The sequence below is a fragment of the Micromys minutus genome (genome assembly GCF_963924665.1).
Source record: "Micromys minutus genome assembly, chromosome: 15".
NCBI classification, from domain to species: domain Eukaryota; kingdom Metazoa; phylum Chordata; class Mammalia; order Rodentia; family Muridae; genus Micromys; species Micromys minutus.
The window spans coordinates 9,736,982-9,809,070 of record NC_137984.1 but is presented as its reverse complement, the minus strand read 5'-3'; the positions used below and the strand labels follow the sequence as shown (position 1 = coordinate 9,809,070).

At 36.3% G+C, this 72,089-nt stretch overlaps 1 pseudogene across 1 annotated transcript; it reads left to right on the top strand.

Moving 5' to 3' along the window:
* Nucleotides 1–14,519: 14,519 nt before the first annotated feature.
* Nucleotides 14,520–58,316, top strand: LOC308430287 (oocyte-specific homeobox protein 6-like; annotated as a pseudogene). The gene is made up of 2 exons: nt 14,520–14,579; nt 57,782–58,316. The product of its transcript is annotated as an oocyte-specific homeobox protein 6-like (transcript).
* The last annotated feature ends 13,773 nt before the right edge of the window (nt 58,317–72,089 follow it).

The window sequence follows — 72,089 nt, the reverse complement described above, 5'->3', positions numbered from 1 at the left end:
AAAAAAATTAAACATTTTGCATAAATGTATACAAATAAAATTGTGTCAGTGCTTGGATTTTTCTGAATGTTTTTTAAGGTTTGATACTCTGCATTAAGGTCTTACTATTTGCAATGAGCAAAAAGTACATGTAAAACAGGGTGTAACGGGAATTGGTCAACGAGTTCTTGGTGTGTAAGGATTTAGCATGACTTTTTTTTTGTTTTCTTTTGTTTTATTTTATTTTCTTTTTCTTGAACTTCACACAGTCTGTGAGTTGTTTCTGGGGCAGTCCGAGCCTCTGGGGTTAGCATCCCACTATCAGTGACTGCATATTATGTCTGTTCTTTTGTGACTGGGTTAACTCACTCAGGATGATATTCTCTAGATGCAGCCATTTTCTTAAGAATTTGGTTAAGTCATTGTTTCTGATGGCTAAGTAGTATTTCATTGTGTAAATGTACCACAATTTTTGTATCCATTCATCTACTGAAGGACATCTGGGTTCTTTCCAGCTTCTGGCTATTATAAATAGAGCTGCTATGAATATTGTGGTGCATAAATCTACAAGGAAAGAGAACTTCAGACCAATCTCACTTATGAACATTGATTCAAAAATACTCAACAAAATCCTTGCAAACCGAATCCAAGAACACATCAAAACTATCATTCACCATGACCAAGTAGGCTTCATCCCTGGGATGTAGGGATAGTTTAATATAAGGAAATCCAACAATGTAATCCACCATATAAACAAACTCAAAGAACAAAATCACATGGTCATCTCACTAGATGCTGAGAAAACATTTGACAAAATTCAACACCCTTTCATGTTAAAAGTCCTGGAAAAAACAGGAATCCAAAGTCCATACCTAAACATGGTGAAAGCAATATACAGCAAACCAACAGCCAACATCAAACTTAACAATGGGAAACTTGAAGAAATCCCACTAAAATCAGAGACTCGACATGGCTGCCCACTCTCCCTCTACATATTCAACATAGTACTGGAAGTCCTGGCTATAGCAATTAGACAGCAAAAGGAGATCAAGGGGATACAAAACAGAAGGGAAGAAGTAAAAACATCACTCTTTACAGATGACATGATAGTGTACTTAAATGACCCCACAAATCCCATCAGAGAACTCCTACAGCTGATAAACAAGGTCAGCAAAGTGGCTAGATACAAAATTAACTCAAACAAATCAGTAACCTTCCTATATTCAAAGGACAAACATGTGGAGAAAGAAATTATGGAAAAGATCCCCTTCACAATAGTCACAAAAACTATGAAATACCTTGGTGTGACTCTAACTAAGCAAGTGAAGAACCTGTAAGACAAAAACTTCAAACCTCTAAAGAAGTAAATCAAGGAAGATCTCAGAAAATGGAAAGATCTCCCATGCTCATGGATTAGAAGAATCAACATTTTAATAATAACCATCCTACCAAAAGGAATCTACAGATTCAATGCAATCCCCATTAAAATTCCAACCCAGTTCTTCATTGAGTTGGAAAGATCAATGTGCAATTTCATCCATAATAACAAAAGACCTAGAATAGTGAAATCCATCCTCAAGGACAAGAAAACATCTGCAGGAATCACTATCCCTGACCTCAAGCTATATTACAAGGCAATTATGCTGAAAACTGCATGTTACTGGTACAGAAATAGGCACATGGATCAATGGAATAGAATAGAAGATCCAGAAATGAGTGCTCACTTATATGGTCACTTGATGTTTGATAAAGGAGCTGGAAACATTCAATGGAAAAAGGAAAGCCTATTCAACAAATGGTGCTGGTCCAACTGGCACTGAGCATGCAAAAGAATGAAAATAGACCCTTTCTTATCTCCTTGTACAAAGCTCAAGTGTAAGTGGATCAAAGATCTCCACATTAAACCAGATACAGTGAAACTATTAGATTAGAAAGTAGAGAAAACCTTAGAACACATAGGCACAGGAGAAAATTTTCTGAATAAAACACCAATGGCTCCAGCTCTAAGGTCAAAGATTAACAAATGGGACTTAATGAGATTGCAAAGTTTCTGTAAGGCTAAGGACATTGTCTTGAAATCAAAACGGCAGCCAACAGAATGGGAAAAGATCTTTACCAACTCCACATCAGATAGAGGCCTAATATCCAAGGTATACAAAGAACTCAAAAAGTTAGACACCAGAAAATCAAACAATCCTATTAAAAAATGGAGTACAGAGCTAAACAAAACGTTCTCAATTGAGGAATATGGAATGGCTGAGAAACATCTAAGGAAGTGGTTGACATCCCTAACCATCAGGGAAATGGAAATCAAAACAACCCTGAGATTCCACCTCACAGAAGTCAGATTGGCCAAGATCCAAAACTCAGATGACAGCAGATGCTTGCGAGTTGCAGAGAAAGAGGAACACTTCTTAACTGTTGGTGGGTTTGTAACCTGATATAACCACTGTGGAAATCAGTCTGGCGATTCCTTAGAAAATTGGACATAGTACTACCTGAAGATACAGCTATTCCACTTCTGGGCATATAACCCAGTGACACTCCAATAGTCACCATGTGATTCTTAATGATCATAATGAAGGAGAGGTCATCAGGCTTGCTAGACTCACCTATTGTGTCTACAAGCCCAAAATGCAAACTTTTAATGAAACAAACCACTTCTTTCAATTCAGAAGTACACAGGGTCAGGAATTTTTAGTGGGGGAGAGGGAACTAGGAGTAGCCCTATAGAAAGTTCCACATGCCAGGGACCCAAGCATTTTCCAGGACCCAATATGAAAGAGTATATCCAAACACCCAGCCAAAGTTAGATAGAATCTGTAGAAACCATAACCAGTGGATAGTCATGACCCCGAGTTGAGGGTTATCCATCCACCTCAATATCTTAATTCAGAATTACAAAACATCAAGTTGTTCCTCTGAATGATACCATGGATGGAAGCATTTGATATTCCCACTCCAGTGGTTCCTTATTGTTATACTCTTGTTTTCTGCACTCTCAACTCCAAGAAAACCCAAATATAGAGAAAACTCAATCATTGTGCCATTACTCAGAAACTTGCTACATAATTTTCCACTTATGAGCACAGTAGATGTTGTAGCTTACCAAACCACATTATCTTAAAGGAATGCATGTTATTACTACACAAACACACACACACACACACACACAAATATATATATATATATATATATATATATATATATATATATATATATGTATATTTTGATGGAATCAATGTTTTTCAATTATGTTCTTTCTGCTCTCAATAATAAATATTGTGTAATTTGTGTTTTATTTTACTTTTTGAGATTGTATTGCTTTACTTACTGCTATTTTATTTCTGTAAAGAAACATTATGACCAAGTCAACTTATAAAAGGAAGCCTTTGATGGTTGGGTTGCTTGCAGTTGCAGAAGTTTAGTCCAAGGTCATCATGGTGAAGAATATGGAAGCAGGCAGACATGGCACAGCAGTAGCTGATAGCTCATAGTCTCATCCTGAGGGAGCAGGCAAAGTCTGAGCATTACCATTTGTGAGTCTTACCATTTGGTGTTATATAATGAATTACAGTGCTCATTCCTAAATAAGAAGATTTCTCTCATTCTCAGATTTTCTGAGTTGCCTGTAATTCTTTTGTAGGGATGAAATCTTATTGTCTACCATCACCACCAATCTACTTTGTCATGACTATTGTTGTTGTCTTAGAAACTCCTCTTAAATACAATCTGAACCATTACAAAAAAAAACTGCAACCAATTAAATGAAGATTTGTGGAGCCCATTCCCAAAGAAAACATCTACAAAACAAGCTATATAACTAACACTCAGGGAACACTGTAGAAAAGAGGGCAGAAAAAGTGTAAGAGCCATATGATCAGGGACTTTTCTGTAACATTGTGTCTGCTAGTAATATCAGACATTAAAACCATGGAGTCTTACCAACATGACTACCTAATCATAAGCTGAATAGTTTATTTTTTGTAAGGGCTCTAGACTAATAAATATAGCAAAGTAAGAGAAGCAAAGATAGAAGTAAGATAAATAAATAAAAAATATATTTAAAGAGTTATGGGGAAAGAGATAGGATATCATCAACAACCTACTGTTTGTGCATACATGCTAAGTAACACATGCCTCAGGACACATGGAATCTTCACTTCATAATTTTATAGATATATGCAGTCCTTAACTTCTTTCATCTTATTTCTAGATTTCTAATAGCAATATGTATACACTGTGGCTTCATGACTAAATAAAGTGTATTTTACTAATTCTCTACATATTATATATATGTATATATGAAAATCAGTCTACATATATTTTTGAAAAACAATAAGAAAGATTTAAAATGGTTGAGTGATGGAATTAATAGAAACTAGCAGAACCTTGTGCCCCTTTCAGACAACACATCATGGATGTGCATGTGATATGGCAGTTTAGAAGGAAGAAGAAATGATACATCTTTTAAATGTTTTTCATGTACTATTAAGAATACAATAGCCCTTAAACACACCTTTCACACTGTTTGCACCAGTTGTTTTGCTACATCTTTCCTGGCCCTATCACCCACTCATTGTTTCCTAGCTACATATTCAAGACATAACAATGGAACATGGTGCTATTTTTTTTTTTTTTTTTTTTTGAAAACTTTATGGGAGCAGAGACTAATTTAGACTTGCAAGTCTGTGTGTGTTAGAAAAATTCTCAGTATTGTTCAGTAAATATCAATAGAAAAACTTTGGTATCAGTACCTATAAGTGAACTTTTTTTTCCTACTGGTATAATAAATTTCAACATAAACAATCAAAATCCTAGAAACTGTTGGCATTTATGTGACAAGCTTCTTTGTATTCTATTGTGCTGACTGCCATCTCCTAGCATCTGGGCATATTATAAATGGTATTTAGAATTAATGATTACTGGATGACCACATAACTTCAAAGAAGGGGAAACCACATGGGCACAGTTACACACACCTACACACACAGGCACACAGTTGTGCACACATACACACACTCACATATACTTGCGCACGTGTACACACACACACACACACACACACACACACACACACACACATAAAACCAAAGATCACTTCATTGCTTGTTCAATTAGCTCTACTCCGTTCTAGTGCAGTCTGTTTCCCCAGTCTATTTTAATGATATAACCTTGGTTCAGATGCACTCTCTAATCTATGCAAGCATTTAAACTTCTAAATTTAGCATCTTCTTTCTAATTGTAATCAAAATTGGCATTTACTAATATTTGCAGTCTATACTTTTGAGAGATATTTTTGGAACTCTCATAGACTTCCTCAGGCTCAGTAGTATGATGCAATATAAAGGTCATGAAGGGGGTTTGTAATCTATCTTCAAAAAATCATAATCCAGTTGAGGAAGTAAAATATAGAAAATAAATAGCAATGCATTCATCATGTGTAATTTTAGATGATAACAGATTATCAAAGGGTTATACAAAGTGACTCTTCAATGAATCAGAGAATATCTGCCAGGAGAGGTTAGATGGAGAGAGCTGGTAAGGTAGCAGAAGAGGGGAAATTCTGCTATGTGCAAGGTCACATTAAGGCAGAGCCACCTTTGTGTGAGGAACTGGTTCAGTAAAGTGATTGTCAGGAAAAAGAAGTGATCTAGGATGGGAAATGTGTTTCAGATTGAGAGATCTTGAATAAAAAAGTAAAGTCTATTAAATTAGCACACAGAATAACATGTCTTATAATATTATTTTCATACATGTGCATCACATGCTTTGTTTAATACCAGTCCATTTTGCTGTTCTGTTCCCTGTACCGAGGCCAGTCATTTGTTTTAATTTAAAGAGAATGGAGAGCTTTGGAGTGTTTTAATAGTGATTGGTGATACAACGGATAATGTGAAGGGTAGCATAGAAGGCCTGATCCTAACAGACACCCAACACGGAAGGTCACTGCAGCTTGGTCAGGGACTAAGTAATCCCTTCTACATCAACGCAGTAGTCAGGAAAAAAAAAAGAGACACATATGCAATTTCCAGGTAGCACTTGTCAATGACATATTTATTAACCAGGAAAAAAAAAATCAGGGAAGCAGAGTAAAAGATGATGCTAAGTGAGTTGAACGATCATGGTACACTTCAGGTGGCTTGGGGGAGCCATTTTATAGAATTCACACATTCAGATTTTGTTAATAGACACAAGGAAGCACTGAAATAGTGTGATATTTGGAAATATCAGGTGACAGGAGAAAGGCAGGGTCTAAAGGTACCTGTCACAGTGGCAGCACAGAGTGTCCTTGGAAGCTATAAGGTGACAAGTAGAAAATGTTAGGGGCAGAAGTAGGGAGAAGTGAGAAGATGCATTACAACCCATGTATAGGAACATGAAATACAAGTTGTTTGGTGACCATGAATCCAAATATCAAAAAATCATCTGAGTGTGTGGCTTAAGATAGAAATTCTGGAAAACTTCTTATCTTTTTCCCAAAGGAAAAGGCCACCTAGGAAGACAGCTGCTGAATTTCTACAGTATCCATGCTTTCTAAAAACTCAGTGTAATAGGTATATTTTCTCATTATAGAAATTAAGGCTTCTAAAATATTTGAATAACTAAAAAGCTTAAATTAGATCATGATCATGTAAGGTATCACATATAAGGCAGATGACACAACAGTAATTGTCTTTATAAATTATATAACTAAATGCTATATTGTAATAAATATAGTATTAATCTGAACATTATAAATATTGGAATATTGCCAAACATATGGTTCTGCACATGATTTAAATTTAATAATTAATAAATACCTGTCTTCAAAATGAAGTTATTAAAGGAGAAAAGAAATTTTAACCTTTATGTTATTTGATGGACAGATACTATTTTCCAAGTAGAGGAGAGAGATAGATAGATGAGAGAGAGAGAGAGAGAGAGAGAGAGAGAGAGAGAGAGAGAGAGAGAGAGCGAGCTCATTGGGAGAGACAACTGAAATAGAGGAGGGCATCTCTGAGATGAGCATGAAACCTAGAACAATGGAAACTCCTAGAAATCTATGAGGGTAACCCTAAGACTCCAAGCAATGGGGAATATTGAGCCTGAACCAGACATCTTCTATAACCAGGCAGGACTTACAATTGAAGGAATCGAGATACCAACCAAGCCACAAAATATTTGGTCCTCAAATTGCCCTGCCTACAAGATTTGCAAGGGTAAAGACAGAGTATAAATTAAAGGAATAGCCAACCAATGATTGGCCCAGTTTGAGACCCATGCCATGACAGGAAGTTCACCCCTGACACTATTAATAATATTCTGCTATACTTGAAGACAGCAGCCAGACATCATTGTCAGCACAGAAGCACCACTCAGAAACTAATGGAAACAGGAGAGACCTACAGCCAAACATTAAGTTGAACTTGTGAAGGTGAGTGAGGCCTGGAGATGCCAGAGGGGGCTAGGACACCACAAGCAAATTTACAAAATCAACTAAGCTGAGCTCATATGGCTCACAGAGACAGGATTGTGAGTAAGCATTCATGGGGTGGACCCAGGCTGTAGCAAATGTGTAACAGTTACACAGCTCAGTCTTTTCTTTTTAATTTTTGAATATTTTATGTACTTAAATTTCAAATGTAATCTACTTTCCTGGTTCTCCCTCTCATTACCTCTCCATCTACTTCTATAAAAATGCTTCCCTTCCCACCCATGCACTCCTACCTCACTACTGTGACATTCCTCTATACTGGGGAAACAAGCCTTCACAGGACTAAGCACTTCTATTGATGCCAGGCAATGCTATCCTCTGTTACATATGCAGCTGGAATCATGGGTCTCTCCATGTGTGCTCTTTGGTTGGTGGTTTAGTCCTTGGTTGCTCTGAGGGGTCTGGCTGGTTGTTATTGTTGTTCTTCTTATGGGTTCCAAACCCCTTTACCTCCTCCAGTCCTTTCTTTAACTCTTCCATTGGGGTCCCAGTACTCGGTCCAATGGTTAGCTGCAAGCATCCTCATCTGTATCAGTAAGGCTCTGGCAGAGCCTCTCAGGAGACATTAAATTCAGGCTCCTATCAGCATGCATCCATTGGCATCTTGATGTGGGACTCCTAACAACAGGAGCAAAGGCTGTCTCTGACTCTGTTGCTTAAATTTGCATCTCTTCCTCCAACTGAGCAGCTTCATCTAGCCTTAGTAGGATAAGATACACCTAGACTTAATGCAACATGGAATGCCAAGGTTGGTTGATATCCTTGGGAGGTTTTCCCTTTTCTGAGGAGAAAGGGAGGAGGAGTGATTGGTGGTAGAAGGGGACAGAAAGAACAACCAAAGGATTTAGTAGAGAGGAGAAAGGGAAAACTGAAGAATGTAAAGTTAACAAATAACTTAATTATTAAAAATATGTAACATCTGAGGACACACATTAAAATAAAAACATAAGTCTGATTTTAATTTGTAAATGTATAAAAATTGTTATCTATTCTGCTAAAGAAAACTACAATTATTGAATGACTGTTTTTTCAAAATATACAATGTAACAAAAAGAAATTGTCCAGAAATACAACTTAGTTAATAAACATAATTATATAACACTCTTTTAATTTACTTTTTACTCAATGGATATTAGGTCGCTTGTTTAAATGCATCAAAATTTAAGCAAAACTACAAAAATGACTCCTAAAATATTGATCTATTTTTAAAGTGAACTGGACAGTTCAACATCATAAACCTCAGTAGATAATGGATTTTTCTCTTTTCAAGGCAGACACTACCATAATGGACTTACTAAATGCATGCATTTGATATAAGAAAATTATGGTAATGTGACATTCTTACTACATGATGGAATACTCTTTTAGATAGTGAAACATATTTATAACACACATGATAGAGTTCTTTTTGGCTCTTGACATTTAGAACCAAATTTTCCAAAGGTTGTTCTAATTTTAAATGTATACAGTAAGCATAAACCATACCACACTGCACATGTGCATGCACACAAACACACACACACACACACACACACACACACACACACACACACACACACACACATACACACACACAGCCTTTGCCTCAAGTTAATATTTTACAAATCGACAAGTGATTAAAATTTCCTTTAATAACAAAATCCTTAAAGAAAAAAAAATATTTCATATATAATTACATGCATGGACACTGCTCTTAGAACACTGAATTTGAGCCTAGAAATTATCTTACCAGATCATAGGTTGGACCATTCTGGGAGCTTGGTGATACCTTCCTAAAGAGAGAACAATATGCATCAGCAATCTGATTGTCTTTGTATAGAATTCTTAGACAATGTTGTCATGTTTTAAAAGAAAAGATAAGATTGCCTTATATAAGTTAATATATTTACTGTAAACATTCACATCAAGGTTTATATCAAAGTACATAAAGACAGGTCCACCTCAGTGACAATCAGCCCTACCTTAGATGGAAGACTACCTGGATTGGTGTTTTCTTTAGTTTTAATTGTTACTAGCAAGGAAGAGTAAAAGTATTATAATTTTTAAAATGTAAACCACTGATTAAGCAGTAACTACCACATTAGAAATATTGTGTGTGTGAGTGAGTGTGTGTGTGTGTGTGTGTGTGTGTGTGTGTGTGTGTGCTGGATAATAGTACTTAAGTGCAGGTGCAGAGTACAAAGGGGTGAGTTTTTCTTTTCTTTCCTTTTCTTTCTTTTCTTTTTTTTTTTTTTTTTTTCTGGAGCTAGTTACAAGTGATTTGAATGACTTGACAGGGATGCTGGAAACCAATTCAGGTCCAATGCACAAAGGTCATACTAGTTCTTAAACCACAGAAATGCCTCTCCAGCCCCATAAGTGACATTTTTGCTAATGTTATGTATCTACCCAACAAAGACCTTACTATAAAAAAAAAAAACTATAATGTGTTTTTTCAGTACAGAATCTCACTGCATAGTCCAGGCCTGATTTGTACTTAAAGTGATCCTCCTGCCTCAGACTCTGCAGTGCTGAAGTTACAGGTGAACATCACTATGTGGAGCCCAAAAATATAAACAACAAATGCCCACCAATAATTTTTCAACCCATTAAAGGACCATTTGTTCACTAGTAAATTGAATTGTTTTCTCTAACGTAAAATTATCTTGCTTATTTTTTTAAATCCAAACTAGAAAAACATGTCTTTTCTCCTAAACATTAAAATTACTCTCAAATAAATTGCATTCTTTGATTTTTTTTTTTCTCAGCATGCTTTAAGGATATCCACATGTAGATGCTGGCTTGAAGTTTGACTTCCATGAAATGGTTGTTTAACCCAAATATCTGATCAGCAATTCTTCTGGAGGAAGTATAGTTGAACCAACCAGTGTTCAGTCAGAGATGAGCACTTATCATGTGCACCAGAGTTTGACATGATGGGAGGACAGCTGATAACTAGATGTTCAGCATGACCGGCCATACCTCATGCTGGGCTCAATCCTATGCTCTGCCTGTGACCAATACAGTAGACATGTCATTTCCTTCATAGTCTGCTTTAATAGTCAAATTATTACTATGCAAAGTTCACACAGAACTTACCAAATCCCCAAAAGCTTTCTTAATCTATTTCACAGCGAGCACAACAATGTCAGAGGTTGACCCTGTCAGCACTATGACTCTGCACTGACGACCTGACTTTCAAAGCAACTTCAATTGTCTGGAACCCACTCAGAGCTCTTCCTTACCATCTGGACTCCTTTGAGAGTTGCTTTCTTATGGCCACTGTCTTTCTGATGGCTTTGATTTTTCTGAAGTACTGGGTCTCTAGAATCATCCTCAATGACATCAGCAAGAACAATCTCCTTGGTAGCTACATCAACACCAAATCCAGTCTTTATAGTAGCAAGTGCACGATTCAGGGGCAGCCCTGTGTCCCATGGCTCATGATGTCCACCTCAGTCTGGCCTCCAACAAGTTCAGCAGGGCAAGCTTTGCAGTTACAGGCTGCTTCTCAGACTACTGTGGATCATGATTGACATCATCCTTGAGGACATCACCCCTGAGAAGCTCTCCATCTTTGTTGGGGAAAACATATGACCCTCCATTACTCTAGGATCCCTTTTGAGAAAAAGATCCACTTGCATCCACATGTGCACACACACACACTTGAATTTGGAACCATTTCATTTGAGGGTGCATGGGAAGAGCCATCTCCTCATAGTTCTTGGTGAAAGCAGTTTTGATAACAGCTTTCTGTAAACCTGGAAACCACCGGGTGGTTATTTTATTGGAGTTTCTAACTTTGCCGTCCAGGAGGTAATTTCTAGCAGCTCTTCCTGGTGTAATCTGGTCCTTGGAATGAAGGAGGACCCTTTCCAGACCATCTAACAATTTATACACTTATTTTCTCTTACCCTTTTAGAGTTTTCTTTGTCTTTCCCATGGGCAGGCTCGAGGTGCAGACAGACCTCTCCGAAAAGAGCTGGGCTGCCTGCATTTGAATCTCATACCCCAGTCAGTAAGTTCATCGAAAAGAAACTTTGCTTGTCAGAAATTTGTTACTATTTCTTCCAACCGTAAATAAAAGCAATTGTTTGTGAAGTATAAAAGACTCTTTCTAAGACACTGACCACACACATGGTGTCTAAATTTAAGAGGATGCTACTCTCATCACCAGACTATCTCTTGAGATCTTGATAATGCTGTTCCTCTTCTTTAGAAAATATTATTTTTCAAACTGGCATATAAATTTGCCCATTTTTAGGTACAAATTGGCATTTGAATGTGTGTATATGCATGTGTGTATGTATGTATATATTACATGTATGTATACATGTATATATATATATATATGTGAACTCCATAGAAGCTGATCTCTATAAAGTAGAGAACAAACTGTAGTTAGTGTAGCTTGAGAAATTTGGAGAAGATTGAGGAGCTGTTATTCAAAGGACAAAAGTTTACCAGGTAGGTAGAAAGATTAAGTTAACTCTGTTTCAGAGTGTACTAACAGTAAGTAATGGCACATTTTGCATCCTTGAAAGGTATTGAGCATTGAATTTTGACCATGTTAATTTTCATTTTTATATTCTACTATATCTCTGTGCTATAAAAACTCCTGTTGAAGTGGTAACCAACAGAAATTTGTTTTTTGTACGCTGTGACACACATCAAGCTTGCATGAAATGAGCTCCACAGAATGGATATGTCCGTAAAGTATTTGGCACCAAAACCATCTTCAAAAGCACAATTTGGCAAGGTGAAATGGAAATCATGCCCAGAAATTGTATTTTGTTACTAAAGGCATATATAAATTGTATAATAAGAAACCATCTCAGAATTCCTCAGCCAGAAAACTGATACATGTCTTCTTCCATTTCTTTCTTAATTTAACAACTCATTACAAACTTCAGGAATAATAAAATATTTGGTGAAAGCTTGACAGTATGTACTGGATTTTGATAATTGTCTTACCACTAATCAGACATATTAGAAAACTGTTTCTTTAATAAACATCTTCAATCAATTAACCTGCATTATCTTATGTACTCTGTGTATTTAAACCACACAAAATGACAGACAAATATGAAGCCACATGATTTAGTTCAATGCAGTAGCATAACACAGTGAAAAGTAACCTTAAGGTTGGTTCTATACCAGAGAAATACTGAGGCCCAACAGCAGAAGCCTTTTCCCTGAGGGTTTTATAAGTCAGAAATATCCAGTGGGGTTGGGTGTCATGACTACTCATGTGCTCTCCTTCCATTGGAATATTTTGGGTTTCTAAGTCTCAATTTACTGCATTAATATTAAGTGCAGTGATTTTGTTAGCTTCAGACCACAAACAGGGGCCTATGTTGGTTTTAAGTAATTAATGGTGATTGTGGACAATCTTAGACAGAGCCAAATTTTCAAATCGTGCATCGGGCTCCAGGAAGAAGGGAGCTGAAGGGAGGATACGGTAGGTCATAATTCATAATTCAAATCTTTCTGTTTTTTTTACTCCTGAGGTATTTTTGTAAAAAAAATAAAATAAGTTACTTTGTAACTCTTTTTAAAGTTATAAACTGTATAATAGTGCTTTCAATGCATCTTCCAATGCAATGAAAAAAATACAATATGAGGTCATTTTTTAAATAACAGGATTTTTACACATAAGAACTCACAATTGCAGCAAATGCCTTGGTTATCATATAGTCAAGAAAAGATTTTTATTTTCAGTATGAAAATATGACTACTAACACCCTCCACCCCATAGAAAACAGTCAGCATGGGCTATTGATGGTCTGAGACTGCTGGTGACCTAGGACCCCCTGAAAAGCAGAGCCCAGATCTTAGTGAACCATGACTCTTTTCTTAGAGCCCGAAATAAGTGCAATGACAGGAACCAGTCCGATTGTTAAACAGCCCTTGGTTCATACAGCATACAATTTGAATATATTGCTATTTAAAATATTCATTTTATAGACATATATGTGTTGCCTGTGTGTGTGCACAATATGAGTACTTGGTGATCACAGAGACTAAGAGGTTCCCATCAGGTTCCTGGAACAGCTTGATCTTTATGAGTCATAATGTGGATACCGAGAATTGATTCATACTACTGGAAAAATAGCCAGTACTCCTTAAGTACTGAGTCATCTCTCCTACCCCTCAAATCTATCCTTATCAAGTACTGTTACCTACCAACACAGTCAGTTTGATCTGGTTGTCTTCAGTCATGTATCTGCCTTTTAACATTGTTTTTAAGGTGAACATTTTATTTAGGAAATTTGTTGATGTTGTGATTCTTGGGGTTTATGAATAGTGTGTGACTATTACATGGCCACCTGGCTTAGCCTTCAGTTTGCACCTATCCTGTTGTGGAGCACTGACTAGATCCTTTGAGAGCAGGCTTGGTGGTAGATAGACGTGTGAATGAAATTCAACGGAAGATATCCAGGGGACATCTCCAGACTAGCGAATTGAAAGAGAAATGCCTGGATTATCTCAACTGTGACAAGCATTGCTGCTCATCCATGTTTCAAGGCAGAAAATGAAACGCGTTGTCTCAGGCTGGGATCAAGTTTTCACTAGGTGTGGGTCTCTCCAGCAAAAGACTGTGACTTTGGGGCCTAAAGCATCCATTGAGCAGAAACCATTTCCGTAGGAGCCTGCTGGAAGCTGCTGTCAGTCTCACTCCGTGGCATTTACAGAAAGTCTGAAATAGGTTGGGATTATATACCCCAGTATTTACCATGTTGAATTAAGAGTCAAAACTGTTTAATAATTTAATGGCCTCTAACTGAATAGATAAAAGCTTAGAGGTTACTAACAAATCTGTAATGTCACCATTTTATTTTTACAGCTTTTCTACCAGAATGTTTGTGTGCAATAAAGCAAAACCATACAGAATACCGAACCATATATCCATGTACATTTTAGAAAATCCTAAGAAGAGTACCCCAGTCCTTACTCAGTCTTCACAGCAGAGAGAAACTGTGGATTATGTTGGTTCACACTGCTGCATGGCAGGGGGGCCGTAGAGACTGAAACTCATCCTCACTCAGCTTCGAAGTCCTGGTCCTACTAGCAAGAAACAGGAATGTATTTAAGGAGACCTGCCTCCCCGCTGCAGCAACAGCACTTTCTAGCCCGCACCAAGGTAGGTGTACTGTACCAAGTCCGTACTGCTCACTCTTATTCTCTTATCAGTGTAGTGAACACAGCCAATTTTTCTGTCTTTTAGAGCCTGCCCATGGCCAAGTTGGCAGTGTTCAAAGAAAGTCCATTCTGTTCCTTCAGTATAACATGTGCAGCAGTGTGAAGACTCTAAGTGTTTAGCAAGATCACATAAGGACTTCCTAATAGTCCCAACACACACACACACACACACACACACACACAAACATACATACAAACACACACACAAACACACACAAATGTACACACACAAACACACACACATACACACACAAAAATACACACACAAACACACACACAAACATGCACACACATACACAAACACACACAAGAAGATACACACATAAACCTACACACACAATCACGTACACAAACATACACACAGAAAAACACACATACACAAACATACACACACAAATACACACACAAACCCAAACACACACACACACTCACACACCCTCCATGAAAGATACAGAATTGAAAAAAATTCATCTTATTAATTCACCCATGTCCTGTTATTTGTTATTTGGTTTTTTATAACACCTTAAAATATCTAGTACAAGGTACCTGAGAATTCAAGATTTATAAAGTAAAATATTTAAAGTAAAAAATCAGGAAAAAAAAATCCAGTGATTACTGCTATTTGTACTAAAAAGGCAAAATGTTTATGAATTTCAATAAATGTGACCAACTGAATCATACTTATTGCCATACATTTTAATCTACAGTTTCACTATGTAAGACACTACTGGCTGTGTACATAAATGTGATACTGAGTCAATCAATGGCATTTTTCCTTTTCAACTATGTCCTCATTTGTTTACATGTATAGAATTACATGCAGAGACAGCACATCTCCAGATCTTCCATTTAGTGTGGAGTACTTAGGTAACAGTGCCACCTATTGCCGTGAAGCTAAAGTGCCCATATTTGTTATTTCCTTAGTATTTGATCCAATTCTTTTATTCTCCGCCTGCACTGGTTCTTCTAAGATTTTATGATGATCACTATGCAATTTTAGATCAAGAATTTTTAAATACATAGTAAAGGTTAAAATACATAACATTTTAAAAGGCACCATAAAAATAAAAGTAATTTAAGCTTACACATTAGTCTTTGCTTTTGCAAAACACATTATGGTATAGTATGAACTAAATTATAATTAAATTATGTTTTTGACATTATCTCACATTAATAAATACAGCTTAATTCCATCTTGACAAAATATTTAGAAGTCTATTTCTAAATTTAATTGGAATACATAAATCAAATCTTCCTTGCTGCAATAAAACACTAAATTTCTCTAAGAAACTGACCAGTCCATTAATTTGGATTTACACTAGAATATTTATATTGCAACAGGGTACATACTTCATATCCGTTTCTCTGTTGGTATAAGAATATAAAAAGAATGGTACACATGTGCTTATGTGAACTAATAGCACAAATGTTCATATATCAATATCAATGCCTCTTTTAAGCAAGATGTTATTTTGACTTTTCTACTGTAACCAAATATTATATATATATATATATATATATATATATATTCAATTAAAGCATATATCTGATTAACAAGATTCTAAAACCTCATGATGTATCTCCAACTTTTAAATTCATCATTTTATAAGGTGGTGTACTCTCATACTTTCACTAGACATTGTTAAAAGTTTTGTATGGTTTCATGTAATAGACTGCCACAAATCTGGAGAAAAGTTCTTGTCACTTCAAGTGGTGAAGTCTCCAACAACATCAGATAACAGAATTACCCCTAGCTTCCCAAACAATCATGAAATAACATGGCAATTGCAATTTTTAAAAAATACTGTAGATGAAAAAAAAAGTCTGATGTTTTAAAACACATGATATTCTTGGTGCAATCACTAGGGAGGGTAACATCATGTATTTATTAATCTTATATGGATTATATGATTTTTGAAATCTAAATTTCTATTCAGTTGTGTAGAATATTTGTAATTTAAATATAAAATTTATTTAAATCTCTCAATTACACTTTTCATGTTGCATTAAATCACAATGAACTGTCCATTGGTTTTACATTTATAGAAGATGTAATAATATCTTTAAATTGTCTCAAATATTGCATTTTAAACCCTAAGTATTAGAAAGGATTCATAATGCCTGAATATACTGAAGGGATGGATTTAAACTGGCTGAGTGACTGCTGTCTGGATAGCTGGTCATCTAAATGTATCAACATTTGTGAAGTATGGTCATTCATATTGTTAGAAGAATTTGGAATTAATCTTTTTCTGGATTGTCACATGCTTTATACTGGGAAGTAAGTTTGATAAAGTAATGTACAGATCCAGAATACACAGTACTTCCTATCATCTCTAGGATCATCCTTGGCTCACCATTCCCACTCAAAACCTATTTGCCAGGAGAATTCCAGAAAATAAGGTATTTCTGCTCATTTCTCTGAATATGATTGTGCTTACTGAAGACAATTCCATTCAAGTAGGATTCTTTTCATAAGTAGGCTAACTGAAATACACCGTATATATTTCAATGGAAAAGGAATAAAAATGTAAGAGGTCTAATAATCTGTCTCATGTGATACAAAAGGAGATATTTAAAATGTAGTCAATGAGAACCACTAACATTTAGCAATTCCTTATTTTTTGAACGATTTGTTACTATGTTTCACCAAAATGTGGGAATAAAGTTTAAAAGATTGGACAAGTGAAATTGGAGAGTTTTTTTTAAAAAATTACTTGATTTTGGATGTGTTAATGTAAATATATGCAGTATTAATAAAATACAGAAAAGATGCAATTACATAAGAAATTCATGCCTTACAGTCAGTACAAATAAACAATACAAGCCATATACACCGAGCATGCAAACTATGTTTTATGCTTAACATTATATGTTTACATATATGTATCTATTCTTTGCACTGAGTGTTTGAATTTAAAACAGCTCTTTTGTATATCAATCTCTGAGAAATTCATTTAAATTTTGAGGTCCCATTCCTGTTACATCGTCATTGAGGTATAACTTAATGTGAGATGAGTAAGGCTAGACAACTAGGTCAAATGTTTAGTTATTTCTTTCGCCTTCACACAGAATTCCCTGAGGATGCAGGCTGCATGTTAGATTGAGAGGACGGTACAGCTCCACCCCCATAGCTAATGCCACCTGTGTTTCAGTGTCTTGGTTGGACTTGATCATTGCTTTAAATGATCATCAAGAAATCACCAGAGCTTCAGGTCCCACATTTCCTTTCCCTCGTGATCATTTTCAATTTGTTTTTCTGAGCATGTCATCGTTTTAATGTAAACCTTTCTCTTTCTTTCTCAATGAAATGGAATGCATAATTCTCCATTTTGCGTGATGCAAGATGACAGATAAGCTCGGGGAGGTGGGTAGAAATCAAGGCTTCTATCAGAATCCACACATCTCACAAGTCAGAGCCCTTCCGGCTTGCTCACTGTAATGACAGGAAAAAATAGCACGTGTGCGGCTCGCCCAGAAAGAGTCAAAAGATAAGGACCCTATATTCTTCTTTAGCTCACATGTAAATTGCTTTCAATGTTTGCTATAATTAATAACTTAAGGTTTCGCAGTAAACTAGTTTTATTAGAAAATAAAGGTCAGCAAGCATTGTGTGTGTGTGTGTGTGTGTGTGTGTGTGTGTGTGTGTGTGTGTGTGTTTTATTTTAGTAAATAAGAACAATCAACCAGAGAGTAGAAAGGTAACCCTACGGCAAAGCAAGCTATAGACCACATGACTTCGATCACTGGCCTTGGCCATATAGGGCCAGTCATTTTCTCATTCTGATTAAAGGTAAAATCACATGGACAATTTTTCATTTAGAATTTCTTTTCATGACTCCTTTCCTTTGCGATTCTTCCGTCCATAGGTCACTCAGACCCGTATGTCACAAAGAATCAACAAGTACGTATGTCTAATGACTCCATTGCTTCCATAGATGGCATCTAAAGGATACTAAGAATCCCGACTTTGGCCTAGAACTCCCCAGCTTTCTTGACTGATTCAGATTATTTTCTTAAAACCAATGCTAAAAGCCATGATGATTGTAGCACTCACCCACAGCTGCCTCAGTCAGCTAATTTATCATAAAAAGCCATTCTCTGGTAACAAGAAAACACACCTGTCTTAGATAATTTTGCCAATCATGACCTCACATTTTCTGACCCAGGTTTTGTAGACATCTGTACCCTAGAAGCTTCGAATGCTTTTCTTTTCTGTCTTTCACTATTCCTTTCTACAGAAAAAAACGACTATTCTTTGATTTTTTTTTTCCTCACCAGAGTATGTTCTGGATGGCAAAATCTGGGCTACACAATGCTAATTTCTAACCTAACACCATGACAGCAATCACAGCCGTCACAGGGATGGAAGAAAGAGAGCAATCTAACATCCAGGGCTATGAGTTTCTCATCAGTGGCTGGCAGACTGCCGTGAAAGCTTACAGTAATCCCATTGGACAGCCCTGGTTGATGAAGCCTGGGACCGGGCTGCAGGATGTGGGGAGCTCACAATTGCAAGCATTTGTCCATAATTTAAAGCTATATGAGAAGCAGAGAGGATTCATCTGAACAACAGGCTGTAATTTTACCGGAGTAACATTTACACAGTTTTTAACCCATTAACGCCTCCTTTCTGCACACACGGTCACCCTGGTTCACAGAATATCTTTCTCACAAGCCACATGCAAACCCCTAGCCCAGGCTTATCTGTTAAGCTGTGAAAACCTTCCTGGAGAATAAAAGCTTTTTGTTTGGAAACAGCATCAGTGAGTGGCGTTTCTAAATCACAGACTTGGCAGTTTTCGATAGTTTCCTCAAACGCTGTGCTTTCATTACTTGGAATTCATTTTTAGCATATCACAAGCATATCTATGCTGGTATTTTACTTTTTTCTTTTTTTTTTTTTTTTCATTTTCATATGTGCTGAGTCGGACCGTCTATGGCTTCAGCCTGTGGTATTAGCAAAGTGTAATGACTGAGACCACCACAGGTCTCCAGCTCAGAGGAAACTGCTCCTGCCTGCCAGACTGTGGTACCTCAGAGCTGCACTCCTGGCTTCCTGCCTTAATAATATGCTACTCCCAGCGCTTCAGAAACTAAACATCATTTCAACAAAAGGAAACAAGATGTCCTGAGTACCAAAAATCAAAGTTATTGTTATTACCTGCATAAAGTGTATCTCCTATGTTGCGTGGGTAGGGTGGGGGTGGGGTTCAGTTTCTGAATGGAAAGATTTGCCTTCATCCCAAATTCAGATTTCGAAAGCTAGAGTCAATTTACAAAAATCCCGAGTTTCCTTCTTCCCTTCTTCATTCTATCTAAAACATGTTCTTTATTCAGTCAGCCCCAGCCACTTCTCCTAAGACTGTTCTTTAATCTCCATCTTAATCTTTCCATTTGCAACAAAATTATTTTTTAAAAAAGAGCCTAATGCTGACAGCTATTTTATCTTTCCCAGGGCTAACAATCTTAAAAGCTACACTGATCCTGCTGGCCTTCTAATCAAACTACTGTGAGGGCATTACGCCTCTCATTTCAAGTCAAGGGTATTAATTTGTGGGAGAAGCTATAAATGGAAAATCAACAAATGACTTACCACATTATACATGCTATATAATGATTGTTTCATAATAATTACCACATCCACAGTCTTTGGTGTTTATTTCAAGAGTTTCTAAATTAAAAATTCCCCGGAATCTTCAAAAGTATCCAAGTTCTGCTGCAGACGCCCAGTGAAGCTATTTGTACTTCCATGCAACTATTTTCAAATGACTCTTTGGGATTCTGGATTTGGCTTACATTTCCAAAACCTTATTATACCCAAGAAAATCAGTAGATAATTACACACTATCAAATTTGATTTATAATACTTCTTGCTCCCAACTATTGAAATCATCTAAAGAAAAAAAGCAAAATAAAACACAGTTCAGAAACCCAGCATATAAATCCTGCACAGCTTCCTAAAGGCAAATAGCCACAAAATCTATAATTTGGGTACCTGAGGCCTCTCACCTGTGCTCCAGATCAATGGAAGCCCATAGACTACGTGTCTGTGTATGGTTCTATTGCTCTAGTTTTCTTTAACCTCAATGTATGTTTCATTGTTTCATTTTTAATTTTATTGCATACCTTTATCATGCATAACACTGCATTACTTAAGGGTATTTCCTACACAAGTATAAGGTGTGTTGATCAATTTGCTTCTATCCCCACAATCTTTCTGTTTTCTTACCTCTGTGTCTTCCTGTTAGTAACTTTTGTGGTTTGTCTTTGTTTGATTTTTCTTTACTTCTGGAGATATCATTATGGAGTCCAGTTTGACCTGAGTTTACTATGTCATCTAATATCTAGTGTGCCTGCATCCAATAGAGGTCTGAGTGCATCGGGTGGGGATAATAACACATATTGTGATTGGTGCTCTGATCTAAGCTAGAGGCTGGAGGATAATCTTAGTTGGCTGCTTCTCTCTCTCTCCCTCTCTCCCTCTCTCCCCCTCACCCTCCCACCATCCCTCCCCACTCTTTCTTTCTCAGGTACAGGTTCTTTCATTCAATCTTGTCCTCATTCTCTCTACTAGAGTAGCAGTCTACTCGGACTCCAGGTTCCTCTTGCCTGGTCTTCTGAGCATGGGGCATCCAGACTCCAGGTAAGCACTGCTGAAGTCAAGGTCTTCCTTCTTCAGCCTCCCTGTTTAGGTTTTCAAGAAAAATCTGGAAACTTCTTGCTCTACCCTGTTTATTTCTACATTTTTTTTCAGGTAAAGATCCATAAGAAAGCTTCTGATGTGTGTCCTGATTCTGCCAGTCTGCATTTGCTGATGTCATAAAATGCTTTTAAAGCACTCCTTTCCATTTCACTATTTCTTCCAGACACTTGGGGCAGAGACCTAATCAATTTCAGGAGTAATTCCCTTGAGTCAGTGAGAAGCACTGGAATCTTCTTGTTACTGGTGTTGACTCTTGCCATAGAGAATGCCTAGATCCTCCATTTATAGAAGATTATTAAACAGCAGTAGTTTATATCTGTCATGCTGTTTCATTTAAACGGATGGATAATAAAGGGAGTTTTCTGTATGTGAATGCTTTCTCCTAAAATCTGCTCCGACTTTAACATTTTGAGGACTTGATTTTTGACTAAATATGTAGGTAGACAAAAATAAGTCTTTATTTAAAATACACATCTCTTCAAAACGCAAGTTGTTTTATGTTCTGTTGATTTTAACTGTCATGGTACCCAAGATATAACCAAGGACACATGGGACCTGGAGACTCCACAGGAAACCACCAGGCAATTATCCTCTTGAGCTCTCTTTAAGCTGAGACCCATCATGCAGGAAGACTTTGTTGATCCAGTCCATACACATATGTGGGAAAAAGATCAAAGAGTGTCTATACCATGGACCTCTTATCTTAGATGTATCACCATTTTAACCTCCAATAATGGCCTTACCTGAACATGCTCAATGGAATTTTACTTTTTCCCCAAGTACCTGAAGAAAAGAAACATTTCTAGAGGCATCCACTCACTATCATCTTGCAGTTTCTAATTCAAGCTTTATTTCAGATAAAAAGACAAGGTAAAGGATTGTTGATTTCCTATGATGATTCGATAAAATACTTTTTTTCCTTCAAAGTATACTTAATTACTTAACTAATATTGAGAGAGAGAGAGAGAGAGAGAGAGAGAGAGAGAGAGAGAGAGAGAGAGCCTTACAGAGGCTTTTTAAGGATATTGTTATGGACATTGAAGAGGTCATCTGTGTGCAAATGGAGCTCTTGGGCTAGTACTAATAACAGTAGACTTCAGATCAAGTCTAGAAGTCCCAGAAAAGCAGAAAAGCTGGGACTACAGCTCTTGTCCAGTGGGCTTTCAAGTGTGATACAAGTGTGAGATCTTGAGAGCAGAAAATACCAAATGTTATTTTATGTCTAAATCAGAGAGACAGCATCCTGGCTCTGGAACCAAGGTGAGAATTTCTCCTTTTCCATCTTTTTGTTCCATCAAGCAGAGTTGGATGACCACTACATTCCAAGGCATCTCAGTCAAACTAACATATAAATATTAAGAACTCATTATTCTTTAACCTTTCTAATTTTGAATTTAAGATCAGGGCAATAGGTTTTCTTTTTCAGATAGTATAATGCACTGCCAGAGGAAAGCAACTTTAAAGTGGAAAAGGTGTACTCTGATTCATATCGTGGAATTTTCCACTCAAAAACGTGCTGGTTCCAAGCCTTTCACCTCTGTGGAAGACAGCACATTATGGAAGAATCAATAGAGAGACCACTCATTTCATGAGTCAGGATAGAGAGCCCATAATAGAAAGAAAGTCAGAGAGTAAAAGAGAGGGAGAATGGAACAAGAGTTGTAATGTTCTCTAATGGTCTGCCGTCAGTGTCCTCAGGTGAAACTTCAGTGGCCATGGGTCCAGGATATGTTCCCACTCTATCACACGGCTACCACCCCTTTAACACATAGATCTTTAGTGGATATTCAGTATCCACACTATTGTCTTATCCTGCATTGTTTCCTCAATACTGAATGAACAATACATTATTCTGGTTGTGTGAAGACATTTCTATTAGAAGAGGAGAAGCCACAATCTATAATATAAACCAAATACAAAACCTAGTACAGTGATCTGATACCTGTCCCAGACGAATTGTTACCAATCATAACTACAAGTGAATAGAATGGGAACACGTCATTGGCACCTTGAAAGGAATAAAATGTGTACAAAATCAGTTTGAAAATAAGAGTGGTCTCAAAGATCCCAGAGAATCCAAAGATCTCTCACAGGGAAGACCCAGGAAACTAAGTGTTTTAACGGGAGCAGTTTCCATCCTTTATCCACCAGCAAGTCGAATGAAAGAAACTAGAAAGCAGTCAGAAAATTGAAGAGTAGATCTGGACAGATAAAGAAGGGTATTTCATTTACTCGTCCAACTGAAATTCTGTGTTTCTAAAACAAAGAGTACAAAATATACCATCAAATACTATCCAGTGTTGATATTTTACAGTTTGGTCCAATACCCTACATAGAATCTGTCCTATAGCCAATTCCCTCCACAAGGCAAGTTTGTCTCTAATACTGTCCGAGGTTGTGAGAAGCTATTGTCTCTGGTTTAGTAAATCCAAACTCTGTTAGTACAATTTCTGAATCATTTTTCTTTTATTTTTTTTATAATTCACCAAGTATATTAACTTTATTTTTATGTGTATAAGAAAGAATATAGTTAAATAACTAGAATTAATGAAATACATCAAAACTGAAATAGAGTTAAACCCAATGGATTAGTTAAAATATAGTCAGAAATATGCAAAGATTGGATAGGGACAAAAACATTTTCACTAGAGTTACTAATCAGAAGAACAAATACAACCTTGAGGTAAATGGAACATATAATCAAAATTTTAACGCTTAAATTTTTTTTCTTTGTAAACTTGGCTATTTTCTAATCATCATTTCAATTTTATGTTAAAATACGAAGGTCTATGTTTCACACTGATATTTTATGCATATATGTCATTGTATTTTTCTCTTATTTATTCTTTCATTTTTTCCACCTCTAGTCTCTCTTGCTATCCCCTTCTTCATCTAAGATAATTCCCCCCCCCCCCCGCTTCCATGTCACAACAATATATTTATTTACTCGGCAGCCATTCTATTGCATGATTGTTTTTGAAGAAGTGACTATTCTCACATGTTTCTATAAAATCGCTAAACCATAAAGGAATTCTTCTAGGCTGGCAAGATCACTCCTTGGGCAGCTAAAGAAACTTGCTCCTAAGAATTGACAATCTGGGTTTGATCCTACATTGTGGAAAGACAGAATTGACTCCTCAAGTTAAAATCTGACCTCCATACAGAAGACATGGTACAAGTGCAAGCACAGATAAATGACAGCATGTACAAAAAGATTTTTCTTCTCTTCTGTTATGCAGCTGCACATCAGTTTCCTCTACCAGTGGTTGAAATCCAATATTATGGAAATTGCAAAGACTGCACAATTTCTATCTTAGTCTTACTTATTCTTTTTTTTTTAAAAAGGATACAAATAAAGGATAGAACTTACTAGAAGCTGTCCATATTCCCTGGAAAAAAACTTTCTTCTTCTGGGAAAAAAGATCTTAAATTCTTCAACTGTGAGATGACAGAGATAAGACTGTAGTGATCGGATCTGTGCTTGGGGAGAAAGAATACAATAGGAAAAAAGATGGAGAATGCATCTAGTTGTAAAAGAAATAATATATAGTAAAAAAATCCATGTTATATTGACCATTTTATGTCTTGTGTTTATATCTATTACATTATCAGTAACTCAAAGGCAGTGCTTCAATTTTTGTAAAGTATTCCATTATACAAACATGCCACAGATAATGTATTCAGCTAGTAAATATTCAATCTAATATCATGTTCATCTTCTGCTTTGAAAAGGTTTTATGGAACCCATGTAACTTGCTGTTTGCACAGGTTTGATGCTGCATCTTGAGTTAGTTTGTAGAAATGAGATTGCATAATTTTCGTTTTCCAGTGATGTTTGGTAAAAACACTCTCCAGAATATGATACTATTTTATGCTTTTTCTGAAGTGTGCTTTCACATTTGTGCAAGTACTGTACATAAAAGAAAAGGCAAATTGTGATGAAAAATTGGACTTGAACGTCAGATTTTCTGGTTTAAATAACTAACTCAATTATTTATTCACTACATGAGTAGAAACAACCAATCTCAGTATAAAAACAAGTTTTGTAAATAGCTATATATCTACTTGTGAGGGTGAAAATGAAGCTTAAACAGGATGTTGCATGTGTCAAATGGTACCAATACATAGAAACAACAAATACCAGCTAAGGCGCCATGGGTATCACAACTTTTAAACTGCATCTTCTGAATTGACAAGATAAAAAGTCATCATTACTATTGAAAACTGAGTGTTTTTAACAATCAGTTTGATTTTTCTCATTTTTTGCTTATGACTTGGGCTTACTTTCTCTATCCATCATGATCATTTTCTATGCATTTAAAATTGAGGAAGGCACACATCTAAGCTACAGAGAGTTTGCACAATGAATGTTCCTGGTTATCTTCTGGTTGTCATTTAGATTTTTAATTTGTTAAAAGTGATTTTAGAAGACAAACCACTTATATTGTGAATAACTTTCTATCATCTTTAAATTATTTTACCTATTTTACTTTCAATTTGGAAAACCGTTGATAGCTCCTCATTAGATACTCTTTATGTTTACCAAAAATGTTTGTAGTTTAGGCTTTTATATAAATATTTGATATACTTATACAGTTTTACATATATACAGCATAATAAGAGGCCTATTTCTTTTTTGAAAATAGCTAAGGATTATACTAAAATATACTTTGTAACTTATAATAAATTAGACTTGTATCTTTATTGTTTTGGAAACTGTGAATCTACATTATACATATAGGTAAATTTTCTGTGATTTATATTTTTATACATATGCCTATAGCTTTTTAACATAAGATAATATAGAAGGAAAACTTTATTATAAGTCTTTTATTTAACAAATTAAGTAGTTGATAAGGCAATGTATTTTAAAATCATGTGATCCATAATTCATGTGCTGTGCTCCGATTTATCTTATTGGCATATGGAAAGTACCTTAAATACAATAAAAATATTGAATTTTATTTCATTTAGTTAGAGTGAATGTTACTTTACTAAAATTGGTTAAATTTGTGTGTGTATGTGTGTGTGTGTGTGTGTGTGTTTGTGTGTGTGTGTGTGTGTGTGTGTGTGTGTATTTGAATGTGAGGGGACTGAATTTCAGTTCTAAAAGTATATTGGAGGCTGTATCATATTTTTAAAATATCCTACCATTATATCCTAATTATTCACTCAAGTATCATGAAGATAATTATTATAAGTTTATTATAAGTTTCATTTCTCTCACCAAATCTTTCTTATGAGACTCTTGTTGGTATTATGTTAGACATCACTATCCTTTCCTACTTTCAAAGGCAATTTTGTCCAAAGAAGTCTACAGGTGTAATCAATTCCCATGACAATTTAGTGTTCCCAGTGTGTTAAATAAATCTTGTGCAGATGCAATGGAAATAAATACGGTGGTTTCTCATTATCCAGCTATACTTCTCTTGGAAACATACCCAAAGCATGTTTCATCCTATCACAGAGACACATATTTAACTATGTTCATTGCTGCCATAGTTCTCATAGCTAGAAATTCAAAACAAGCCAGAAAGACAAATATGGTGCATAATTTATTGTACGAGGATATTAGGTGTTAATTCTCTGATAAGCAAGCTATAGTGCATAGAACCATAGAGGAAGTTAGCGCTGGGGGACATATAGTTTCTTCACAGGAAAAAGATGAATAGATGTGGGTGGGAGAGGAATGAGAGGATAAGTGGTGACAGTGAGGGAAGAGAAGAAATGGGTGAAGAAATACAGAGGCATAGCTAAAATTAGGGCTCATTTGAAGGATGGTATGGAAATTCAATATAGTAGTAGGTTCCTAATATATATATATATATATATATATATATATATATATATATATATATATATATATATATATATATATATATATATATATATATATATATATGGTGATCTAAGTGAAATTGCCAGTTGGGGGATAAGGAGAAACAACCTTTCCTCTTGTCCTCAAAATAATTTTCCAGTCCCAGAATTTGGTTACATCTAGTTGAGCTGACAAAAAGGATCCCAGGGAAACCACCAGGCTGTGGCCAAGATTAGGTTGTTGTCCACAAACTGACAGCAAGCCTTTATTCCTGAAGACAGCACCTATATATCTCACTGAGAATGGCAAAATTGAGCTAGTGGCTATATAATCTTCTTAATCAGTGCTTGTTAGAGTGTTTGGTATGTGAAAGAACTTTACCAAGGGAGAAATGTAAATACTAACCCTTGGATCAATGCTGTCCCAATTCTCAGATATGCAAGTGCAATGATGACATGAAACTTGTGGGATTAAACTCAAGCAACATCTGGTTTGACCAAAGGCCTGACCCATGAAATGGAACCTATACCCTATGCTGCTCAGATGACCAAGAACCTGACACAACATAGCCCAGGGAGCAATGGTAAACGCAATAACTATTGTTATACTATAGGGTCATAGCAATAAGATTTTGCTATACACTGAGATTAGTATCTTGCTCAGCCATCAAAAGATGACTTTTCTCCATCTGCAAATGGGAACAAATACAGAGACCTAGAGGCAGATACTATTCTGAAAGAGAAGGACCTAGGTATATTGAGTCCTACGGCAGTTGTCCCTACTCAGGCCTAAAGAAACTCTGAGGAAAAGAAGTCAACAGAATGAAAGATTCAGAAGAGATGGAGGACACCAAAGAAATGATGCTATCTAAATCAACAGGTTCAATAGATACAGGAACTCACAGAGAATAAAACAGCATTGTCATCTTTAAAATGTTGTTAATCCAAGATAGCCACAGGTATGCCCAAATTAAAGTATTATATCAGCTCACCATGAACAATCCAAGAACTAAGAAAATAGCCTTGTGGCAATTTTTGGTAGTCACAGATCATTATGCTTAATCTATACCCTACAAGAAATCTGTTTCCATGTTACATTCTATCCTACATATACTTCATGCTTAAAGTAACTAGTAACATTTCTATGCATGCTATCAAACCTCTAAAGGAATTAAGTCCTAAAAAAATTATTCATATAATGTTATACCAAAACACCTTTAAAAATCTGTAAATGTATCCCTCTTTTTTAAAATAAAGCAGTAAGGAATAATAAAAAAATGTGATTCAGAGCTAAAACAAAAAAAAAAAAAAAAAGAAAAGAAAAGAATGTGTCCATTGGTCTCAAGTACATTTTATCCATTTACCTTTTTATCACAGAGTTCCTTCTTTCAAATTTATATTTAAGCCATCGACTTCTGTGATCTCCTTTATACCAGAGAGCACGTGAAACACAGGAGAAAATGAGTACCCATATTCACTTACCAGGAGCCTCCTTCCCATTTCTCTTTCTTTCTAACTGAATCCATTAGGCAAAAGTGCCTCTAGTATTAATCTAAAATGATCAGTGTGAAGTGGAACACAAAGGCAAATCTGAGGTAGAGCCATCAGAGGGTGAAAAGATGCCTTAGAGTGAAAGGACCAAGAAGAATATGAGTTTAATAGGCAAACTATTAAATAAAGCCCAGAACTGGAAATCATGTTAGCAACAAATGACAGCCAAATGAGAACAGTAGGTACATGATAAAAAGATAAAAGTAGATAAATTTTAGACAGAGATATAGTTAGATAGATAGATAGATAGATGAATATATAGATAGGCATACTATAGGTATATAAATAGATACATTATAAACAAGTAGATTCCTAGCTACACAGATAGATAGACAGACAGACAGACAGACAGACAGACAGATAGATGATAGATAGATGGGTGGGTGGGTGGAAAGATGGATAGGTAGATTGTAGATAGATAAATAGATTCATTATGAACAGGTAGATTCCTAGATAGATAGATAGATAGATAGATAGATAGATAGATAGATAGATAGATTATATATCTATATATATATACATATATACACACACATCTGGTAATTTTATATATATGGCGATTACTACTAGACTACTAGGTTTGAGGTTAGTATGCTCATTGTGATGAAAACACCACTGTTATATTTCAGTTTTTCTTTTTACTTTACTTCCAGTTCTATTTTTAAAAGAATCATTATTTTTTTACTCCATTTTAAAAACTCATCTACACTTTGATAGTCTATTATTATGTCAGAATTAACCCTGCTTACAACCTATACTATGAGATCTCATAAACAGCCTAGCCTTGTTCAGAGTAAAATCGTTCCATTTGTGCTTACACATAAGAGCTAAGATTTTACTTTTGAAGCAACCACACATTTTGGACATTGGACATGCAGGAAGCAAAGTGCTTTGGACATGTAAGCCCCCTCTCTGAGGACTAGCTCTCATAATAAAAGAAGGGGTCATGAAAGCTTTCAATTGTGAAAAGCAATCAGTGGTGCTCTCGACCAGTGATACTTTACAACCACAATTACTTGAAAAGGTTCTCACAGTGACATAGCAGTGTGTATGTTGTGCTGGCTAGTTTTATGTTGACTTGACACAAGGCAGACAGACATATCTGAAATGATGGAGTCTCAGTTGAGAAAAAACTTTCATAAGATCCAGTTTAATTAATGACTGGTGGATTGCTACTTCATCTTGATTGGAAATTATGGGACATTCATAAGGAGACCAGGCAATTGTTGCTCTCCATTCTCCATTCTTCCAAATGATAATCATATTGGGCTGACACAGTTATTTTAATAATTGCTTCATGCCTGTCCTATGAACAGGAAACCCAAAAGAGTAGTAGATTTTAGCTTGTAGGATAAGGATTGGGTAAATAAAGAAATAAATCAGTTAACTAAGAAATTAAAAAGTGCTACAATGAGAATAGTATTAGGACACTAAAGCTGTGAAAAGAAGATTTGGTAATTAAGGGGGCCTCTGTTCATTTTAGTTAGAACATGAACAAAATAAAAGAACAAGCTCATACTTCACAGACACAAGGTCTTACTATAAGAAATGCCAGTGCTTTAAGGAACGGAAAGAAGTGTAAGTTAATTGATCAGCAAAGGAAATTGAAGGGAGCTATGGCACGTGAGGCCAATTTGCAGATGGATTTTCATATTAAAATCTGTCTCTATGAGACAATATTTGGTAAACATAGGGGGCACATGTGTTTATTCAATTTACATGTTCATGATCTCAGTCTGGGTAACGTACAGATAATGTATGTACATAAAGAAGCAAAGTCATCTGTAAGACAGGCATGTAAAGCAAACGAAGCTCCTAGAGCACCTGTGCCTAGGCATGGGCAACCAAGTATCATTAGCTAGCATGAAAGAGAAAGGGTGAATGTGTCTTAAGATGAGATTTGTGACGGGGTCTGAAGAACCGAGAGAGGTTTATTAACAGAAAGTCAGAAGGAAATACTAGAGTGCAGTGGAACTCTTCTTGTATGAGGTTCACTTGGTGCATTGATTAAGAAAGATAGATCGTTCTTGTTGGAAGCATAAAGAAACAGCAGTGTAACCACAGGGTTCTGAAAAGTTCTGGCAGTTGATAATTTGCAGTCTTCATTATTCAATACCTTACTCCTTCTCAAAGCAGTCTGATCTAAAAGCTTTGTTCTGAGGGATCCCGAAGGAGGTGCTTTGTGAAAATTTTAGGCATGATAGTAATCCACAGGAGGACAAAAACATCAAATTGACAATGCTTTTGAAAAATCTATAAATCATTCTCATGTGTTCGCTTACTCTGCCTACTTACAGCCTGGACTTAATCATGAGAGCGTCACCTGACACAGGCAGTCCTCATGTGGTCTGAGATGCAGAAGATAAGGGCAAACTACTTCCTTTAATATATACTGGGGATATAACCATAAATTTGAAATAAATTATCACCCTGCCACTAATCTTGATTGGGTTTCCATGAACAGTCTACCAGTGGAATATTCACTTGGCTAGTCAAGGAAGTGATAAGGGGTCACCAAAATGAATAATTGTTCAAAGAATGATTTGACCTACTTTGTGATATGGTTTGGGAACACAACTCAAATTTCCTATGTGTGATTTGAAGCCACTGCTGTGAAATGGCCAGGAGCACAAGTTCCATTTACCATCCCTGTGGTCTGGACTGCAGGGCAACTCATTGCTCACCATGTAGCACAGGAGTCATTTATTTACTGGTGACAAAAGATACATAGGGGCAGAGGCAGAAGATGGTTCAATTAATACCAATCTTCAGCCCTTGAGAGCTCCTAATGAGTTCCATTGTTTCTATAGCACAGTAAGCACTGTATCAATTGGAACTAGAAAAGTATGTTAAATACAATACAATAACCTTAAGTAAGGTAACCTTAAAGATCAGCTTCATGCAGGTTATCAATGAGGATGAATTTTTCTAAAGGAGTTTTGCTTGCTCAAATTGAAAGGGTGATGTTCTATATCTATATAACCATTACCTATCTTTTAGATATGCTTATAGGAAGGGGAATCATAGGTGGATGGGCATTTCTTTTCTTGATAAGTAATCTTAGTGCCATACATCAAGAATAGATTACACTGGATTTTCTGAACCACGTACTACTATTACAGTACTAAGGGGGAATGATTATGAGCAAGCACATGAAATACTATAAAGTGGACAATGGCACCTTAGTTTAAATAAAGCTACAGTCCTCAGGCCAAAAGGTTCTAGTTCCTACTTCCTCTTCTCCATGTCTTCTAAAGTCTAAAACATGGACAAATATATGACCACTTAACCTAGTAACTTTCTGTGAAGTCTGACTAATGTCTTCTGCATTTTTGGTTATGTATTTATCTCAGAAATTTCTTTTAACTTCTCTTTCTTCTTTTCTAATATTAACTTACTTAATATGTTCTAATGTCTTTTAAAATCTTGTTGGAGAAGCAGGTGATAATAGAATTTGGAACCATAACCACAGAGCAATACATTTCTTTACTGATTATGATTGACTTTTTTCTTTTTTTCCTAAAGAATTATTTTGTCACAAATCTCTAGATCAACTCATTTCTTTTGTCTGCCTCTCCTTGTGCACTGTTTTAAATAATTTGTCATTTGTTTATCTAGTATTTTCCTAAGTACTTACCTTTCAAATAATCTTTCAACCAGATTAAAATTTCAGAAGAGAATACAGTTGGTACATTTATTGGGTGGGGGAGAAGGATGGGAAATATTTAAAAATAATTGATAATTTTTTCTAAACCACTTCCAGAAAATCATGATGAAAAATATTTCTTACTTTAATGCCTCCATCTAAACTGCATGTTTGCCTTCAAACCCTGATCAAAGCACAGTTTTTACAACTACATCAACTTTATTATTGATATTCTGAAATTGTGTTGACTTCATAGTAGCAGTAAACATAGGTGAAGTCTAACCTTACTAAGAGGGGCTAGTATTTAAACTATGGATGTACTCCACTTGAGTATTTAGAAAGTAATTTTGTGTCATAGGTTAAATACATTGTAGCAGGGAACAAAACTCTTTCAACAGCTTATAGAGTAAATATAGATAACTGGAGACTAAAATTTTGTCTCTGCACATTTTTTTCTCATCTGATGGGGTTCAAAACTAACCAAGGCCCCCAGCTGTGAATCAGTGTTACACCCTGCTATTGACCACCCAGGGAATATGTCATGAAGTGGCTGATTTGTAAGTGGCTGAGGTTTCTGATTTGTAAGATCTAAGTGTGTTGTCTCCTCAGTTGGTATTCTAATGACCTTTAAACAATGAATTGGGATAAAGCAGGAGATGCCAGTAATAGAATTTGCTGCAGACTTTACCATGTACTTTACTAGTCTATGGCCCCGAAGACACTATTTAAAACATAATCCACAGCATCCACACACTGGTCTTCCTTATTCTTGAGCTTCAATGTGGTCTGTGAATTATTATATCTTGAATATTCCTAGCTTTGGTGCTAATATCCACTTATCAGTGAGTATATGCCATGTGTGTTCTTTTGTGATTAGGTTACCTCACTCAGTATGATATTTTCTAGTTCCATCCATTTACATAAAAATGTATGCAGTCATTATTTTTAATAGGTGAGTTTGTATAAATGTACTACATTTTATGTATCCATTCTTCTGTTGAAAGCATCTGGGTTCTTGTCAGCTTCTGGCTATTATAAAGAAAGGCTGCTATGAACATGGTGAAGCACGTGTCCTTGTAGTATGTGGGAGCATCTTTTGGGTATATGCTCAAGGTTTCTCAGAAAGCACCATGTCCAGTTTTCTGAGGAACTGTAAGACTGATTTCCATAGTGGTTGTACCAGCTTCTAATACAACCCCAAATGGAGGAGTGTTCTTGTTTTGTCATATACACTGTCAAATGAGTTTTTGGTCTTAGCCATTCTGGTGTGAGATGGAATCTCAGGGCTGTTTTGATTTGCATTTCCCTGATAACTAAGGCTATTGAACATTTCTTTAGGTGTTTCTCAGCCATTCGATATTCCTCAGCTTAGAATTCTTTATTTACCTCTCTACTCCATTTTTTTACAACTTTATTTTACAAAACAAAGATAAATGTACAGATTTTAAGCATTTTTTGCATAAAATTATACAATACATTTTTGTCAGAACTTTTTTTCAGATTTTAAGATAATTTTTACATAAAAGTATATGAATATATATTTTTAGTCAGTACTTAATTTTTTTAAAGGTTTGATAATATGCATTGAAAACTTAATAGTTACAATGAGCATAAAGTACATGTAAAACAAAATGTAACATGGAAATAGTCAAAGTTCTCTTGTTGTGTAAAGATTTTTTTTTTTTGTTTTGTTTTCTACTCCATTTTTAACAGGGTTATTTGATTCTCTGCAGTCGAACTTCTTGAGCTCTTTGTATACATTAGATATTATTCCTCAATCAGATGTAGGGTTGGTAAAGATACATTCCCAATCTGTTGGTGTCTGTTTTGTCCTATTGACAGTTTCAGTTACATTATAGAAGCTTTGCAATTTTATGAGGTCCCATTTGTTGATTCTTGATCTCAGAGCATAAACCACTGGTGTCCTGTTGAAGAAAATTTTCCCTCTGCCCATGTTTTCTAGACTCTTCTCCATTTTCTCTTCTATTAGTTTCATTGTATCAGGTTTTATGTTGAGGTCTTTGATCTACTTGGACTTGAGCTTTGTATAAGTAGATAAGAATGGATTAATTTGCATTTTCTACATACTGACCACCAGCTGAACCAGCACCATTTGTTACAAAGGCTGTTTTTACACCCCAGAAGATGGTTTTATATCCTTTGTCAAAAATCAAGTAACCATATAGGTGAGTGGGTTCATTTCTGTGTCTTCAATTCTATTTCTTATATCTACCTTTCTGTCTCTACCAATACTATACAGTTTTTATCACAATTGCTCTGTAATACAACTTCAGATTAGGGATGGTGATTCCCCTAGAACTTCTATTATTGAAAATAGTTAACTCTATTCTATTTAATTTCATTATTCCAAAGGAATTTGAAAATTTCCCTTTCTAACTCTATGAAAAATTGAATTAGAAATTTAATAAGGATTGCACTGAATCTGTAGATTGTTTTCATTGAAATTGTGATCATTACTATATTACTCCTGGCAATCCATGAGCATGGGAAATCTTTCCTATATTCTGCAATCTTCTTTGATTTCTTTCTTCAGAGACTTGAAGTTCTTTTTTTTTTTATTGCTAAATAGTGTTTATTTTTATTTTGTTTTTTTAAGGTTGTAGTTAAGTATTTGTGCATGCATATACATATACACATATATATGTAATAATAATAAAGGAAAATGAAGTTCTTGTCATACAGATCTTTCACTTGTTTGATTAGAGTCAGACCAAGGCATTTTATATTATTTGTGACTATTGTAAAGGGTGTCCTTTCCCTAATTTCTTCTTCTTTTTCTTTTTCTTTTCTTCATTTTTTTATTTGATTCTAATTTCTTTTTTAGTCTGTTTATCCTTTGAGTAAAGGAAAGCTACTATTTTTTTCTTTTGAGTTAAGTATGGATGCTTCAGTCCTTTTTAGAAGTGGGAAAAAAAAATCCACACAAGAGGAAATATGGAGACAAAGTATGGAGTAGAGACTGAAGTAATGGCTATCTAGAGACTTCCCTACCTGGGGACCCAGCCCATATATAGTCACCAAACCAAGACAAGATGTGCATGCTGACAAGAGCCTGATATAGCTGTCTCCTAAGAGGCTCTGATAGAGCATGACAAATACAGAGGCAGATTCTCACAGCCATCCATTGGAGTGAGAGCAGGGTCCGCAATGGAAGAGTTAAAGAAAGGACTGAAGGACCTCATGTGGTTTGCAACCCCATAAGAACAACAACACCAACCAACCAGACCCACCCCCAAGGGCTCCCAGGGACTAAACATGAACCAAGGAGTACACATGGAGGGATTCATTGTTCCAGCAGCATATGTAGCAGAGGATGGCCTTGTGGGGTATCATTGTGAGGAGAGTCCCTTGGTCCTGTGAAGGCTGGAAACCCCAGTGTAGGGGAATGCCAGATAGGGGAGGCCAGAGTGAGCGTGTGAATGGGTAGGTGGGTGGAGGAGCACCCTCATAGAATGGTGGGTTGTGGGGGGCTGGGATAATTCCAAAGGGTAAACCAAGAAAGGGGTTAACATTTAAAATGTAAATGTAAAACAAATCCAATAAAAGCAAAGAAAAAAGGCTGACTTTTTTTTATCTTTTGCCTCTGCAACAGGCTTATTATGAAAGGATAAAAGGTTTCAATAATAATAATAATAATAATAATGATGATGATGATGATTATGATGATGATGATGATGATGATGATGATGATGATGATGATAATCTGAATATTCAGAGTCCTTTTTAAACTTCCTATTACTTGACGTATAACAACTTTGTTTGTTAAATGCACATCCAGCTCATGTGTTCTTAGGCTAAATAAGCCCGATGGTGATACAGATGCTTTAAGCTGCTTTTGGTGCTCATGTTGGTATTCTGTATTATAACAAACACAGCACGCGGATGCTGTGGGTGGCTAAACTTCTACCAATTATCAACTTAATTTTCACACACATTTAATACTTATCTCATTTCAGACTCTGCTCTGCTGAGAAATTTTCTTTTAAAGAAAAATGGTTTATCCAGTTCACTTCCTGCCACAATCAAGGTCTTTCTAACCTGCTATCTGAAGGTTATGCTTTAGTGAATAATTCAGCAGGTTAGTGAAACTCTGGCAGCAAAGAAAGTGCTAATCTTAGATGGGAGCTGTGAGGGATATTAAGAAACAATTGCTGAAAGTGACATATTTAATAGAGAAAGATTACGCTGAGCTACATCTATTTAATTTGAATTGAATAAATTTTTACCAGTATTTGATGAGAGCTGGACTGGAAATTGTGTGAAGCATCATAGTGTCAGTAAAGACTCGGCGAGAATATAAAAGGCCCCAAAATATGTTATTGTGACTCCTAAAACTACTCAATCATTTGCGAGAATGTTGAAGGAACTGGAAGTTTTATTGATGGTTTTATTAATTTGAACTAAGGCAGTGAAGAAGAGTCGAAGCTGGTTTACCAGAAGCAGGTTAGGAGAAAGACAGTGGTTGAGAGTCCTTGATGACAAGGAGCCTGGATTGTCACTGTGTGAGACGGCCTTTCTTGTTCACTTCCAAGAGAACTTCGGTTGATCTGGCTAAGACAGTCATGCATAACTTCCAGGATGAAGACTTACCTGGCATGGTTTGGTGCCTTTATCAATAAAGAGATGCTCAGCTGAGCAAGTCTCTGACGTAATTATCTCTTGCCATTGTGCTCGCCTGATGTGAGCTTTAAAAGGGAATGTGAATATTTCTAAGGTATGACCTAGCAGGATAAATTTGAGAACATTAAGGTAACAGATTTACTACAACAAAACACTTAACAGTATTTATCTGGGTGTACATCTGCTATGCTATGCTGTGGAATGCTTTCTTTCCACCAAAAACATGCCCAATAATAACCATCTCTCCAGGACATAGAATTGTGAGAAAGGGTACATTTTGTATACTTTCTTCACATTAGACACTCACAACATAATTTAGAAGGTTTCAATATCCCAAATACAAATAATTAAATTGTTTATCTATGTATGTGTGTGTGTGTAAGCCAACAAATCATAGCTTAATCTTGCATTCTCCTAAATTGATTTAATTTATTACTATTCATGGAGTCAGTTAATTCTATCAATAAAAATTTTCAGTTATCATCTCTTCTGGAGGTACTTTTTTATTCACATGCTCCACAAGCTTCTGTATGTGTATGGGCATGTGTGTGTGCATGTGTGCATGTGTGTGTGCGTGTGTGTGTGTGTGTGTGTGTGTGTGTGTGTGTGTGTACACACACATGTATATATAATATATTTTATATATTGTACATAATAAGTAGCTGTAAGTTAGTTTTCATCATAACTTTGAGGGAAGTCTCTACTCACCTTCAGTGGTAATCCATTGCTATAATATTCTCTGGCCAGGTGTGCAGAGGTGTAACGAAACCTGCTGTTGTAGGAGACACAAGCTGAGTATCCAGAACCCTGATTGGATGGCTCACAGTTGCCTCTAACTCCAACTCTAGTGAATATCTGGTCTCTGGTCTCAATGGGCACCTTTATTCAGTGTGCAGACTGACAGACACACATATATACATACAATTTAAAACAATGAAAATAAGTTTTAAAATATTTTCTGGCCCTGAAATTCAAAACATGTCATGCTCAGATCCATTTCTCTAGTCTTAATTCCTTCCCTTGAGTAATTTTGAGAACCTTAGAATTCCAAAGTTTCCCTGTAATTTGTGCATACTTTTAAGCAAAGTAAAGTATGTTTCCCTCTAAGAAAAACTCCACTTTTAGTTTCTGATGTACATAAATATGTATGTCAAAATGCCAAATGCCATCTTACATCCTGACTATGGTTAATATATGTTATTAACTTCACTGAATTTAGAATTGTATAGGAAATTCACCACTAGGAAGGATTGTGAGGGTTTTTTTCAGAAAGATGTCACTGAGGAAAGAAATCCTCTTTATGTGAGCAGGACGGTTCCATGAGCCAGTACCCTAGATTATATGAAATGGAAGAAGAAAATGGGATTGATTATGGTCAATCTTGTTCTTCTATGGAGCACAAAGGTTAGGAATACACCTTCTTCTGAACCAATTAAGTATAGATAGGGAAAAAATAAAGGAATATTACTTTATAACCAATTTAAGCTTTATTTTCTATTTACCCATTTTTGGAGCCAATGCTGTAAAGTGTACACTGTTAGACCATATCTAAATGTGTTTATTTAAAGTTGAGTGAGAGGGACCTTAATTCAGTTACAAACTTTGTCATTGAAACCTATTTCAATGAAAATACCAAAATAATAGACAAAAAAAAAAAAAATCTGTAAGTTTCTTGTTACTATTCTTTAAGTAATTTTGATACATTGCTTTTATGTCCCCTAACTCCATCCTCCCAACATACAAATTATCTTAATAGGTTAAGTCGTCCCTCCCAGCTCATCAGTGTATGGATGAGGAGAAGGTTACACTGAAGCATGTCAAACAAGAGTCAGCTTCCAACCCTGCATCTAAGACCCTCCCACCTTGGCCATGGTCCCCTCCCCTTCTGCATAAAAGCAGATGTTTCTCTAAACTAGTGATAGTAAGGGATTGGTCATTAAAATATATTTCTGCTACATCACCTGAAGGCTACCTGCACTGCTCAAAGCCCCTGTTCCAAGGCCTGTGCCTTAGGCTAAGACCTATCTATGTACCTCCCGTATGTCTCCCAATCACAGCTACTGATACCAAAACAAAAGAACAATCTGTCAGCAACTGCTCTAAAGATGGGATTCAATACCTCTGTTTAGATGCCTCATGGAAAGACATTTGTCTTCTAAGATCTCAGCCTTTCCACTTCTGCCCTAAATCCTACAATTTTCACTTACTTTCTATTTCATTTCCATCCCATCCATCCATCTCCACACTCCTGCCTCTAAGCATGCCCAGAATAGTCACTATTAAAAGAAAAAAGGCACTGTAACGTCCAAATAGTATATATTTCTCTTTTCTTCCATCATTTTAATAAGTTAAGTTTATGCAATCAAATTTGGCTTTCTAAATATAGTTTTTAGAAAATATATATGTTCAATAAATGCTAATATATTATATAAATATATACAATTTAAACTATATTAAATACCATTCAGTGAAAGAGAACAATTCCTCTCAGATTCAATATAAGTAGGGTAAAGACCTATTTCATCCCTACCTTCTTATGGAATCTTTCTAAGAATACTGAGGCATTTTTTTAGTCTGCATATTTTACAGTTATGTGCAATGCACAGTGCTCTCTGACTTAGTTAGCATATGGTAGGATATACAGTGTTAGTCTTTACTAAATACCCTGAACTTGTTTTTGTGCCTTTGATGGATGGCTGACATTTTTGCTTTGATTGCTGCTCTGTAATTATTGTATGTAGATACTTAAATTTGCAAGTGGAACGAGTGATCAGGACAGGGCATGATCCAAATGATAGATCTGAAGAGGACTTAGGTGTTTCAAATGTTTGAGATAAAAATATGAGTGTATTAGAAATTCTCTGTATACATCATTGTTCATGAGAGTTTATATGCGCAAGATAATTTGCTGGGCATAAAATAATGTTAAACAGAAAATATACGTTCATACATAAACCAAACAGACACACACACAGACACAAACACACATATACATGTACACACAAATACACATGGCCACCCACGTGCATACATCTGACTTTTTCTATTGATGTTTTCATTTCATGATCTAGGGAAAAAATACCTTATTAATCCTCACTTATTTTTTTAGCTCCTATAGTATATTTATTTTAGTTTTATTGGATATTTTCTTTATGTGCATTTCAGATGTTATCCCCTTTCCCAGTTTCTCCTCAAGAAACCCCCTATCTCATCCTCCTGCCTCTGCTTCTATGAGGGTGCTTCCCCACCCACTCCCTCCTGCCTCCCCACCCTGGCATTCCCCTACACTGCAGTTCTCACTTCCTTTTATTTATTTGTCTGCTTCTCTTTGGATTTTGATTTTGTATTCTTCCCTTTAAAAGTGTTGGTCACCAACCCCATTTCTGTTGTTATTTTTTTTTCTAGGGGCATGGTCTTATGTGCCCCAGGTTAACGAAGAGAATTACCTTGAGTTTTTAATCTTCTTCCTTTTGGGATGGGCTCCTTGGCCTATGTGTGCAGTACTGGGCATCAGTTTCACTTAGTTAATATTAGGCAAGCAATCTCCTGACCACACTAACACCCAGCCATGTTTATCCTTCCTAAGCAAACTCTGCCTGCTATCCAACCATTCATTGTGGAAGCACACAACCACTCCTTATTCCCTCACACACACCTAAGTCACAATGACCTATCCTGTCCTCTGCTGCCTTTGGGTTTGTCATGTAATTACTTTTATGAATATCTGTTCTTTTATGGATTCCTACAGAGTACTCTCCACTTGCTCATGTATTACCCCCCCCCCCTTTATTTGCACCCAGCAAAGTAACAGGTATTTATGAGTGTCTTAATAATTGGAAGTACTTTTAAATGAATAAATGTGAAAGAATAGATTGTTTTAAAAGAACCAGCTGTGTTCCCAAGGACCACATTGATTCAGTCTGTGTGTACTGGCTTTGTTCTGATGGGCTCTTCTCTTTAGGTCTATTGTATACTGTTTATCTTTAGATCTTTTGTTAAGTGATTTCACAGTCCAGAAACTTGAGAACAACTGTAATTCTTTCAGTTTCACCTATATAAATGTGGCTTTCTAAGGAAGATGCTGAGAAAAAAAACAAAAACAAGGATACAAACAAAAATAAAACAAAACAATTTTATGTTCTACCCCATTCATATGCGGAGGGTCTGGGAATATGTTCCTAGGTAGTCAGTGAGAATAAATGTGTTTTTGTGGAGAACTGGGGTTCATATCTAGTTCTACTTTAGGAAGTTCTGTCTTTTCTCCATCATCTCAAATATTTTCTAAGAGTTCTTTTTTTACTCTGGTTTAGGAAGAACTCCTAGTCATTTGTAACATCAGATAGAGGGCAGTGGGAGCTTCACACAGAGTCACAAGGGTGCCTGCTGACAGTTTGGCTATTTATTGAAAATGGTTTACTGTTTCTGACTCTGAAGATTAAAGTTACTACAAAGACCTAAAGTAGTGAGGTTTTTATTATTATTATCTTAAGCTTTTCACACTCTCAAACTTGAATTAAAATAGCACTATTTAAAATGCTGGCTATGAGGTATCATGGCAGGTGAAAGAGGTCACTGACTTTCAAATGACAGAAAAGCTCCAAACCTGCTGCTCCATCATATTGCCAAGGTCTTCCTCTTCTCTGTGTTCCATTTTCACACTCAGCTGTGATCATGCACACGGGCACATGAACATGTCAACATGCACAGGTTCACACACAGCTGCACAAGCAGTAATGTAACCAAAAAATTTCCAAATCCATGGTGGTTTCTAACACTTTAGGATAAGTGGAGGTGCCTAGAGTTTGTAGAAGTGTAGACTTGACTGCTACAAGTGAAGCTGCCACTTGTACCAGGGCTGTCACGAGCACTTTGAAGTATCTCAGTATGATTTCAAAGAAACAAAAACACACACATAAATAAGTCACACAGATGTTTTCTTTCCTGGTTTCCTTAGGTTGTGTGGTATATTTGGTTTTATTTAATTTTTGTGACATTACCTCATTCTAGAAAACTGGGTGGTCTGGAATATGCTATGTAGACCTTCTTTCTCTTCCTCCCTTTCTCTCACTCCCAGGTGCTAGGATTTAATATGTGAACTACCAGTATTGTGTGTGTGTGTGTGTGTGAGAGAGAGAGAGAGAGAGAGAGAGAGAGAGAGAGAGAGAGAGAGGGGCAGAGGTGGTGGTGTATAGTTTTGTTTTGAGATGGGTTTCACTATAGCCCAGGTTTTGTGACTCCTGGCACTGAAGTGCTGATTGCAACCATGTGCCCTTTCTATTAGTGTTGTTCTTGTTTTCTTTTCATAATTTTCATGTTGTAAAATATTTGAGGAAATCTTGATGAAGAAATACTTATGGCTCAGCCTGTGCATTGCTCTTCAAAGGAACAACAGCCTGTTGTTGCCAATTGTCAGTACATACGTGAGACAGTTGTATCATGATTTTTATGGTTTACCTTGTTTAGCTGTAGAATGTAATATTTATAATCAATAATCTTTCTTTCTTTTCTATCCTAGCACTAAATAGAAGCCTAAACTACCAAGCATTATCACTGTAGTGTTAGCAAATGGAAGCGATTTGAGAATTTTGAGAAAGTTACTTGGGCTTAGTCAGTGGTCTCTGTGACTTTTACAGCATGGAATAGACAAAGACAAAAACTGAGGAATGTTGTGTTTCATCGATCAGTACTATTAAATACTATTCCCAGGGTGAAGAAAAATAAATAAAAAAGCAAACAACTGAAGCATAGCTAATCCCACCTGAGCGTAGATATTTAAAATTAAAAATCTCCGGTATAAATGACCAAACAAAAGCCACATGATAGAAGTATAATTCCTTAAAATTTAAAACATCAGGTTTATTTACCTGTAGCTCATGTGCCCAACAGATCAAGCAAGACTAAGATTTCTGTTTCTTATGGCTTATTAAAAACACAATGGTCAAGACATCACACTCTATCTGGAGAAAACCCAATAAATGAGAAGTTAAAGCTTCCTGTGCTATTTTGCCTTAAACATTAGATTAATGTTTCTTGGGAAGAGAAGGAGGGGTGTTGGCAAAATGTTTGATTTTGTCTCTGAAAACCAGAGCTTTGTACTCAACTCATTCATGAAATTGGCTACTCCGAAGGTTCAGCAGGTTATTTTATATTGTTAGTTTCAAATCTTAGTTTGTTGTTCTGTAGAGAAGAACATTATTCTCCCTTGCTGCCTCCAAAGTGCTTAAAGACCTTGGATCCAGGACATCTTGTGAACAAAAATGATGGAACACATCTTTCCCTCTTGCAAAGAAGAAACAGAGTCAAATGTTGATGTCTAGAAATATGTGACTAATGGCAAATAGAATGCCATAAACAAGTACCACCAAAACCAAGAGAGAAAAACAACATCATTTTTATACAATGGATACTATGACTGTGATTATAAAGCTGTAAGGTGTATGTGCATGTTTGATGTGTATCATACATTCTGTGTCATAGAAAAACATACCTGTGTGACTGTATGTCTCTCTCACAGATAGGTGATAAATCAATAGGTGTGCGATCAGTGATAGACAGATAAGCATCAGGCCTGGTAACAAACAGATTTCTTAAAACCGCCAAAGACAGATGGGATGGAAGAGAAAACAGGAGAAGCAAGCAGGGAGCTGAGGTGTGTTTTATAAAGAGCAGACCTTGCAGGACACAAAACCACTTCATTTGCTCTCCCATCAGCTGCTTCCTGGCAGCTCTGCAGCTGAGTGGGTCGCTCTTACCTGGCTTAGAGAAGAAAGGAAAATCTCCTGCCTCTCCTTTGCCAATCCTCCAATTAAATCCCTGCCAGCACCCTGCACTTAGTTGCAAAGTGACTCTTCATAATACTGGGGATTATATTAACTGTACTTGGGAACTGAGACTCCTTATTTGACTGTCCCCGCATGTCGATAGAAATTATACCACGGAAACCAATGTTTCTATTGTGCAGACTGCAGAATCTCTAATAAAGTGGAGACAAAAGAAAGTTCCATCTGAAATAAAAGTAATATAAATTGACATCAGAGTATTTACTAAACAACAATTAAGTAATACTTCCTCAAATTGTGGAGATGAATATTCCTTTCACAGAATATAAATGTTCAAGCCAAAAATATAATTTTACTTCCACCTGGTGGACAATGATGGTAGTGCATGTATAAATAGTAAAAAAATAAATAAATAAGAATTTATCAATACTAAAACCCAGCAAAACCTGATTGTCATGAAATTCTTATAGAACACAACCTGATTTATTTATTATATCTTAAAATGATAAGATGACTGAATATTTTTCACATCACAATATTGGCACCACTGTTCATTGAGAAGTACATTTGAAATAGGATATTTTAATTGTGCATTATACCCCCTGTCTTATATGGGAAGATGTGGATTTTTTAAATAGTACTGAATAATCTCTCTTTTTGGTTTGACAGATATTTGGGTGAGCTCTATAAAAATTCTGAATAAAGACAGCAAGAGATAATTAGCAGATAAATGAAAGGAAACTTGGAATAAAGCAAAATAGAAGGTGAAGGACATCTTAGATTCTTGGGAAAACCTACCTTTCATATAGCTCTTCTGATGTCACTGGGTGGGAAGGTAGTTGCTCAAGTAAGCCCTATGAATATCATTGGTTAGCTAGAGGTAACCACACATGATTTAAATTCTTAAAGCAAGCAGTATTAATTTTGAACCAGCACAGGCATTTCTACTCCAATAGAAAATGAAAATTATTTTTCCCTTTAAATGTTCGAGGGGATGTTATAAATATTTAAAAGCTCTGATTGATATACATCCATAAGATTGAGAAGCAGTGGTTGCAGTAATCTTTACTTTGTAATATATTTAGGACAATAATGTTCATCACAAAGATGTATATGCCAGAGGTGTGGGGGATGGTGGGAAGATTGCAAAGTGCTTTAGAATGAACCACCTAGGAAGCCAGAATAAGCAAAGTTCTCTTCTTAGTCATGGGAATCAAACTGAGAGCAATCTTAAGAATCATGGTTAGTTTTTAAAGGCAAGCTAAAATTTGAACTAGTTTAAATAATACCAAACAGCAGAGCCACAGAAAAGCTTTAATTTAAGGAATAGAGGCTACCTTGTAGAAAAGTATAATTTAATTAATATAAGCCCCTCCCCTCAAAAAATACAAAAAGAAGAAAATCAGGCTACTGAAAACTACAGGTCCCAGGAAGTAATTAAATAAATAGCATCAGGGGAGAGACGCCCTAAGGTACCCCAGCAACTCTGAGAGTTGTTCCTTTCCTGGATGTTGGCTATTGGTTACTCTTCCCTTGTTGTTGGCTTTAGTTTTTTAGACTTGGAAAACATGACAGTTTTGCTAGACCTTTCATTCAGAAATATTGTGATGTTGGCTGTTGTTGTGGATGAGCATGCTCAATCAATTTTAAATCAAATTTAAGTAACCATCCCCCCTCCAAGGTTGGCAGCTAGTTTACAGCAACCCTGTCTTTGTTCTTCCTTTGCCATCTCTTCCCCAGGAAAGAGTTCCTCGATTTCATGGTACCTGTAAATTTATGTTCCTTCTCATTCCTCAATTGTCATTAAGAACACATTTTTAGCTCAATCATACTTTTCAAAAATGACAAAGATTTTCAAAAACAGTGGTGAAGGTTTGGAATATTTTTATAAAAAGAAAGCATGCTTTAAATTTTATCTAAAAATCAAAAAATTGGATCACATACAGCAGAACTTGGCTATGAATTACTGGCCCACGTCACGGTTACTGGAAAAGCTAATCTGCTTGGTGAGCAGCAATACCAAAGCTGTTCTGAATGTAGAAACCTGAAAACACGCTCAGATTTTTTTTTTTTTTTTTTGGCTTAGGCTTTTCTCATTTCTGATGAAACTAAATATAGATGCCAAGCCTGCTGTTGTCCTTCTACTAAAGATTTAAATTTAAGACATAATACATGCCTGTCTAGACAACCCTAAAATTGTTTTAGTTACTGATGTATGAATGACTGATAAGTGTCAACTTTGCCGCCTGCACTGCATTTGGAATCCAGGCTGCTGACATTTGTCTGCCGGTGACCAATGTCTGCATTTTAGATTTACATGAAATGTTTAAGTCTTACAATTGTAAGCCTTGGTGTCCTTTTTCCTACTCCACATCCAATACAATAAAACAATTAGATCCTCAGCCATGTTTCTTCCTTTCTCACATGGGTGTTTTTAATTAAACTAGCAGGGAAGATTGTAATCAAATGAAAGGCAATGGAATTTCCTTCATTCCTTACCTAGTGAAACAATTATTAAATTCCCTAGCTTGATATTTTTCATACCGATAAAATTAATTCTGTAGCTCTAGAGAGGTTGAAAGGAAAGAGAGAGAGAGAGAGAGAGAGAGAGAGAGAGAGAGAGAGAGAGAGAGAGAGAGAGAGAGAGAAGGAGGGAGGGCAGTCTCAAGAAATCAAGCCTATAGAAGACTTCAGAAAATAATGCAAAAATGTAACTATGCTGTCTAGAAAATTGGAAACCTATTCCTATATATTTCATATAAGCTTTCCCTATTTTTCCTTTATTTGGGGAGGCTTCTGTATCTTACACACAAGAACAGAATAATAGCTTTTGAAATGTGGTTATAAGACCTAATTAGGTTATTTCTGAACCATGGTTTTGTAGAATAATGGTTTACCTTTTGTTGACCCACGATTCCACTGAAAGGAATAGTTTGCCTTGCCTGTGCTATGTTATAAATGTGTGGTTATTAAGAGCATGAATATGAAGAAAGGCTTTCCAGGCTGTGTGTCTATGAGACTGTGTTAGACATCTCATTACCCTGATACGCTGTGACATATGACATTCCCACTCGTCACCTTTCACGCTGTTTACACTGCTCATACAAATTTAAAAATTTATGTGAGAAACAATCACCCTTACATTTCAAACATATGGAGAACACTATTTACATAATTTCCAGCCAGTGAGAAAACACAGAATTAGAAAAAAAGCTCTGGACGTGATAACTCCCATGATATGAGCAATAGTTCCTGACAGCCCTCCACCTGATTTAGGCTCACATTAGACTTTTAGTTAGCAACAGTCAGTGACAATGAGATTCCTGGGGAGTCCCTGAGACTTAGCAGTTGACTCGAATATATCAATGTTTATCTTCATCACCTGTCTCTGAGATTAAGAACAGAAACTTGAGTATTTTTCACTCTCAAAGTCTTGGTTAGTGGTAAGCACTCTATGAATGCTAAGTGAATTAATGAATATTAAGAAAATAAGCAATAACTGATAGGTAAATATTATGCTGCTAAATCCAGACTCCCCTATCTGAAGACAAAATGACCCGTTCAAAAAGTTGAACCTTACACGTTCAGTACAGCATTGGGGAAAGCAGAAAGATTTCATAAGAAAAAAAAAAGAGACCCTAAAAATGAGCAGGACGTTTGTATGAAAAAAGAAGAAAACATTAAATAGGAACTTAAATTTACAATATTTCCATTATGAATTGAAGCATCAGACTTCATGAATGTAAAAGGGCCAATGAAGTTAAGCTTGAATTTTCGTCTCTTCTTTATGATTTATTTTGTTTGCATTCCAAAATGAATTCATGTTCCTTGTGGAATGCCTACTTTAATTTGGGAAGTGATTTATTTGATGAGAGGCAGATTACTTTGACTAAACATGGTGTTAGGTTAAGGATGGGACACAGGAAAAGGGTTTCTCTCTATATAAAGATATATATATATATCTTTAAATGTGAGGATGCTTTACTCATTTACAATTTTCATAGATGATAACTAGTAACTTGGTAATGACTTTTAATTATGGTTTATTTTTGATTATAATATAATTTTATCTTTCCTGTCTTTTGCTTTTCTCCCTGAAAAGCCTCCCATAAGAAAACCTTACAAACACAAATTATTTTTTTCTTATATTGTTTGGTGAGAAGCGAGTACTGAAAAAAAAATTCTGAGAAAATCAAAAGATGGTCTATTTCCAAATGTAATATCCAAATATGAATGTTAAACCACTTTGTAAATTTTGTCCTTAATCTTTTTAATTTTATCTTTCTCAAATGGAGTATTTACTTTCTGTTCATTAATATAAACAGGGACAATGATTCTATTCTTAAACACAAAAAAAGCTGTCATATAAAAACAAAAGTACAACTTATAAAAATGCTTGAACTCACAGGATAAAAGAAAGAATTTTTTAGGGTAAATTTTTATAGTTTTATTTTTTCAAGCTTTCTTTAAAAGCATGTTACTCTAGGCCAGCAAGGTACTCAGTGGAGAAAGGTGTTGCCGCCAAACCCAACACCTGAGCCATACACGCTGATCCTATATGAAGGGAGAAGAAAAGTGATTTCCAAAATATTTCTTCTGACCTTAAAACATATAAACTGTAAAACACACACACACACACAAACACACACACACACACACACACACGCATATGTGCACAAAAATAAATAAACAGAATAAAAAACTAGATTCTTTACTCTGAGAGCTATTCTTCTTGAAAATTAGCTGAAGATCTATAACTGAAGATATCTACATGTTTGGAAGGGAAATGTTGCACATGTAATGTCAGCCTGCCACATTGCAGCAACCTCTATTTAATTTGCAATTTGGATTTTAAAGGTGAATTTATACAGTAAAGAGAAAGAGAAATGAATGAAATTGGAATGGGACATCTAGAAATCAAGGGAAAATATCAAATGAATGTCTACTAGGCTTCACTCATTATTACTTTTTACCTTGCTTCAATAGAAAATATTCAGTACACCCAGCTTTCTGAGACAATTTCTGACTTAGGATTTTCATGGCTGTTCTAAAACATACGACCAAAGTGATTTATTAATGAAAGTGATTTTTCTCAATCTTACAGTTCCGAAAGGTTTGAGTCCATGACTATCATGACAAGGAGAACGGCAGCAGGCAGGCATGGTGCTGAAGGAGTAGCTAAGAGTTCACATCTTGAGATACTAGGTTTGAGGCAGACAGATCAGAGTGATGTGAGCTTCTCAAACATCAGAGTTCATCCTCAGTGACCCATTTCCTCCAACAAGGCCATACCTCATAATCCTTCATAAAAAGTTCCACCATCTGGGGACTAAGCATTCAAATATATGAAACTATGGTAGATATTCTCATTCAAACGACTAATTTAAGGTTTAAATTCTGAGTCAAACATTGTAGCTAGGAAGGCATTTGCTCGTGGAGTAGAAGCACAGGCTAAAGTAGCTGCTTCAGGTGAGAATAGACAACAATTCAAAACTATAAGATGTGAAGGCTCTGTCCCTGCTACTTGACCTGAGGGTAGACTGATGGCAGTCTGGCACAAGATTGATTGAGCCCCTATATTAATCTGATAGCTCTGGCTCTAGTAAGAAGCAAGCAAGAGAGCACAATAAACAAGGAAAAGGAGTAAAAGAGAAGAGTGTCAGTTTGATGCATAAATTCTGTTCAGGCAAACATTTTCAGTGACTCTCACACACACAGAAGCAGCCTATATGTTGTTCATCCAGTGCAAAAACTCCAGCTGAACATGGGTATGAACTGTCCTTTCCCTTGGTATGAACTTGGTATTACTCCATAATAATGTAAAGAAAATATTTTACTAATGAAAGATGATAAATTCCCTATAGAGAAAATATTTCTATACAAAATCCTGTCACTGGAATGATATAATAAAATTCTTTCCACGAATTCTTGTGAATGTGAATTCCAGCTTTTGCAGATGTAACTAAGTAAAATTAAGTTATATTACTTAAAATAATTGGGTTTGGGTGGAATTTAAATGTGATAACTGGTCTCCTTATTCAAAGGCTCAGATGCACAAAGTGTCAATTGAGGATTCAGATAGAAACAATGACTATATGAAATTCCTAGGCAAGTGGATGGAACTAGAGACTATCATTCTGAGTGAGGTTACCCATTCACAAAAGAGTACACATGGTATTCACTCACTGATAAGCAGAAACTAGACCCTAAAAGCACTGATATCCAGGAAACAAATCACAGACCTCATGAAGTTCAAATAGAAAGAAGGTCAAAATGTGGATGCCTCAGTCCTTCTTAGAATTGAGAACAAAACACTCATGAGAGGGAATAAAAAGTCAAATAGAGGAACAGGGATTAAATAAAAGATCATTCATAGACTGCCTCACCTGGAGATCTACCCCATATGCAGCCACCAACCCCAAGCATTATTGCTGATGCCTAGAAGTGCAAGAGCCGATATGGATACCACATCAGAGTCTGTGCCAGAGTAATACAGGTACAATTGAGGATGCTTGCAGCCAACCATCATTCTGAACACAGGGACCCCCAATGAAAGAGCTAAAGAAAGATTGAAGGAGCTGAAATAAATTTGCAACCCCATAGGAAGAACAACATTATCAACCAACCAAACCCTCCAGAACTACAAATGGACTAAAACACCAACCATTGATCATAAACTGAGAGACTCATGTCTTCAGTTGCTTATGTAGCAGAGGATAGCATTGTCTGGCATCAATGGGAGAAGAGGCCTTTGGTCCAGAGAAGGCACATTTTTCCAGTATAGGAGAATGCCAAGGCACTGAGGTGGAAAGGGTGATTTGGAGAGGAAGCGTCTTCATGGAAGCAAGGGGAGGGAGAGGGGAAAATGGAACTGGGGATACAGGATAACATTTGAAATATAAATAGAGAACATTCAATAAAATGATAATAAATAATTAAAAGAAGATATTGTAAAGGGCTGAAACTCAAACATCTGTAATTTTAAGAAGAACTGTATGGTTCAGGAAAGCTTTAGAGAATCCTTTTCAGAATCCCAACCTAAAGGATGGAAAAGAGTACATTTCTGTTTATTTAAGATTCCACTTTGCCAGAACTTGTTATGATGGACTTGAGAATATGGCCAAATAGAATGCAAAATTTGAAAATTAAGGCAGATGTGCCTCGCAATTCAGAACAATTATTATTTACTCTAGCTTACTTTCTGCTGTTATGTTTCTCAGCAACATTGCCTTAGAGACCACCATTCAACATCCAAGAGAGGCAATGTAGAAGCTCCAAACAAGAACCTGGAGGCAAGCCTAAAGTAGAGTAATATAGAAGACCTTGAGACTTTAGACTAGAAACATGGTTAGACGTATCTAAAGGGTCCATCTGGAAGAATCATTTAAGACTGTAGTGTTGAAAAGAAAGTGAAACTTGCAGGCCCTACTAAAGAGATTTCAGAGGGGATATAATTTTAGCAGTTGGGACAGAGCCTGTTCTTGTGATATTTCCACAAAGAAGGTTTCTGAATTGTGTCCTCATCCGGAACAATCTAACTGTGGCTAAATTAAAGAGTTTTGTACTTTCTGTGGCAAAGAAGATTTTGAGGCATCACGTGGTTATTAGTGATCATCCCTATGCATATCTACGATGGTGAACAGAAGGAAGATCAAAAAATAGAAAACACACAATATATATTGGGAGGAGAAAACAATCCCCCCAAAAAGGTAATCTTGAAACCAGAGTCAAAAAAATAAACAGCTTAAAGAAAAGCCTGCTGCTGACAAGGTATAAGGGAAAGGCAAGAACCAATCGCTGAAAACAAGATGACAAGAGGAAAGCCAAAGAACGTACACAAGGGAAACCAAGACAACCTGGCAACACCAAAACCCAGCTCTCCCATCACAGCAAACAGGAGAATGCCAAAACTCCAGAAAAAGAAGACTCGGACCCGAAATCCTGCCTCAGGGTGATGATAGAGACATTTAAACAAGAACAGGAGGAAAAGCATAAAGAATTAGAAGCTTTTAAAAAGGAAACAAGAAAAACACTCAAAGAACTCAAAGAACTAGAGTAAAACAGAACCAAACACATGAAAGAATGGAAGAAGGAATTTAAAACAGAAATGGCCACAATAAAGAAAACACGAAAAGAAACAAGCCTTGAGGTAGAAAACCTAGAAAAGAAATCAGGAGTCAAAGATGCAAGCATTTCCAACAGACTACAAGAGATGGAAGAGAGAATCTCGGGGGCTGAAGACAACATTGAAAACATAGACAGAACAGTCATAGAAGATGCAAGAACAAAAAAGCTCCTAACCCAAAATGTCCAAGAAATCCAGGACAAAATGAGAAGACCAAATCTAAGGATAATGGGAATACAAGAGGGCGAAGAATATCAACTAAGAGGCACAGTAATTATCTTCAACAAAATCTTAGAAGAAAAATTCTCTACCCTTAAGAATGAGATGACCATGAGCATAAAACAAGCCAACAGAGCTCCAAATACGTTGGACCAGAAAGAAATTCCTGCTGACACATAATAGTCAAAACACCAAGTGCCCAAAGCAGGAAAGAATACCAAAAGCAGTAAGAGAAAAGGGTCATGTAACATATAAAGGCAGACCAATCAGAATCCCACCTGATTTCTCAAAACAGAATATGAAAGCTTGAAGAGACTGGACAGATATCATTCAGACCCTAACAGAGCAAAAGTGTTAGCCCAAGCTGCTATACCCAGCAAAGTTCTCAATCACCATAGATGGAGAGACTACAATATTCCAAAACAAACCTAAATTTACACAGTATCTGAAAAAAAAAACCCAGCACTACAATGAATTATAGGTGGAAAACCCAATACAAGGAGGGAAACTACATCCTAATAAAAAGTGCTAAGCAAGAAAACCAAAAGAAGAAAGACACACTGGCACAATTCAACCTTAAAAGCAAAAATAGCAAGAAACAGCAACCACTATTCCTTGATATCTGTTAACATAAATGTCTCAATTCTCCATTAAAAATATATAGGCTATTAGACTGGATACATAAACAAAACCCAGCATTTTGCTGTGTACAGGAAACTCATCTCAGAGACAAAGACAGACACTATCTCAGAGTAAAAGGTTGAAAAAAATGTCCAAGCAAATGGCCCCAAGAAAGAAGATGGAGTGGACTTTCTAATATCGAATAAAGTAGATTTTCAACGAAAAGTTATCAAAAAAGCTAAGGAAGGACACTTTTTACTCATTACAGAGGAAATTTGTCAAGAGGAACTCTCAATTCTCAACATATATGTTCAAAATACTAAAGAACACATATTCATAAAAGAAACCTTACGAAAGCTCAAAAAATACATTGTGCCCCACACAATAATAGTGGGAGATCTCAATAAACCACTCTCACCAATGGACAGATCATGGAAACAGAAACTGAACAAAGGAAACTGTAAAACTAGCAGAGGTTACGAACCAACTGGAATTAATAGATATCTATAGAACACATCATCCTAAAACAAAAGAACACATCTTCTTCTCAGCACCGTATGGCACCTTCTCGAAAATTGACCAAATAATTGGTCACAAAATGGGCCTCAATAGATAAAAGAATATTGAAATACTCCCATGCATCCTTTCAGATCACCACTGTCTAAGACTGATCTTTAATAACAACAAAGACAACAAAAAACCCATATACACATGGAAACTAAACAATGCTCTATTAAATGATAGTAGGGTGAAAGAAGAAATAAAGAAAGAAATTAAGGATTTTCTAGAATTCAATGAAAAGGAAAACACAACATACCCAAACCTAGGGGATGCAATGAAAGCAGTACTGAGAGGAAAACTCATAGCCCTAAGCGCTTGCAAAAAGAAACTGGGGAGAGCATACATCAGCAATTTGACAGCACAGCTAAAATCTCTAGAACAAATAGAGGCAGATACACCCAAAAGGAGTAGAAGTCAAGAAATACTCAGACTCAGGGAAGAATTAGACTTATACAAACAAAAAGAACCATTCAAAGAATCAACAAAACAAAGAGCTGGTTCTTTGAGAAAATTAACAAGATTGATAAACCATTAGCCAGACTAACTAGAGGGCAAGAAGAGAGTATCCAAATTAACAAAATCAAAAAGGAAAGCGGAGACATAACTGAAACTGAGGAAATTCAAGAAATAATCAAATCCTACTATAAAAGCATATATACGCAACAAAGCTGGAAAATATGAAGGAAATGGATGAATTCCTAGACAGTTACCAGAACTAAAGTTAAAAAAGGACCAAGTAAACCATCTAACTAATCCCATAACACATAAAGAAATAGAAGAAATCATCAGAAGCCTCCCAACCAAAAAAGCCCAAGTCCAGAGGGTTCAGTGCAGAATGTTATCACACATTTATTGATGACCTAATACCAATAATCTCTAAAGTATTCCACAAAATAGAATCAGATGGAAAACTACCTAACTCATTTTTTCAGGCTACAATAACCCTCATTCCTAAACCACACAAAGACCCTATAAGGAATGAGAACTTCAGACCAATTACACTTATGAACATTGATGCAAATATACTCAACAAAATCCTTGCAAACCGAATCCAAGAACACTTCAAAATAATCATTCACTATGGTCAAGTAGGCTTCATCCCTGGGATGCAGGGATGGTTTAATATAGGGAAATCCATCAATGTCATCCACCATATAAACAAACTCATAGAAAAAAATCACATGGTAATCTCACTATATGCTGAGAAATCATTTGACAAAATTCAATGCCCCTTTATGGTAAAAGTCTTGAAAAGAACAGGAATCCAAGGCCCATAACTAAACATTATGAAAGCAACATAAAGCAAGTCAAGAGTCAACATCAAACTTAATGGTGGGAAACTTAAAGCAATCCCGCTAAAATCAGGGACTTGACAAGGCTGCCCACTCTCCCCCTACATTTTCAACACAGTATTGGAAGTCCTTGCCGGAGCAATGAGAGAGCAAAAGGAAATCAAAGGGATACAAATTAGAAAGGAAGATGTAAAAACATCACTATTTGCAGAAGACATTATAGTGTACTTAATTGACCCCACATATTACAACAGAGAACTTCTACAGCTGATAAACAAGTTCAGCGAATGCCTGGATATAAAATTAACTCAAACAAATCAGTAGCCTTCCTGTACTCAAAGGACAAATATGTGAAGAAACAAATTAGGGAAAAGATACTCTTCACAATAGTCAAAAAACTATGAAATACTTTGGTGTGATTCGAACTAAGCAAGTGAAGGACCTGTATGACAAGAACTTCAAACCTCTAAAGAAGGATATCAAGGAAGATCTCAGGAAATGGAAAGATCTCCCATGTTCATGGATTGGAAGGATCAACATTGTAAAAACGGCCATCTTACCCAAAGCAATCTACAGATTCAGTGCAATCCCCATCAACATTCCCACCCAATTCTTCATTGAGTTAGAAAGAGCAATGTGCAATTTCATCTGGAATCACCAAAGAACTAGAATAGCGAAATCCATCCTCAACAACAAGAAAACACCTATTAGAATCCCTATTCCTTGCCTCAAGCTATATTACAAGGCAATTGTGCTAAAAACTGCATGGTACTGGTACAAAGATAGTCTCATGAATCAATGGAATAGAATAGAAGATCCAGAAATGAGCCCTCACATGTATGGCCACCTGATTTTTGACAAAGGTGGTGTAAACATTCAATGGAAAAAGGAAAGCCTATTCAACAAATGGTGTTGGTCAACTTGGCACTCAGCATGCAGAAGAATGAAAATAGACCCTTTCTTATCTCCTCGTACAAAGCTCAAGTGTAAGTGGATTAAAGATCTCTGCATTAAACCAGGTACACTGAAACTATTAGATGAGAAAGTAGGGGAAACCTTAGAACATAGGCACAGGAGAAAATTTCCTGAACAGAACACCAATGGCTCATGCTCTAATTACAAAGATTGACAAATGTGACTTAATGAGATTACAAAGTTTCTGTAAGGCTAAGGACACTGTCAAGGAAACAAAATGGCAGCCAACAGAGTGAGAAAAGATCTTTACCAACCCCATATCTGATAGAGGCCTAATATCCAAGGTATACAAAGAACTCAAGAAGATAGACACCAGAGAATCAAACAACCCTATTAAAAAATGGGGTAAGGAGCTAAACAAAAAGTTTATAATTGAAAAATATCGAATGGCTGAGAAGCATCTAAGGAAGTGCTTAGCCATCCGGAAAATGCAAATCAAAACAAGCCTGAGATTCTACCTCACACCAGTCCAATTGTCCAGGATCAAAAATTCACATGATAGCAGATGCTGACGAGGATGTGGAGAAAGAGGAACACTTCTCCCCTGTTGGTGGGGTTGTAAAGTGGTAAAACCAATATGGAAATCAGTCTGGCGAATCCTCAGAAAATTGGATATTGTACTACCTGAAGACTCAGTTATTCCACTTCTGGGCATATACCCCAGAGACTCTCCAATAAATAACAAAGACACATGCACCACAATGTTCATTGCAGCTCTATTCATAATAGCCAGAAGCTGGAAAGAACCCAGATGTCCTTCAATAGATGAATCGATACAAAAATTGTGGTACATTTATACATTGGAGTACTACTCAGCTATCAGAAACAATGACTTGATGAAATTCTTAAGAAAATGATGCATCTAGAGAGTATCATCCTGAGTGAGATAACTCAGTCACAAAGAACAAATATAATGTGCAGTCACTGATAACTGGATCCTAACCCCAGAAAGCTCTGAACAACCCAGAAACTACTCACAGACTGTGTAAAATTTGAGAACAGAAAAAAAAAAAAAAAAAAAAAAAACAGAAAAAGAAAAACATTTTTCTTAATCATTACATACCATGAAAACTTTGAGTAATTCCAGGTTACATCCTGTTTTCATGTACTTTCTGCTCATTGTAACTGGTAAGATTTTAATGCACAATATCAAACCTTAAAAAAGAAAGTCAAGCACTAACAAAAATGTATTCCTATACTTTTATCTAAAAATGCTTAAAATTTGTACATTTATCTTTGTTTTTTAAAATAATGTTGTTCAATTTTAAAAAAATGAATGGACACAATTCAGAGACTTCCGTGGTTAGTTAGGCAAATGTAAAATCTGAGGAGGAGGCCATCAGGGCAGGAAAACCAGCAGTCTCACCTAAACCAGATCCCTGAGATCTCAAAGACACTGAAGCACCAATCAGGCAGCATATACGAGCAGGTCTCAGGACCTTGAGACATATACAGCTGAGGTCTGCTTAGCCTGTCCTCAGTGGGAGTAGACAAGTCACCCTTATCATTTCTTGCGCAGCTCATGGAGGCATCCTGCCTGTGACCCCAGCAGCAAGAAACACAAATCTATTGTTACTATGCCTTTTATAGTAAGATTTAACTGTAGGTCCTTTGAGTAGAAGTCAGACAGAGGATTGAGAAAACTACAGCAGACCTTTGGAATTCAGGTTCTCCTGTAGGAACATGTTCCAAGAGGCTTAGAGCTCACATATGCCCCAAGGTCCCCCATAGCATTCAAAATTCACAATGTCTTCAGTTCAAATGTCTTTTAATGCACCCATAGAATCCAGTTTCCAGGTGCCTCAAGAGCTTGCAAGGAATTTGCCTTGCCAAGTGTGTCTAAGTTCCCTAGTGACACCAACAAGTCCAACACAACCATATCTTTCAATTCCTGAAAGGGACAAACATCATCAAGAGTCCCAAAGACCATCACGAAAATCAAGAACATAAACACAACCAGGTCATAAAATGGACCCATCTTTAACAATACAGGGAAGTCTCTTGGTGCAACCAAGTCATCAGAAACCTTCAAGATTCTCAGGGAGATCTGGTTCCCAGAGTTCTGTAGGACCCAAGGGGCTGTCAGCTAAATATGGTGACTGACAAACCAGCCTTGTGGCTCCAAGGAAGCACCAGAAAATACGCACTGTGTACTCCAAGGAGCAGAGGCGCTTGCTGCAAGAACATTTTGACGAGTGCACCCAAACCAGGAGCAACGCTTGGCATTGGCATTGCTGATTGGTGTGACAGACTGAGATTCAGGTCTGGTTCAAGAACCACTGGGCTAAATCCAAGCGGAAGAATCCCCAGAATGTTCCAGCAGCACTGCCAGAGACAAATGGAAGCCCTAAAGCTGGTCCTGATTCAACCCATTTTTTCAGATTCCTTACGTGTTGTTGCCTCTGCCAGCGGAGAGTCTATGAGTTCAGGCACACTTCCTCTGGATTCCACTCCCAAACTCAGCTGCATCCAGGAATCTTCTCTGAATCATGATCAAGACTGTGATGGTGCCAGGTGTAGTCAGGAAGAAGACCTGCTTGATGGCTGTGCCCCTGTTACAGTTGGGGACTCTGGTCAGTCAGTAGCAGTTGAAGCCCAGACTGACCTAGCTGTAGCTGAAGCTCCAGCTTTCCAGAGGATGCTCAAGATTCAGGTTTATCTGCTGAGGAGCTCTGGCAACAGATTCTTGAAGACTTTGACAAGTTGGAGGACTGGTATAGTTGTAGATATATTCCACCTCCATAAAACACCTTTTACTGCCTTGACTTATCCAGGACTTTATAGCAAGGAAGAGATGTGTTTGTACATATTCTTAATCCATGTATTTGGAGAAATTTAGCAGGCCTTTCTGTAGTAGTTTCACATTACTATGCTTCATACAGTGGGATTGTTTAAAACACAATTAAAAATAGTCATCCCTTAAAAAAAAAAAAGAAAGGAAAGAAAAGCCTGCTGCTGAATACAGTAAAGGAAGTGGTGCTCTTGGGGTGAGATTGCACATAGAAATCCTGTGAACTGAAAGAAAAAGGCACAAGTACTAGCAATTCAAGGATAAGGCCAGATTATAGCCCCAACAGGAAGCAGAATTTGACAGCCTTGGTCACAGGATTCTGACTTCATCAAAAGGATTCAATATTTAAGTAGTTTTTAGATCTTCTCCAAGGTTGAAGAAAGTCTCTGAGGCCAGGTATGTATGAAGGCCTAAAGAGACCATTGCATAAAGCTGTGATAATGAAGCCTGGATTTTGTTGGCGACCCTACAATAATGGAGATGCCAGAAACATGCTTGCTACCATGCTTCCCACCATGGTAGTCATGGACCAAACCTCTGTAAATATAGGCAATCTCACAATTAAATAGTTTCTTTGTAAGTTGCCTTTTAATGGTGTCATTCCACAACAATGTAATAGTTGCTAAGATAATATGTATCCATATATTTAAAAAGAAAAGACATATTTTTAATAATCATGCAATTATAATTAGAATATAAAACAAAACCAGAAAATTGAAAACAAATCAACAGTAAGTACATTAACTGAAGAATAAAGACAAGGAAAGAGGCATTTAAAATAAGAGGGAGAGAGAGAACATGGGCTATGGAATAATAAAGAGGCTATTGATACATAGATATGCATATAATGGCTGAAATTTCCCCAAAATTGTTGTAAGTTTCTGAAATACTGTAATGGAAGGGTTAATCTCTGACAGCAGAAATGGAAAGAAATCATGGCTAGACATGCCAATGCCAATGTGTTAACAGTCAATTTGGAAAGAAAACTCTTGAAAACAGACAAAACAAAACGAAATATCTCAAACAAGAAAACTAAAATTAAATTAATCATGAACACATTATTGTAGACTGAAAAGGCCAAGACATCATGACAAGAAAGAAATCCTAGAATTTAATTTAATGTAAAAGAAATTAATTTTAGATAATGTCAAGAACATCTTTCTCAATTATATCACAGATACCTTCTAGAGCTGAAGAAAAGTGTATCTAGAATTAAGCTTGGATGGGAAAGCATGAAGTCAAAGTTGCATTGACTATTTGGAGCATAGGATCCTTGTCTTGTCAGGTCACTAATTGCTGTACACAAAGAGTCAGCCACAGTGTGCACAGTTGTGTTTCCTGGGGACGTGGAATATACAGAGTAGGAAAATGGTATCCCATTGTGGTTAAGTTATCCAGTATTATCTATCAGCCACCAAACTGTTAGAAGTAGAGCAGTAAGGGGAGGGGCAGTATGTTCCTGAACTCACAGCTGCTGTTATATTTTTGCACAGGACCTGCAGATAATGAAGCCAATCCAAACTCTTGCATTAATAGGGTGTAGTGTGTTTAGATGGTATCATCCCTAACTGATAAGCTAATGACTGTTGGTGACTGCTGGGTGAAGGAGACTCAGGTATTTTCATGGGTATGGCCCTAGTATCTTATTTATACTTTAGTTGTTAGCATTACATTCATATGAATAGACAGAACTATTCGGTCTCAGTGTATTAACAGAGAGAGGGAGACAGAGAGTCAGAGAGAAAGACAGAGATGGAGAGATTGAGAGAGACTGAGGAAGTTGGGAGAAGGGTATGAGCAAAATTCTGAAAAAATTTGGAAGAGAGGGATATAACAAATACATTATATAATTATGAAATTATTAATGAACATTTTTTAAGTAGAGATGCTATATTCCAACCTTTATAGTGATGGCTTTAAAACATAATGTGGTTATACATAAAAACAGTAAAAAATAGACATTAGAATAATGTGGATATGTATGTTTCATATACAACACTAATATTTAATTGTTTATTTTAAGAAGCTTTAAAAGCCCGAAGCAAATCCTTAGCCAAACTAACTAGAGGGAACAGAGACAACATTTAAATTAATAAATTCAGAAATGAAAAGGAAGAGAAAAGAACATAAACTTAGGAAATTCAGAGACTGCCTCACCTGGTGATCTACCCCATATGCAGCCACCAAACCCAAGAACTATTGCCTATGCCAAGAAGTACTTACTGGCAGGAACCAGATAGAGATGCCTCCTCAGGGCTTCTGCCAGAGTCATACAGATACAGATGAGCATGCTTGCAGCTAACAGTCAGACTGAACAAGGAGCTTTCAGAATACTCAATAGATTGAACCAGAAAATTTTTTTTCCACAGATAATAATCAAAACACTAAATATAACAGAACAACAACAAACAAACAAACAAAAAAAATAATTATAAAAGCAGCAAGAAAAAATATAAAGGCAGACCTATCAGAATTACACCCAGTTTTTTATCTGAGACTCTGAAAGGTAGAAGGCTCTGAGCAAAGGTCTCAAAGACACAAAGAGACTACAATATGAGCCCAGACAACTGCACCCAGCAAAATTTTCAATCACCATAGATGGAAAAAGAAAGACATTCTGTGGCAAAACTAAATTTAAACACACACGTTCTCTCTCTCTCTCTCTCTCTCTCTCTCTCTCTCTCTCTCTCTCTCTCTCTCTCTCTTTCTCTCTCTCTCTTTCTCTCTCTCTCTTTCTCTCTCTCTCTTTCTCTCTCTCTTTCTCTCTGTATATCTGTCTCAACAACCACCAACATCAAAATAACAGGAGTAACCATCTTTGGTCATTATTATCTATGAACATCAATGGATTCAATTCTCCAGTAAAAAGATAGATGCTAACAGAATGTATGCAAAAACAGGATCCATCATTCTGCTGTATACAAGAAACTTATCTCAGAAACAAGATAGTCATTATCTCAGTATAATGTGCTAGAGAAAGATTTTACAAGAAAATAGACCCAAAAAACAAGATGGAGTAGCCATTATGAAATCTAGTAATATAGGCATTCAACAAAAAGGGATCTAAAAACATAGGGAAGGACACTTCAAACTCATCAAAGGAAGAATCCACCAAGATCACAAATCTGAAGATCTATGCCCCATGTTCAAGGGCAGACACATTCATAAAATAAATATTACTAAAGTTTAAATTATTCTGTGAACCTACATATTAATAATGTGAGACTTAAATACCCCATTCTCACCAATGGACAGATTAAAGAGACAGAAACTTAATAGAGAGATAATGAAACTAACAGGAGTTATTTTTCAAACAGGGAATAACATATTTATAGAACATTTCAGCCAACCACAACAAAATATAACTTCTCAGAACCTCACACAGCCTTCTCCAAAATTAATTATATCATTGGTAACAATAGCTTCATGCAGAATAAAATAATGTCATTCACCTTATCAGATCACCATGGATTAAAGATGTAATTTAACAACAGAAATAACAGAAAGCCTACATTCATGGAAACTGAGCAATCATCTAGTCAATGGACACTAGGTCAGGGAAGAAATAAAGAAAGAAAGTATACACTTTTAAGAATTCAATGAAGATGAAGGCACAACTTACCCAAACTTATGAGGCACTATAAAAACAGTGCTAAAAGAAAGTTCATAGTACTAATTGCCCTCATTTTAAAAAATAAGAAATTTTCACCATAAACAATTAAAAGCACATCTGAAGGCTCTGTCAGAAAAAAAAGGAGTAAAGCACACCCAGAAGGAGTAGATGGCAGGAAATAGTCAACTGCAGGAATGAAACCAATCAATAAGAAACAGGGAGCAATACAAAGAAAAACAACAACAACAGCAACAACAAAACCAAGAGATGGTTCATTGAGAAAAACAATAAAATAGAATAACTAACTAAAAAACAGAGTATGTAAATTAACAAAATCAGAAAAGCACAGGGTGATATAACAACTGATAATGAAGAAATTAAAAGAATTATTCAGTCTTACTTCAAAAGACTGTACTCGAGACTGCACTGCGAGTAGCCAGGGCCCAGAAAGGTCTGGGATGAGCACCTGAAAAGTGCCTCCCCCTGATTGGTTTAAGGGAGCAGGAACTCTGCTGTAAGAACTCGGTTTCTACCCAAGGGGCCTGTGTGTGCAGAACAGGCACTCAGGCCAACTGCCACTAGGAACAGTGGAGATCCAGAGAAACAAGACTGGTGAGACTGCACTGTTAGTAGCTGGAGCACAGAGAAGTCTGGGAAGAGCACATAAAAAGCAAGCCCCCCCATTGGTTAAGGGGGGGCAGGAACTCTGCAGTAGGAACTCAGTTTCCACCCAGAGGGCACTTTGTGCAAAACAAACATTAAGGCCATCTGCCAATGAGAACAGCAGAGATCCAGGGACACAGGCCAGGTACACAGGAGAGATGAGAACCAATCACTGACAAGACCACTTATAATCACAGAGGAAAATATGGCATGAGGAAAGTGAAAGAAGTTACCCAAAGGAAACCAAGACAACCTGGCAACAACAGAACCCAGCTCTCTAATCACAGCAAACAGTGGAATGCCAAATACTCCAGAAAAAGAAGACTCAGAACCAAAATCATTCCTCAAGATGATGATAGAGATCCTTAAACAAGGACAGGAGGAAAGGCATAAAGAAATAGAAGCTTTTAAAGAAGAAACAAGAAAAACACTCAAAGAACTCAAAGAACTAGAAGAAAACAGAACTAAAGAGATGAAGGTATTGAAGAAGGAATTTAAAATGGAAATGGAAACAATAAAGAAAACACTAAAAGAGACAACCCTGAAGGTAGATAACCTAAAAAAGTAATCAGGAGTCACAGATGCAAGCATCTCCAACAGACTACAGGAGATGAAAGAGAGAATCTCGGGGGCCGAAGACAACATTGAAAATATAGACAAAACAGTCAGAAAAGGTGCAAAAGGCAAGAAGCTCCTAACCCAAAATATCCAGGAGATCCAGGACACAATGAGAAGACCAAAACTAAGGATAATAGGAACAGAAGAGCACGAAGAATATCAACTAAAACGCACAGTAAATATCTTCAACAAAATCATAGAAGAAACTTCCCTACCCTTAAGAATGAGATTTCCATGAGCATAAAAGAAGCCTACAGAGCTCCAAATAGGATGGACCAGAAAAGAAATTCCTCCCGACACATAATAGTCAAAATGCCAAGTGCCCAAAGCAAAGAAAGAATACTAAAAGCAGTAAGGATAAAAGGCCACATAAATATAAAGGCAGACCAATCAGAATCACACCTAACTTCTTAACAGAGACTATAAAAGCTAGAAGACCCTGGACAGACACCATGCAGACCCTAAGAGAACACAAGTGTCAGCCCAAGCTGCATACCAAGCAAAGCTCTCAATCAAGATAGGAGAGACCAAAATATTCCAAGGCAAAACTAAATTTACATAATATCTGATGACAAATCCAGCACTACTATGAATTATAGGTTGAATACCCAATAGAAGTGGGAAACTAGATCCTAGTATAAACAAGAAAATACCTAAGCAAGAAAATCAAAAGAAGAAAGACAAACAGGCACAATTGCAACTCTAAGAGTAAAAATAGTAGGAAACAGCAACCACTATTCTTTAATATCTGTTAAAAGAAATGGATTAAATTTTCCCAATAAAAAGATATAGGCTATCAGACTAGATACATAAACAGAATCCAGCATATTGCTTCATACAGAAAACTCATCGCAGAGAGAAAGACAAACACTATCTCAGAGTAAAAAGTTGGGAAAATATCTTCCAAGCAAATGGCCTCATGGAGAAAGCTGGAGTGGCCATCCTAATATCGAATAAAGTAGATTTTTTCAACCAAAAGTTATCAAAAAAGATGAGGAATGACATTTTTTATTCATTACAGGGAAAATGTGTCAGGAGAAACTCTCAATCCTAGATATATATGCTCCATAATGAAGAGCATGCATATTGATAAAAGAAAACCGACTAAAGCTCAAAAAATACACTGAACTCCACACAACAATACTGGGAGACCTCAACACCCCACTCTCATCAATGGACAGATCATTGAAACCGAAACTGAACAAGGACACAGTAAAACTAGCAGAGGTTATGAACTAATTGGAACTAATAGAAATCTACAGAACATATTATCCTAAAACAAAAGAATACACCTTCTTCTCAGCACTTCATGGCACCTTCTGAAAATTGACCATATAATCTGACACAAAAAAGCCCCAATAGATAGATATAAGAAGACTGAAATACTCTGAAGCATTCTGTTAGATCATTATGGTACAAAGTTGATCTTTAATAACATCAAAAAAACCAAAAAGCCCACACACACACACACACACACACACACAAAAACCCAAAAAAACTAGAGAATGCTCTATTAAATGATAGCATGGTCAAAGAAGAAATAAAGAAAGAAATTAAGGATTTTGTAGAATTTAAGGGAAAAAAAGACAACATACTCAAAGCTAAGGGATGCAATGAAACCAGTACTGAGAGGAAAACTCATAACTCTGAGTACTTTAAAAACAAAACTGGAGAGAGCATACACTAACAACTTGACAGCACAGTTGAAAGCTCTAGAATAAAATGAAGCAGATACACCCAAGAGGAGTAGACATAAAGAAATAATCAAACTCAGAGTAAACATTAACCAAAAAAAAAAAAAAAAAAAAAAAAAAAAAGAACCATTCAAAGAACCAACAAAACCAAGAGCTGGTTCTTTGAGAAAATTAACAAGATTGATAAACCCTTATCCAGACTAACTAGAGGGCAAAGAGGGTATCCAAATTAACAAAATCAGAAATGAAAGTGGAGACATAACTACTGAAACTGAGGAAATTCAAGAAATTTTCATATCCGACTACAAAAGCCTATACTCAAAGAAGCTGGAAATTCTGGAGGAAATAAATGAATTCCGAGACAGGTACCAGATACTAACGTTAAACCAGGACAAGGGAAACCATTTAAATAATCCCATCTCACCTACAGAAATAGCAGCACTCATCAAAAGAATCCCAACCAAAAAAAGCCCATGTGCAGATGGGTTCAGTGCAGAATACTCCCAGACATTTATTGACGACCTAATACCAATACTCTCCGAACTATTCCACAAAATAGAATCAGATGGAACACTACCTAGCTCCTTTTTGAGGCCATAATGACCGTCCTTTCTAAACCACAGAAAGACCCTACAAGGAACGAGAACTTAAGACCAATCTCACTTATGAACATTGATGCAAAAATACTCAACAAAATCCTTGCAAACCGAATCCAAGAACACATCAAAATGAGTATTCACCATGATCAAGTAGGCTTCATCCCTGGGATGCAGGGATGGTTTAATATAAGGAAATCCATCAATCTCATCCACCATATAAACAAACTGAAAGGAAAAAAACACATAGTCATCTCACTAGATGCAGAGAAAGCATTTGACAAAATTCAAAACCCCTTCATGTTAAAAGTCTTGGAAAGAACAAGAATCCAAGGCCCATAAATAAACATAACAAAAGCAATATCCAGCAAACCAGCAGCCAACATCGAAATTAATGGTGGGAAACTTGAAGCAATCTCACTAAAATCAGGAACTCTACAAGGCTGCCCACTCTCCCCCTACCTATTCAACATAGTACTGGAATTCCTGGCTGGAGCAATTAGACAGCAAAAGGAAATCAAAGGGATAGAAATTGGAAAGGAAGAAGTAAAAACACCACTATTTGCAGATGACATTATAGTGTACTTAAGTCACCCCACAAATTTCACCAGAGAAATTCTAAAGCTGATAAACAAGTTCAGCAAAGTGGCTGGATACAAAATTAACTCAAACAAATCAGTAGCCTTCCTCTACTCAAAGGACAAACATGTGGAGAAAGAAATTAGGGAAAATATACCCTTCACAATAGTCACAACAATATGAAATACCTAGGTGTGAGTCTAACTAAGCAGGTGAAGGACCTGTGTGACAAGAACATCAAATCTCTGAAGAAGGAAATCAAGGAAGATCTCAGAAAATGAAAAGATCTACCATGCTCATGGATTGGAAGGATCAACATTGTTAAAATAGCCATCTTATCAAAAGCAATCTACAAATTCAGTGCAATCCTCATCAACATTCCAACCCAATTCTTCATTGAGTTGGAAAGAGCAATATACAATTTCGTCTGGAATAACAAATGACCTAAAATAGCGAACCATCCACAACAATAAGGAAATCTCTATGGGAATCACTATCCCTGATGTCAACTATGTTACAAGGCAATTGTGCTAATAACTGCATGCTATCAGTACAGAGATAGGCATGTGGATCAATGGAATAAAATAGAAGATCCAGAAATGAGCCCTCACATATATGGTCACTTGATTTTTGACTAAGGAGCTGTAAACACTCAATGGAAAAAGGACAGCTTCTTCAACAAATGGTGTTGGTCCAACTGGCACTCAGCATGCAGAACAATGAACATAGTCCCATTCTTATCTCCTTGTACAAAGCTCAGGTGAAAGTGGATCAAAGTTCTCCACATTAAACCAGATACACTGAAACTATTAGATGAGAAAGTAGGGAAAACCTTAGAACACATAGGCACAGGAGAAAATTTCCTGAACAGAACATCATTGACTCATTGATTGCTCTAAGATCCAATATTGACAAATGGGACTTAATGAGATTGCAAAGTTTATGTAAGGCTAAGGATATTGTCAAGAAAACACAATGGCAGCTAACAAATTGGGAAAAGATATTTACCAATTATACCTCAGATAGAGGAATTATATTAAAGGTATACAAAGAATTCAAGAAGATAGACACCAGAGAATCAAACAATCATATTAAAAAATGGGGTACAGAGCTAAAAAAAATGTCCACAATTGAGGAATATCGAATGGCTGAGAAGCATATAAGGAAGTACTGGACATCATTAGTCATCTGGGAAATGCAAATAAAAACAACCCTGAGATTCCACCTCACACCTTTCAGATTGGCCAAGATCAAAAATTCACATGACATGCTGGTAAGCACGTGAAGAAAGAGGAACACTTCTCCACTGTTGGTGGGGTTGTAAACTGGTACAGCCACTATGGAAATCAGTCTGGCGATTCCTCAGAAAATTGGACATTGTACTACCTGAAGACCCAGTTATTCCACTTCTGGGCATATACCCCAGATATGCTCCAATATAAAAAAAAGACACATGCACCACAATGTTCATTGCAGCTCTATTCATAATAGCCAGAAGCTGGAAAGAACCCAGATGTCTTTCAGTAGATGAATGGATACAAAAATTGTGGTACATTTACACAATGGAGTACTACTCAGCTATCAAAACCAATGACTTAATGAAATTCTAAAGAAAATGGATGCATCTAGAGAATATCATCCTGAGTGAGATAACCAAGTCACAAAAGAACAAACATAATATGCAGTCACTGATAATTGGATACTAACCCCAGAAAGCTCTGAATACCCAAGAAACAACCCACAAACTGTGTGAAGTTCAAGAAAAGAAAAAAAATAAAAGAAAAGGAAAAAGCATTATGCTTAATCCTTACACACCAAGAAAACTTGACTATTTCAAGGTTACACCTTGTTGTACATGTGCTTTATGCTCATTGTAACATTTTAAGATTTTAATGCATACTATCAAACCTTTAAAAAGTCAAGTACTGACAAAAATGTGTTCATATACCTTTATGCAAATATGCTTAAAATCTGTACATTTATCTTTGTTTCTTTTTATAATAAAGTTGTTAAATTTTTTTTAAAGCCTGTACGCTACAAATTTGGAAAATATAAAAGAAATAGATGATCTCCTAGACAGTTGCCAATTACCAAAGACAAATAAAGATCAGATAAAGCGTCTTAATATATAAACTATCTGAACAGTCCTATAACCCAAAGTTAAATAGAAACAGACTTTAAAATTCTCCTAACAAAAACAAAGCAAAACAAAAAAAACTGTTCCAGATGGTTTTTCTGAAGAATTATACCAGACTTTCAAAGAGCTAATGCCAATAATCCTCAAACTCTTCCACAAAATAGAAACAGAAAGAACACTGCCAACTCATTGTATGAGGCCACAGTCACCCTGATATGTAAACCACAAAAAGATTCAATAAAGAAAGAGAATTTCAGACCAATTCTCTTATAAATTTTCATGCAATAATACTGAATAAAATACTCAAAACCCATATGCAAGAAAACGTAAAAGACATCCTTCACCATGATCAAGTCACTTCATACCAGATATTATGAGGAAATTCAAGATCTAAAATCCATCATTGTAATCCATTATTATATTAACAGACAGAAATCTTGAAACCCACAGGATCAGCTCACTCTATTCCCACCCCCCAAATATAACAACAACAAATTTTGACAAAATCAAACACTTTCCTTTTACAAGTTTTGGATTATCCTTGGTCCTGTGGAGGCTCGATGACCCAGGATAGAATAAATGTTACAATACTAGGTAGGAGGCTGTAGGTAGGTGTGCAAGCACCCTCATAGAAGCAAGGAAGATAGGGACAGGGAAAGGGAATTTGACTGAGAAGTAGAACATTTGAATTTTAAAAAAATAAAATAACCAATAAAATAACAACATCTTGGAGGGAATAGGGGTATACATAAACACAATAAAGGCACTATACATCAAACCAATAGTCAACATCAAATTAAATGAAGGGAAAATTAAAGAGATTCCACTAAAATCATGGACAAGACATGGCTGATCACTTTCCCTCTATCTCTTCAATATAGTACTTCAAGTACTAGCTGAAGCAACAAGTCAACTACAGGAGATCATGGATATACAAATGGGAAAGGAAAATGTCAAAGTATTGTTTTTCTGAGATAATATACGTGTATACATAAGTGACCCCCAAAATTATACCAAAGAACACCTACATTTGATCAATAACTTCAGCAGAGGTAAAAGAAGATTAACTCAAATAAGTTAGTAGTTCTCTGCACAAGTGGTACAGAGGCTGAGAAGAAGTTAGGAAGAGAAGACCCTTCACAATAGCCACAAATAACCTAAAATACCTTGGTATAACTCTAACCAAGAATGTGAAATACCTGTGTGACAAGAATTTCAAGTCTCTGAAGAAACAAATTGTGGAGGTTATTAAAAGATGAAATGAACACCTATGTTTATGAATCAGTAGGATTAATGTAATGAAAGTAGCCATCTTGCCAAAAGCAATCTACAGATTCAATGCAATCTTTATCAAAATTCCAGCACATTCTTTACAGGCCTTGAAAAAACAATTCTCAATTTCATACAAAAAAATCAAAAATCCAGGATAGCTAAAATGATCCTCAACAATAAAAGAACTTCTGAATGTATCACTATCCCTGCCTCTAAATTGTACTACAGTGTAACAGTAATAAAAACTGTGTTGTATTAGTATAGAAACACATAGGTGGATCAATGGCATAGAAGACCCCGAAATATGCCTATACATGTACTGTCTTAGTCAGGGCTTCTATTTCTGCACAAACATCATGACCAAGAAGCAAATTTGGGAGGAAAGGGTTTATTCAGCTTACACTTCCACTTTGATGTTCATCACCAGAGGAAGTCAGGACTGGAACTCAAGCAGGTCAGGAAGCAGGAGCTGATGCAAAGGCCATGGAGGGATGTTATTTACTGGCTTGCTATGGCTTTCTCAGCTTGAGTTCTTATAAAAATTGCACACAAATCTAGGCCAAGAAAAAATAGTTTGTAACCTAGACTGTGTTAAACTTTTTCATTGTTATGAAAACATTATAAACACTCATGTACAAATTAACAGTATATGGTCCTCTGTCAAACACTTAGTTACTTGGAGAAGGTGACACACTGTCATAAATTTAGCTTTATCCAGCTGAAGTAATAGCTTATTTGGGGAATGTTTATCCATTACAAAAAGATGCAAGGGTGTGATATATCAAAGAAAGTGAATATATATGTTTGAAAATCTCTTCTTACTGCTTATGTTGATTAAGTTCAATACATTATTTTATTATAAAATATTGATATTTATAAATTATATAGGTTATAATACATATAAATAATATATGCAATAAATTTATTACCAAAACGTTATTATACACTCTCAGTCTTTTCCAAGTAATAATTATGACTTCACTAAGATATATGTACACTGATAGTCTTTAAACAAATATTGGCAAAATTGATATTCATCACTTTTCCAACACTGGGATGCAAATACCTAACATAGACATCTGTACTTCCTAGGAAGCTGCAGCCCCTTCAGCTCCTTTAGTCCTTTCTCTAACTCCTTCATTGTGTCCCCATGCTCAGCCTGATGTTTATCTCTAAGCATCTGAATCTCTATCATTAAGACTCTAGAAAAGCCTCCCAGGAGACATCCATATCAGGCTCCTATCAACAAGTACTTCTTGCCAACAGCATTAGTGACTGAGTTTGTTGACTGCATATGGGATGGATCCTCAGGTGGAGCAGTCTTTGAATGGAATAACTACAATATCAACCTACCATACCACCTAGAGCTTCCATGGTCTAAACCACCAACCAAGGAGTACCCATGGTTCCATCCACATATGTAGCAGAGGATGGCATTGTCTGACATCAACAGGATGAGAAGGCCTGGTCCTGTGAAGGCTCATTTCGCCAGTGTATGGGAATGCTAGTGTGCTGTGGTGGGAGTTGGTGGGAAGGGGGGGCAGGGCATCTTCATAGAAGCAGGGGAGGAGATAGGAGAGAGGGAAACAGGGAAAGGAGATAACATTTGAAATGTAAATACATAAACTGTCCAATAAAAAAAAAGAGAGAGAAGGCTTTTTGTAGGTTCATGATTGCAGAGAACTGCTGTCAGTCCTGAGGAAAACAAGGGCATCCTCTTTACAGTAAGTTTCCTGGCTCTTGTCTTATGGTTCCTTTCCAGTAGTCTTCCTTTTCTACTATTCATAAAAAAGTACATATCATAACTTCCCTTGTGGCTGGGGTTATACATGCTCATTCCTAAAGTTAAGAGCTATTACACCCATCACACCCTTGCCTACTTCCTTGGTGTTTCATATGCCTTGAGAATGATGGTCATCAAACTCACGAATGAAGATGTAATGGGAGGCAGATGGGTTCCCTGGTGACTTTATGTGCTATTAAATTTATATAAATTTTAAAGAAAGCAAACATTCTGTTAGGTTTTAATTTTGCCATGAAATGATCTCTCCTAAAACATTAGATAGGAATCTTACAAATACTTATTTAATGATTCTTCCATACACGTACCAGAGATTTCTAGGCCATCTGGGTAAGCCAGGATTCAATGTCCAGTGAAAGCCCTTTAACTTTATATGTTCATTAAAAGTCAAGAAGTCTCTCTGCTCCTCACTCTGCCTATTATAAAATACATGTATCAATAGAAGCTACTTTAACAGATAAAATGAGGGTCAAATAATAATGCAAATAATATAATATATGGTACAAAAATAGCAATGTAAGAAATAATTCCTACCATATGTTGTTACTTATACCAAGAGATAATGAAGGTAATTACAACAGTTTCATGGCTAAATATAGAAAATATATACAAATATTATCAAAAACAGAAGTAAAAACTATACAATTAGGTAACATTTAAAATATTTTAAAACCAGGTGTGTAAAGATGCTGTGTTCCATATCACTATGAACTGCACTTTGCAATATGTTCAGACACAAACTGTTCTTAGTGTG